At 36.7% G+C, this 72089-nt stretch overlaps 1 long non-coding RNA gene across 1 annotated transcript; it reads left to right on the top strand.

Moving 5' to 3' along the window:
- Nucleotides 1–33910: 33910 nt before the first annotated feature.
- LOC134730214 (uncharacterized) lies at nt 33911–52720 on the top strand. Its single transcript, XR_010111878.1, has 3 exons — nt 33911–34006; nt 51561–51645; nt 52251–52720. It is a non-coding gene; the product is annotated as an uncharacterized LOC134730214 (long non-coding RNA).
- Nucleotides 52721–72089: the final 19369 nt, after the last annotated feature.

Here is a 72089-nt window from a genome sequence, read left to right as displayed (position 1 = left end):
ACGGGATTACAACTTGATATGAAATTTGGGTGGGGACACAGAGCCAAACCATATCATTTCTGCCCCTGGCCCTTCCCAAATCTCATGTCCTTTTCACATTTCAAAACCAATCATGCCTTCGCAACAAACAGTCCCTTCCACCTATGAGCCTGTAAAATCAAAAGCAAGTTAGTTACTTCCAAGATACAATGGAATACAGGCACTGGGTAAATGTTCCTATTCCAAATAGGAGAAGTTGGCCAAAACAAAGAGGCCACATGCCCCATGCAAGTCCAAAACCCAGAAGGGCAGTCATTAAATCTTAAAGCTCTGAAATGATCTGCTTTAACTCCGTGTCTCACATCCAAGGTACTGTGATAGAAGGTGTGGGCTTTCACAGACTTGGGCAGCTCTGCCCTTGTGGCTTTTGAGGATACAGCTCCTGCAGCTGCTTCCATGAGCTGGCGTGGAGTGTCTGTGGTTTCTCCAGGCACCTGGTGCAAGCTGTCAGGGGATCTACCATTCTGGGATCTGGAGAATGGTGACCCCCTTTTCTCACAGCTCCACTAGGCCTCAGAGTCCCAGTAGGGACTCTTTAGGGGCCCCAGCCCCACAAATCCCCTCTGCACTGCCCTAGCAGAGGTTCTTCATGAGGGTTCCACCCCTGAGCAGACTTCTGCCTGGACATCCAGGTGTTTCCATACATTCTCTAAAATCTAGGCAGAGGCTCCCAAACCTCAACTCTTGTCTTCTGAGACCGCGTAACTTATAAACAACAGAGGTTTAATTGACTTGCAGTTCCACATGACTGGGATGGCCTCAGGAAACTTACAATCATGACAGTAGGTGAAGGAGAAGCAAGCATCTTCTTCACAGGCGGCCAAAGAGAGAGAGAGCATGCAGGGGAAACTGCCACTTTTAAAACCATCAGATATCATGGGACCTCCTTCACTACCATGAGAGCAGCAGGGGGGAGCCACCCCCTTGATTCAATCAGCTCCCACCAGGTCTCTCCCTCAACATGTGGGGATTAGAATTTGAGATGAGATTTGGGTGGGGAAACAGAGCCAAGTCATATCACCCATTATACATTTTCAAACACCTTATTGTGACATTTGATACAGGTTTATTATTTTCTAATAATTTTAAATTTTACTTTTATATAAAGAAAAGGCAATTGTGTTAACCAAGCCTGATATAGGCATTCTTAAAACATTCAGGGAAATCAATAATAACAATTTTTTTTTTCTGATACCTTATGACAAATATTGGGAACTAGCTCTATCATTCCCAGATAATCAGGTAACTCATGTCTCAGAGTACATAACCAAAGCTGTGACTCTTTCCAGAACAAAGAAGATCTGTCCAGGTCAACTTATCTTCTCCATGCTAGTTATAAAGGTGGTTGGCAACATTTTCAATGATATCTTCTTTTGTTAAAAGAAGAGAAAATGTTTAATCTCCCTGGGTAGTGGTCAAGTTTAATAAATATTCCAAAGACAGCCAGGTGTGGTGGCTCGTGCCTGTAATCCCAGCACTTTGGGAGGCCGAGGCAGGTGGATTACGTGAGATCAGGAGTTCAAGACCAGCCTAGTCAACATGGCGTAACCCTGTCTCTACTAAAATACAAAAATTAGCTGGGTGTGGTGGCACACGCCTGTAATCCCAGCTACTTGGGAGGCTGAGGCAGGAGAATTGCTTGAACCCAGGAGGCAGAGGCTGCAGTGAGCGGAGATCGTGTCTCCAGTCTGGGCGACAGAGCAACACTCTGTCTTGCAAAAAAAAAAAAAGAAAAAAATTCCAAGGACACCAAAAATACATAGTTTTTTGTGAGATATAGGAATGATTTTGGTCAGAGTAATGATTATCTATTATATGGAAGCCCAGTAAATAGATTGGTTATGTCAAGTGCTAGTCTCAGTACTGAGTATACATAAATGGAAAAAGCAAAGTTCCTGTGCTCATGCAATTTATTTTCATAGGGAAGAGAAACACTGAACAGATAAACAAGTACATATGTAATGTAATGTTCACCGATTAAAAGTACAAAAACGTCTAAGCAGGGTATGAGGATAGAGTGATAGAAGCTGTTACATAGGATTATCAGAAGTTTGTCTAAAGAATACTGAGATAAACCTAAAAAGTGTGAATGAGCAAACCATGTGAATACCTAGAGAATACCCATGTGAATTTCACCTGTGGAACCTCATAAGGCATGGCACAGACTTGGATTTCATTTTAAGTCTCACGTGTAAAATTGGAGAGTTAATAGCAGTGACTGCACAAGATCGTATAACATAGATATTTTCCTATGTAGACAATAGACTTTAGGGAACAAGGGTGAAGAGTTTAAGAGCTGTTGCAGTTGTTCAGAAAAAAGATGAGAGTAGTTGCACAGGATGCCAAGTCATCAAATTTCAGTTGTGTTTTGAGGGAGAAACTACAAGATGTGTTGGATGAGGCTGTGGAAAAAAATAGAATCAGGGATGGCACTGAGCAACAGAATGAATGGTGGTACCATTTATTGAAATGGAGAACACTGGGAAATCAAGACTGGAAAGGAAAACAAAGAATTCTGGAAAAGTTAATTTCAAAAGAAGGTATCATGTAGCTAGTTTGGATATTCAAATCAAGGGACAAAACTCCAGAAATGTAAATTTGGGAGTCATCAGCATACAGATGGGATTAGATGGGATCATCTAGATAGTGGGTATAGATTAAGAAGAAAAGGGGGTCCCTGGCCAGGTGTGGTGGCTCACGCCTGTAATCCCAACACTTGGGAGGTCAAGGCAGGTGGATTGCTTGAGTTCAGGAGTTATAGACCAGCCTGGGCAACCTCGGGAGACCCTGTCTCTACAAAAAACACAAAAAATAGCTGGGTGTGGTGGTGCACACCCGTAGTCCCAGCTACTCGGGAGGCTGAGGTGGGAGAATCACTTGAGCCAGAGGAGGTTGAGGCTGCAGTGAGCCGTGATTGCATCACTGCACTCCAGCCTGGGCAACAGAGAGACCCTGTGTCAAAAAAGAAAAAAAAAGGCTGGGCATGGTAACTCATGCCTGTAATCTCAGCATTTTGGGAGGCTGACGCAGATGGATCACTTGAAGTCAGAAGTTCAACAACAGCCTGGCCAGTATCCTGAACCCCCTTCTCTACTAAAAATATTAAAAAATCAGCTGGGCGTGGTGGCATGCACCTGTAGTCCCAGCTACTAGGGAGGCTGGGGCAGGAGAATCATTTGAACCTGGGAGGCAGAGGTTGCAGTGAGCTGAGATCGCACCACTGCACTCCAGCCTGGGTCTCGCAGCGAGACTCCACCTAAAAAAAAAAAAAAAAAAAAAAAAAACAGAAGAAGAAGAAAGAGAAAAAAGAAAAGGGGTCCCAGACTGAACCCTAGGGTAACCCAACATTTCGAGGTCAGAAGGATGAAGGGACTCAACAACTGAAACTGAGAAAGAAAAGCCAGTGTGGTTAGAGAAAATCCAGGAGAGGTGCATTCCCTGGAAAGCAATGAAATAAAGTGCTTCAAGAAAGAGAATGACCAAGTAATCAGAAGACTGATGATCGACTTATTTGGTAATATGGAAGTCAGTGTTGACCTAAGAAATTAAGATTTCAACAGAGTGATGGGGATGAAGACCTGGTTAGTGTTTTCAAGAAAAAGAAGGGAGAGAGGCAATCAGAATCTAAGTATAGGCCACTTTTCGATAAGCTTTGCTAACAAGGAACAAAGAAAATTGGAGAGGGAATTATAGATGAAGGGGATATGGGGTCAAGGCTGGCTTTATTTGTTTTTGAGATAGAAGAATTTATAACTTATTTGCAACAATCATTTAATAAAAAATGAAACGGAATTATGCTTCCTATGCTTTTACAGGCAGCAGATATGGTAGCATTGCAGAAATCAACTAATTTAGGTGAAAATTATGTGTGCCATGCTGACAATAATGTTAGTATTTTCCCCTTTAGCAAGCACAATATAATAAGGAAAACATAATATTGAGTTATAAAGTTGAAATGCAATGTCTGTATATCATGCAGACTACTTGATATCTATTAAGGTCCTTTCAGGACAATGGTATAAATTTCTGCTCTTGCTAAAAAAATATTGACCAGCTGTAAAAGTTGGCAATAATTAATGTTTGTTTGGAATATTTACAAACAAAAAATTCAAGGCTTTGGATAAATTTCCCTAAGTAACAAATATGTTTATATGAAAATTCATTAAAATAATTATAATTTACTATAAATGAACAAGTAATCACAGAAAATATATTATGCAAATATACTTACACATAATAATTTTTAAATTGAAGAAAATACTTACAAGGAAAATAAATAGAAAATATAAATACTCCAGATATATATATATATAGTACATTAAAATTTTCAGCTTAGGTTGAATGTCTCATTTAAAACTATCCCCATACTAAGAAAAGAAAACAATGACCTTCAAATAAATTATAATTATTACCATCCATGAGTCATGACAGCAAGTGAAATCTGTCATAAATATATAAAAGCAGCTTCAAGGTGTTTTTCACAGGGCAAAAGTATATGTTTTATTAATGAGTCATATAGCAGAGTTGCTTATTTAGAAATTCCCAATAAGATGAGAAAACAAGTCGATGTGTTCTTCATTGTACTTAAACACTCAAACTAAACAAGACTATTACCTGTTTTAATTTAATTAAAAATTAAAACTAGGCCCTGTTTGTCCATTTTTGTTTGTGTTACAATTGCTTTTGGCGACTTTGTCATAAATTCTTTGCCAAGGCTGATGTCCAAAATGGTGTTTCTAGGTTTTCTTCTATGAAACTTTTATAGTTTTAGGTCTTACATCTTTAGTCCATCTTGAGTTACTTTTTTAACATGGTGAAAGAAAGGGGTCCAGTTTCAATCTTCTGCATATGGCTAGCCAGTTATACCAGCACCATTCACTGAATAGGGAGTCCCCTCCCCATTGCTTGTTATTGTCGACTTTGTCAAAGATCGGATGGTTGTAGGTGTGTGGCTTTGTTTCTGGATTCCCTATTCTGTTCCATTGATCTGTGTATTTGTTTTTGTATCAGTATCATGCTGTATTGGTTACTGTAGCCTTTTAGTGTAGGTTGAAGTCAGTAGTGTGATGTTTCTGGCTTTGTTCTTTTTGCTTAGGATTGCTTTGGCTATTCAGACTCTTTTTTGATTCCATATGAATTTTATAATATTGTTTTCTAATTCTGTGAAAAATGACATTGGTGGTTTGATAAGAATAGCACCAAGTCTGTAAATTGCTTTGGGCAGTATGGCCATTTTAACAATATTGATTCTTTCTATCTATGAGCATGACCTAATTAAACTAAAGAGCTTCTACACAGCAAAAGAAATTATCGATAGAGTAAACACACTTACAGAATGGGAGAAAATATTTGCGAACAATGCATCTGACAAAGGTCTAATATCCAGAATCTCTAAGGCACTTAAACAATTCAACAAGCAAACAACAAACAACTCCATCCAAAAATGGGCAAAAGACATGAACAGACTCTTCTCAAAAGAAGACATACATGCAACCAACAAATACATGAGAAAATGCTTTACATCACTAATCATTAGAGAAATACAAATCAAAACAACGAGATACCATCTCGCATCAGTCAGAATGGCTATTATTAAAAAAAAAAGTCAAAAAATAACAGATGTTGGTGAGGTTGTGGAAAAAAGGGAACACATACTCTGGTGGTGGGAGTGCAAATTAGTTTAGCCACTGTGGAAAGCAGTGTGATTTCCCATAGAACTTAAAATAAAACTATCATTTGACCCAGCAATCCCATTACTGGGTATATAACCAGAGGAAAATAAATCATTCTACCAAAAAGATACCTGCATTTGTCTATTCATTGCAGCACTATTCGCAATAGCAAAGACATGAAATCAACCTAGATGCCCATCAATGGTGGTTAAAGAAAATGTGGTACACATACACTATGAAATACTATGTGGCCATAAAAAGAAATAAAATTATGTACTTTAGAGCTGGGCGCAGTGGCTCACACCTGTAATCCCAGCACTTTGGGAGGCCCAGGCGGGTGGATCACGAGGTCAGATTGACAGCATCCTGGCTAATAAGGTGAAACCCCGTCTCTAATAAAAATACAAAAAATTAGCCGGGCATGGTGGCATGCGCCTATAGTCCCAGCTACTCAGGAGGCTGAGGCAGGAGAATCACTTGAACCTGGGAGGCAGAGGTTGCAGTGAGCCAAGATTGCACCACTGAACTCCAGCCTAGGCGACAGAGTGAGACTCTGTCTCCAACAATAACAACAACAGTAACAACAACAAAAATTAAGTAGTTTACAGCAACATGGATGCAGCTGAAGGCCATTACCCTAAATGAATTAACACAGGAACAGAAAGCCAAATACTGCATATTCTCACTTATAAGGGGGAGCTAAACATTGGGTAAACATGGACATAAAGATGACAACAATAGACACCGGGGACTTCTAGAGGAGAATGGAGAGAAGAAGATGTGGTTTGAAAAACTACCTATCAGGTACTAAGCTCAAGACTTGGGTGATGGGATAATTCATACACCAAACCCTATGTGCAGGTTTGTTGCAATTTACCCATGCAACAAACCTGCACATGTACCCACTGTACCTAAAAGAAAAGTTGAAAAAGAAAATGAAAACATTAAAACGTGATTAAATATATAGTATATTAGAGACTTTAAGGATTTAACCCAAATAATTTCAAATATACTTTCCCTTTTCCTTTCAAATTATTTTAAAAGTTAACAGATAAAATGTTTTTATGTCTCTGTCTCATCATGTGGTGAACAAAAACAAAGAAAGCCCGTGAACAGAGAGCAGGGTTTTCAGATGTCAAGTGGCTTTCCATGTGGAAGCAGAAGTTATAAGCATGTGACAACCTATAGCCTTTTCAGAGCTATAATTATTTCTGTTAACTTTTGGAATTTAGTAAAAACACAGTCCCTTCTGACCTTTTCTGGGTTTTTTGATATCAGCTGTATAGACAAATAGCCTGAACTAAAAATCAGTCAGGTTAGAGTTCATTGTTACCACTATAAGTTACAGACATTGTCAGCCAATAGCCATTCCTCAATTCTTCTTTGATAACAGAACCATAGTTATGTCTAGGGCAATAAGGTGCCCAGTCAAATGCTGACTTTGCATCTTTTCTGTGGCTATTGGTGACCAGATGACACAATTCTGCCAGTGCAACTTGAGTTGTCTTCTAAGTTTAAGTAAGCTTTGAATTTCCTAATAAAAGGACAGATACAGTGAGGTTTTCTACCTTCTTTTTGCCTTGTACACAGACATGATGGTAGGAACCACAGCAGTCATATGGTAATAATGAGGGAAAAGCAAGGGAATTCCAGATATATTGACTGCCGAAATAAAGCAACAACTGCCATTTCTGGACCTATATTCTTATAAGAAAAATAAACAACTAGGTGTTAAAGCTGCTGGCAACTGGTATTCTATTACGAGGAACCAAAGAAAATTCTGAATGACACACTCTTATTCTATTCAGACACTCAGCAAAAACATGAAACTGGTGTTCCATAATATATACAACATTTGGATTCAGCAGTGTATTAGTCAAGGTAACTCTAGTTACTACAATAGGCAACGTTCCAAATTTCAATGGCCTTAATGCAATAGAAGTATATTTTTCAAGTAGTTAAAACTCTAGGAAACAAAACCAAGGGTGGAGATGGTGGTGGTGGTAGCACTCAGTTCCTGCAGTCAGATTTGAGCCCTGCCATTCTTTTTTTTTTTTTTTTTAAGAGATTACAGGGATACAGATGCAATTGTGTTACATGAACATATTGCATGCAGTAAAGTCTAGGCTTTTCGTGGAATCTTCACCTGAATAGTGTACATTATGCCTATTAGGTAATTTCTCATCCCTCACCCTTCTGCCATCCCTCCACCTTTCTGAGTCTCCAATGATCAGAGCCTTGCCATTCTTTGGAAAATGACTCCCAACATTGAGCTGGCAGGGTGGAAACAGAACAGGTAGAGGAATTCATGGGAGGTTTTCACTTGCCAGATCTAGAAGCAGCACACATTCATGCTACTCATGCCAGTGGCAGGAACTCCATATCTGCAATACCTTGCTTTAAGGCACATAAGATAGCTGTGGACCCAGAAGGAAAGGGAAACAGATGTGGTAAATAGCCAGTCTCTTCCATAAGTAACAAGTAGAGTTTTTAATGTAGATTTGTCAAATTTTTCTATTTTGCTAAATATTTATATTATGTGTATATGTATATATATACACACACATGCAAATATGTGTAAATATGTGTGTATATATGAGTGTGTGTGTATATGTCAGATTTTAACATCTATTGGGTGCTTACTTTATTCTAAGTACTAAATGCTAAATGTTTTTGCAAGCATTTTATCATTATCCCTCCCAAACATCCTATGAAGTAGGCACTATTATTATCTATATTTTACTGTAGCATACTGAGGCTTAGTGAGTTGAAGTAATTTGTCCAAGAAAATAGAGGCAATAAGTGTTGGAGCTAGGGATCTTTCTTTATTCTGAGACATAACTCTATTTTTAAAAAGAACTTCTGCAATTAGGTTGTATTAATGATTAATTATGTCATATCCAGGCTTGACAATATGTATTGATGTCACTTACATAAATAGATTAAATGTCAGGCCCTCTCTCATAAATATCCCTTTCTTTGTATACCTGCCCACTACCTTTGGCCTTTTAGAAACCAGAGTGATTTTTAGGATTGTTCTAGATGAAAATATCTTTACTTCTCAATATTTGGTTGTATAAGCAACTAGCTTCAGGTATTTCTGCTTTGCCTGAATGTAATTCCCAGGTAACTGGGCAATGCCTGATTTGCTGTATAGCTTACTTCAACCCTGATCCTCTTGGCCTTTCTGCTCTCTTCTACTGCCTAAAATTTCTCCATAGTCTTCTTTGTTCTCATAAGTATTATTGCCCTTGAGGACAGCACTCTCCTTTAGTCCTATATAAAATGGGACTCAGCCAAAGTTGTCTTGATTCCACAGCTTGCAATTGATGCCAGTCTTCTGCCTTTTCGGTGAAATACTTTTTCCCTTCCTTGCTTCCAGCTGTCCAATTCAACAAATTGGTCTCCTGGTTATAATGACTAAAACACTATAGCATTTATATAAATTGACCAAAAAGTTTCTCTGCTCACCAAAAATAAATTATGCAAAATAACAATGACCTGTCCCCAATTTTACATGTATTTTACATAGTTTTACCTCTATAAATGTAATGTATAGCATAAATGAGAATAACAAGTGTGGAAGAGAGTGATAACTTTTCATTTTGCACATCAAGTTTAACTATATAGGATACAAAGAATGATTTGCTTCTATTGCTAAGTGTTTTAGAGATATTCAATTAATTTATTCTTTAGACAGACCAATAAGTTTGGTTAATGTTAGTATCTTAGCTTTATGCCTGTCTGACAGGAGTGAAATGGATACTGAATAACTTGTAATCAAATTCTTAGGAGTCTCAGATTTGAACTCCTAGTGTTCAAATAGTGTTTTCAATTCAAGCTACCATCCCTGCTTGTATTTTCAAAACTCACTGATAAACTAAATCAAGTGGAATTTACAGGGGTAATTTTTAGTGAGTTTTTAAAGACTTATTTACTATTGATGTATAACTTACATAGAGTAAAATGCTCAGATTAAGAATTTCATACGGTCTGTTTGAGAAATACGTACCCTCCTAACACCACACAGAATAGTTCCATCACCTCAGAGTGTTCTCTTTTGTCCCTTCCCAATCAATAGCCTCTCCACACCCTACTCCCATGTATTAACCAATTTAAAATATTTTTCCCTAACTTATCAGCTTGTGTTTCTATATATGAATCTTATACCTGATGTTTTTCTTGTAAGAGTCCTGAGAAATCATATTTCATATTCAAAGAGTTTGCCTCAGAATAAGTAGAAATGAGCTTAGATTCTGAAATAAATAATATTTAAACTAATTAGCTAACTCTATGATTATTAATCTATCATTCCAAGGATACCATTGCCTGTAGCTATGGTGAATAGAGTATTTCTAACTGTTAATAATATTGCCTACACACAGGTCAAGAAGCAATCAAGGTTAACACAGAAGACAATGTAGCATCATTGTATGTTTAGATTTTTCCCTCTTTGCCTAGTGATAGATCATTTTAAATTGAGTTTTTAGCCACAGTAGGGAAAGCTGCTATGTTAATGCATAGCATTATTTAATAATTTACCCCAGTATCACTAATGAATAGGCCAAAGAGGATCATAGTTTTGCAAGAAAACATAGTGGTATATGTATGTATGTGTGTGTATATATATATATATATATATATATATATATGTACACATATATATATACATACATATATGATACAGTGAATTTTGCAAATTTCCTTTCCAGTGTTGTTTATCAAGGAAAACTTCTTGTGAAATTATTTCACAAATTCCAGCAAAATGTATAACTGAGTATCCCATCCAAAATTGGTATGCAGTCATTTATGAATTTTGTCAGTGTATACCAATATATACCAGTAAATGCCAGACAAAATTTGCCCAAAATTACAATTACTATAAAAGAAAATAAGCACTATTTTTTAAGAAAATAATCTTGGAAGTAATTCAAAATTAGGATAATCTTTAACCAAATTCCATGGTGGGAGGAAAGTTGGAGTGTTAATAAGGGTAAAGTAGAAAACATGATAAATTTGAGATAAATGTAAACATTTGAATGTTTTTATTCATTTATATTGGCTCCAGAAATAATTTAAATGGGCTAACGGCCAGAGGTTCATTCAGCTCCTTACAACATAAAATATTTTTTAGAAGGTCAGCCTGAAATGTGACCCTCTGTTTGTGTAAGAATAAAATTGCTTCAATATTTCAATTATGTTACTCCATCTGCCAGTGATGAGGTTGTAAATATGTGATCCACTCAGTATTTTGTGTAATTTTATTGGTGGTGACATTTTTCATCTATTATGAAAAGAACAGTCTTCATCACTACCTTCTACCTTATCTCTCACTTCCTCTCCCAATTTGCATTATTTATACTAGAACTACATTATCATTATTTTAAACATTTACATTCCCCTCTACAACCACAGAGGGGAATTAATACTTAAGCACAGCTTAACTATTAATTCTTAGTGAGTTAAATGAACTCAGAGCTGACCACTAGTCCCTTCCTTTCTTTATTCATTACTTGGTTTTCTCAAGTCTACCCTGTGGTACTTTCTATAAAAACAATCTTGTTGACAATTATATTTCCTGAGTTCTTTTATGTTTAAAAAGATGTAGGGTTATGGCTCTTATATCTTGTGACAGTTTCGCTAAATATAAAGTTATAGGGTGTTTCTTTCCTTTCTTTAGTGTAGTCCATTGTCTTTTAGTGCTGTGAGTGTATCTATGAAGAGGTATAAGACTGGAACCAATTTTTATGCTGTATAGATGACTGTTATGGACTTAATGCCTATGTTTCTCCAGGTTTGTATGTTGAAACTCTAACCCCTAATGTGATGGGATTAGGAGGTGGGGTCTTTGGGAAATAATAAGGTTTAGATGAGACTATGACAGTGGAATCCCCAGGATGGGGTTAGCGTCCTTATAAGAAGAGGAAGAGACCAGAGCTTGTTTACTCTCTGCCATTTTAGGACACAATGAGATGGTGGCCATCTGCAAGCCAGGAAGCTGCTCCGCACCAGAACCTGACCATGCTGATATCCTGATCATGGTCTTCCAGCCTCTAGAGCTGTGACAAAAGGACTTTCTGTTGATGAAGCCACCTAGTCTATGGGGCTTTATTATGGCAGCCCATGCTGATTAGGACAGTGATTTTTTCCTTTTGCAAAAATGATCAAGGGACTCTTTTCCTAGTGTTTGAACCTAGTAATATATACTTGGATATGTCACAGCTTGATCATTCTATACCAGTTTTTCCTGTGGCAGAGAACACTGTTAAAAAAATCTATGGATCCTAACTGGATTTCATTCTGGAAAGTTTTTTGAATTATATATTTGGATATTTTTGTCTTTAATTCATCAGATTGCTTATTGAGGGACCCAATGATGTATACATCACATTTTCTGTGTCTGCCATCTATATCTAACATATTTTCTCTAATCCTTTTCATCCTTGCTTACTATATTTTACTATCCTCACTTTTCTCAATCCTACATTCTGTGTCATTACTAGGATTTAAGTGGCATCTATTCTGTTCTCCTGTTGGTTTCAATGTAACCTTCATTTATGTGATGGTTTTGCACCACTTTTATCTGGAACTCTACTAGTTTATCATCCTCCTGTATTTTTTCTGTATCTCCCTTAACCTCTTAGATCTCTGGTTTGTGTTTTTTGTTAATTTCATGAAAACTTACAATTCAGATTGTTATGGATTGTCATTTCCTCAATGGAGATACTTGCATCTATCATTTCTTCTCACTTCTATTTCTTTCCTCTTTTCCCCACTTGCAGTGGTAGTAGTAATGTATATAGACCTGTGGTAATTATTCTTATTTATTATTATTCACTTTGAATGACCTAAGTCAGTCCTGGTTCAGTTATTTTAAGGAAATTTATGTACTAAAGGGACCAGAGAAGGCAAAGTGAGCAGGATTTTAGTCTTATTCTCAGTGAAACTTCTGACATTACAGAGTTGTGTGTATAAGCATGATTTTTCTTAGCATATTTTTCTGAGCACTCACAGCAGATTGGCGTGTCTAAACTGCTCACAGTTCAGTTTCTCTCTACTTTTGTGTCATCTACATGCAGTCATGACATTTTCAGTTTTCTCTCTTAGATCTAACTCTCCTATTACTCTACAGAGACACTCAGTCTTCAACGATAATCTCAGTAGGATATGCACCTTGTTCTATTTAATCCCTTTAAGCCAAAAGGCAAAGAGGTTTTTTTCCCTCGGTATGCATTTCCATTAGAAAACGATGGTGTTTTGCTAGTTTGAGATCTGCAGTAGCATGCACCCCAGTGGCATGGAGAGAGCTCTATGTCTTCCTAGACCCCAACGTGATCTTTCCTTAGCAGCCTTTCCTTATATATTGTTGTTTAGGGCTAAGATGACCCCTTGTTTCATCATAGATGGATTTTGTATTTTCTATTTTTTAGATTTTTCTGTTATTGTGAGTTGATTTCTGTAGGAAGAAAATGACAGAGATGTCTTTATAATGCCATCTTAAAATTTTAAGGACATAAATGTGCTTTTGATTTTACAAATTTTTTTCTTTTTCCATCTCTATGGGTGTATGGCAGTTGGCAGTGGAGCCCAACATGCATCATGTGTAGCAAATTTTAAGAGGCCCTAAAATCCCACCAGCTGACCACACTATCACCTTTATTGGCCCCACTTCTATCTCCAAACTCAAAAAAATTGTTAGAGAATTTTGGAGAGTATGTTTAGGTTTCAAGTCATGAAGATAAACATCATAGTATTGAAACAGAGAGACAGAAACTCCCTCACAAAGCCCAGGGGAAAGTGCTTCAGCAAGGCGGAAAACAGGTCTTTCTCTCAGAGGGAAAACTAAAGGAAATCAGCTTACTCAAGACTCAGGACCAGACTTTTTAGGACAGGGGATCGGAATAAAGCACATATTGGAACCACACAAATAAATCTCTTGTGATTCCTGGAGGCCATTCTTTATAGAAGGATGAAGACTGAATTCAATATGTCTGCAAAAGCTATGGTGTTATTTCCATGCAGCAAGGCAGCGTGTAGAGCTGTGGTATACACTGCTACCCTAGGGGTGCAGTTCAGATGACCTATATTGTAACCTTGAAATTGGGGCCATCCCAGGTCTGATAGAAGATTCCCGTTTTCCAGTAGAACACCTTTTATTAGTTTTATATTGCTGCTGTAAGAAATTCTCATAATTTGAGCAGCCTCACACAATACACATTTATTATCTTGCAGTTCTGTAGGTCAGAAGGCCAGTGTGTGTCTCATTAGACTAAAATCACAATGTTGGCAGGCCGTATTCTTTTCTAGAAACTTGAGAAGAGAATCTGCTTCCTGCTCATTCAGGTTGTGGATTGTAGGACCAAGGTTCATATTTTGTTGCTGGTATGTTCCTGAGGGCCATTCCTGGCTTCTATGGGACACCAGTTTTTTTTGGTTCATGGCTTGCTTTCTCCACATTCAGAGCCAACACTGGAGTATGGAATCCTTCTAGTGTCTTGACCATCTGGCCCACGCTTCCACCTCCCTCTTCTTTTCAAAGCTCATGTGATTAGATTGGTTCCACCTGGAAAACCCAGGCACTTTTCTATATTGAAGCCAATTGATTAATTTCCTTAATTCTGTAAACAACCTTACTACCTACTTGGCATGTCCTTGCATATTCACAGTTTCTGGGAATTATGGCATGGACATCTTTTGGGGAGTCATTACTCTACCTAATACAGTCTCCCTTGCTTGCAAATAAAGGAGCAGAGGTAGGTCGAAGGGGTAAGTTGCATCAGGGAACAGAGTAGGGGCAAGAAAGGGCAGCAGCCAGAGGCCTGCGAGTAGGTTTGGAAAGGGAAGGGGATGCACACAGATGTGGAGGTTTGTGGCAGCATCACATCAGTGACTCAAACGTAAGCAACAGCTGATCTCACAAGGCTTCCCAGTCCAGGCCTCCCCATGGTGCTGCTCCCTTCTGCCTGGGAACTTCTCTCCATCTCATCCCCATTTACCTACCTAACTCCTCCTCATCCTTTATTGATTAGCCTAGTGTCTTTTTTTTTTTTTTTTTTGAGATGGAGTCTTGCTCTGTCACCAGCCTGGAGGGCAATGGAATGATCTCAGCTCACCGCAACCTCTGCCTCCCAGGTTCAAGCGATTTTCCTGCCTCAGCCTCCTGAGTAGCTGGTACTACAGGCACCTGCCACCATGCCTGGATAATTTTTGTATTTTTAGTAGAGATGGGGTTTCACCATATTGGCCAGGCTGGTCTCGAGGTCATGACCTTGTGATCCACCTGCCTTAGCCTCCCAAAGTGCTAGGATTACAGGCGTGAGCCACCGCACCCAGACAACTGTTTATCTCTATACATCCATCTCATTCAGAAATAGCCCTCTATGCCCATACCCTGTGTATATGTCTACCTCTTCTAAATCTACTATAAGTTCAAAGAAGACACGCAAGTTTTCCCCTGCTCCCCACTGATTATGTTCCCTGTTCTCAGCACAGTACCCAGGTTGTAGCACATGCTGAATACACAAGTATTTGTTTAATGCAGGACTTGCTAAAAGAAATATATTATATTATGACTCTGGATTTTAGTGCTAATCAAATAAGTTTCCCTAGAACTCTAACTGGATAAAGGAGACAGTGGAGTGTTTTTCAGAAGGAGCCAAGCCCTGATAAAGAGTTAGGAGTGACTCTAGAGTCTCAGCTAATCTGGGTGTGGATTTGAGCCAAAAAACACTCTTATTGGAACCAGAGCTTTGATTTCCTCTATAACTATAGGAACTGGAAAAATTGTGTTACATACACCCTCATGTCCTTTAGAGGGAAACTAGATTTGAAGTCTCGAGGCTTGCATTTGAGTCTCAGCTCTGACCCTTTCTGGGTTGTCAGACCATGAAACAAGTCATACAAACTTCCTCCCATATATCCAGCTTCCTGACAGTATTTATGAAAGTGTGTTAAATGCTAAAATTTGCTCTAACATGTAAGATATTGTTAGCCTAAATAATGAATGAGAGCTTCAAGTCACTGTTAACATTGGGTGGACCAAGGGCTAACTAGATTATCTGAATAACATGATCTCTCTCAAGCTATCTGCACATATGCCTGGCGCCTATTGCTGCAGTACTTGGATGCTAGAACAGACACATTAGACTAAATTAATTACTCAGGAGTCGGGGAAAGGCCAGTCTTTTTCATTTCATCTGTGCTGCAGTCATGAGGGAAACAATTATTTTACTTTTCAGATGCACTCTGTCAAGAATTTGAAGGGTGAGAGGATAGTGAGGCTAAAAGCAGAGCTTTCCTTGCCTCCTAAAGACTGTGATATCTGCATCCAGTCAGAGGAGCGAAGGTATCCTTCACCACAACAGAATCTGTTCTCTAGAATGGCCATCTTTTCATGTCCTCCCACGAGGGACACAGCCACAGAATGTCTGTGCAAGGAAAAATCAAATCAGGTAGGAATCCCTCCATTCAGGAGAAAACAGAATAAGTTTTTAATCTATAGAAGTTAACATCTGGTTAGGTTTTAGCAGACTATTATTTATAAAATCATTCAGGAATTATTTGTTGTCATTTTCAAATTTTTAAAGGTACATTGCACCATTTCACCATTTAGTCAAATACTTTTTGAGTTTCAGAGCTAACTAAGAAATACTTAAGAAGTTTATGACCATACAGACTCTGGAGACACCCAGGGAAACTTATTGTTATCAGGATATGATATAGGAATTTGAATGTTTAACTCTCATCCCTGAGTGACTTTTTTAGTAGTTCTGGAGTTTGACAATGATTGTACTGTGTAGCCTTTTATGGTCCATCTCCTTGTGAAATTGTATGATTCAATCATGTCAACCAACCATTCCTGAAAGAACCCAGAGGCCACCCTCTCAAATATACAGCACTGATACTGATCGTTAAATATCTCCTGAGTTAGAGAGTTTCACACTTTCCCTCTAACTGGTGCCATAATGGAGAATCTTGTGTAGCAGGGCTACACTGAGGTGCCCTAAGGATCTCACATCTTTCTACTCCCATTTGAGAAGGGATAAGCCAATGACAAGTAAGGCTCACAGCCTCAGTAGGCTCATAGCTGCAGCAGAACAGAGCATCCGAAATATAGCAGCCACAGCACTATCTCCATGAGTACATCTTGGATGTTCCTGTGTCTATACAAGTGCCTGGGTTTTCATTTTTCAAACCCCATTCCTCTATAGAAGATGTAGTCTGAATTTTCTGAAATATTCAGAATAAATTCTAGGGTAAAAAGGTGGGAGACAGAAGTGCAATGATGCATGACCAGTTTTTCAAAGGGATACACCAACTATTATTCCCCAAGAAAAGAATTAGAAACTGCCAGCCGGGCAAGGTGGCTCACGCCTATAGTTCCAGCACTTTGGGAAGCCTAGGCGGGTGGATCACTTGAGCTCAGGAGTTTGAGACCAGCCTGGCCAACTTGCTGAAACCCCATCTCTACTAAAAATACAAAAATTAGCCAGGTGTGGTGGCGGGCGCCTGTAATCCCAGTTACTCAGGAGGCTGAGGCAGGAGAATTGCTTGAACCTTGGAGGTGGAGGTTGCAGTCAGCTGAGATTGCGCCATTGCATTCCAGCCTAGGTGTCAAGAGAGAAACTCGGTCTTAAAAAAAAAAAAGGAATTAGAATCAGCCTTGTGGGCATAAGTCAGCCCCAGAGAGAAGAGAGATGAACTGTGAAGTAATATGAAAGGAACAGTTACTTCTGCCTTTTAAATTATAATTCTTTAATCAGAAAAAAAACCTCTTAAGCAAACAAGGTAAAATAGCTAATATTCCACAGAGTAATTGAAATTTACCCTGTGGTACTCTCCATTTTCTGCAATATTCTTATCTCTAAAGAGAACAAGATGGATGGAGCCTATAAAGCCACAAAGGAAAAGAATAAGCTAGTAAAATAGTTCCTTCTAATGTTGAAATAAAAATGACTAATTGATATCATTTAGCCTTTTCCCAAATGATCTATTATGAAAAGAACATTTGAATAGAGAACTCAGTAATAATTATTGAACCCCATGAGAAACCCTACATTAGACCAGAATAATATTTCTTATGTTTCATTGCGATATCATTAAAAATGCCTATGTTTTCCATGAACAAATAAAAGTCATAATATTTAGGTTTTATTCCCCATCCCCAGAAATAAAACTTGATTAGTAGTAGCATGTAATAATGGAAACAAAAATTTCAAAAAACACATCTTTGGAATTAAAATAACCTGGGTTTACATCTCAGTTCTCCTGCTTAATAGCTACATGGCTTGAATAAAAATGTTGAAGCCTCAGTCTTCTATGTTTGAAATGTAGCTTTGTAAAATTTTTTTGACAAAAAAAGGATAATAAGAACAGTATAATGGCATAGAGGTGCCCTGCTGGAGATTACATTTGCTATTAGGCAGTTGCTTTTCCGGATTTAGCCGGTGAGAGGGCTGCTAAAAAGTCTGCTTGATTACCCAAGTGGGGACATTACTTTTTAAAGTGCTGAAGTGTCTTTTCTGTCTTTTAGAGATTGCATAAATAATGCTATTATCCAGAAAATGGAATACATGAACACTGTATATTTAGGCTTATTAGGCAAATATGCCAGATTTGGAAGGGGTAGGAGGGAGCTGAAGTGCCTTGAGATGTTTTCCTTAAGGAGAACGAGAAGATAGCCATGTTATCTAAGAGATGGTTATAACAAGGTCTTGGGTTAGACGGTATAGAAACTTGGGGTGGAAGAAGGTGGTCACGGTGGTCAATAGTAGCCTATTTGCTTACGCCAATGGTCCAAAAATAATGTGCATCGAATATAATGGCTGAAAAGCCCTGGGATCAGGGGATAAATCAGGAGAACCAATCTGGCAGTGTGTATTCTAGTAAAGACCAAGTCAGTAGTAATGTTTTTGTCTTCAGGAAATATTTCCCCTTAATATCAACTAGCTTCTCCATAAATCAGGAACTGGGAGCTTAAAACCTCTATTCTAGATAGAAACTAGGACAAAGTCACATAACCACATAAAATAGAAACTCCCCCACCACAACATCTGTATCCTGCTTGATAGGACATTCACTACATATTTTTGTCTCTCTCCTGACCAAGATGATCTTAATGATTTCTTTAGCTTGACTAAACTTTAGACAGATTTCTTCTTGACTGTTGATGTCCCATCTTCCTTTTCTTCAAGCATTTACAGTAGAAAATTTGCTGTTGTAAATTCTTTCTCTGCCCTTTTGAAATGTAAATCTTCTCCCAGCCTTTTATCAGTTTGACAATCCAGGAATGTCTTTCTTAAGTACGTGGGATTCATTCCTTTGCAGTGCAATCATCAAGAAAAATTGCATCCCTATCTTCCAGTCTCTGGGGTAAGGTAGAAGCTTAACTTCCATAAGTGCCAAATTAGCAACACAAATGATCTGACCACACAGACACCTTAAGTTCCTCCAATACTTTTCCACTTGTTCATCCCCATAAGAAAAACACTCCAGGGTTCTGTGTTACCGGAGTTGAGTTCAGTTTCTCTCTCTCTTTCAATCTCTCTCTCTCTCTCTTCTATTGCTATAGTCTTGAATAAAGTCTTCCTTCCCTGTTTAATATGTCTGGTGTAATGTTTCTTTGACACTCCAGAGGAATGTAAGCTCTGTGAGATGAGTGATCAGCCTGTTTTGTCATTGTTGTGTCTCTATCACCAATGCACTCACTCGTTATTTATTGGATCCATAAATCATGTCTTCTCGAGTCAATTGGACCAAGCTTTGAATCCTGCCTTTTATTAGCTATGTGGCTTTGAACAACTTGCTAATTCTCTAATTTTCAGTTTAGCTCAGTAAAATGGGGAAAAAGAAAAGCAATCTAATATCATGAATTTGCTACAAAGATTATACAGTGTATTAATATACATAAAGCATTTGCAATAAGTGAAACCTTTTGTAATTATTGTTATAGTTTTATCTGGTGAACTTAAGAGTGTTATATGTGGGCATTTTCAAAGGCCATGCTTTCATAAAAACAAAAATGAGGAATAGAGAAAGTCCAGGAAAAATGAAAAGGACAGAGTAGCTGATTAAAAAATCCAAAAATTGAGAGGGAGAATGTAGGTAGGCTTCAGGAAAAAAACTAAATAGTATGTGATACAATAGGCTAAGTGGAATTCTATAGTTTTATTATGCTTGTTTCTCAGGTAGAATAAGACAGTGTGCCTCCATACCAATTGTTACCATGGGTTAGCTCTGTAGCTCATTGAAAGGTGTGGCAACATTCCCAGAAGGATGGCCTTCTTAGGCTGTGCCTTCTGGGTGGTCCAGTAATGCTTTTTACAGGGTCATCTGTCTGGAACTCTTCACAAGAGTGAGCAACACCCAGTCTAACCCACCCCTATATTCCTCTGAGACTTGGTTCCTGAACTATCACGGAAATAATAATATCTCCTATAATAAAGAAAGAAGGGGTCAGGCACGGTGGCTCACGCCTGTAATCCCAGAACTTTGGGAGGACAAGGCAGGCGGATCACGAGGTCAGGAGATCGAGACCATCCTGGCTAACAAGGTGAAGCCTTGTCTGTACTAAAAAATACAAAAATTAGCCAGGCATGGTGGTGGACACCTGTAGTCCCAGCTACTCGGGAGGCTGAGACAGGAGAATGGCGTGAACCCAGGAGGCAGAGCTTGCAGTGAGCCAAGACTGCGTCACTGCACTGCAGCCTGGGCAACAGAGCAAGACTCTGTCTCAAAAAAAAAAAAAAAAGAGAAAGAAAGAAGGCATATTTAATGCATGTTCAAACAGTAAAATACAGTGTTGCAGCCAAGGGAAATATTTAATGGCATTAGAAAGAAGAACACTTTTATCAGGAAAGAATGCAACTAGGAGGCCAGTTTTAGTTCAGCCTTATTATGGAAATCTGTCCTTCCCACTGTGGAAGCGTGGCAGAGAGACATACAAGTTACTGACCAGAGAGATTTAGGCATTTAAAAAGAAAGGAGCACATGGGTGACTTTACACAGAAGTAAATTATCCCTGAGGCCATAATAGCAGAGGGCTATTGAAAAAGAGGGAAACCCCTAAAGGACCAAATTATATAAATCTATGTAGGCAGGACAAGCAGTGAAAAAGGTTCTAGAAAGGTATGAAGATATAACGTACGAGCTGTGAATGGAAATATGGAAAATTTCTGCCACTGATTCTGTGCTAGGGATATGAAATGTTATATTTTGAGACTCCATAAAATGGAATTTGTGAACAAAATGGTGAAAGCCTAATAAGATACAAACTTGACCATGACAGAAATGTCCTGTAGACAAATTTAGCTCAGGATCTATCACTCATTTCTAGTGATTCTCTATACATGTGTGTTTGGGGAGAGAGGGGCAGGGAGTGAAGAGGGAAAGTTGGACATTAATACCAAAAAGATACTGTATGGTAGTCATGAATTTTGTATATATTTTCCTCTTCAACCTATAGTATAGTAAATTACACGTGGTTTCATTCATTTGTGTAGTTTCACTCATTTTTAGTTTTTTATTTCATTTCCTTTACCCAAGAAAATGAAGCTCCCAGAGATTTACATAAGTTAATATCCAGACCAAGTAGATGCCAGATGCCCATTTCAGCCAAGATGATGATGCCCAGAGAATTACCTTTTAGAGCCCCCCACCCAATGCTTGTACTAAGCTTATTTCTCATTTATCCTAAATTTTCAGACTCTCCTTAAACTTTATTATAGAAGAAAGTAAAAGTCATGGAATTACAGCCACAACTGTTCCCCAGGATTAAATCTTCAGTTCTTTATCCACTTCATGCAGTGTATTACTTTTTGAGATGTAACTTAAACCAAACAATTAATCTCTTATGACACAGTGATACTCTTACACATATATACACATCTCCCTTTTGATCTGAAGGCCCACACAATCTTCCATGCCTTATGGGATCAACGCTACCTCTTCCTTATTAACCCTTTGCATTATCATTTATGTGACACTCTTGCAGTTTTTAGAGCTGCCAAGTAGTTTTCAAAAAACTCTGAAAACTATGCCATAAAATTTCAGAAATTATTTTGTTACCATTAATAACATAAAACTTTGTAACATTCTATTTATGGAGATAGAGAAACACAGTTATATAAAAATCTATTTCATAGTTTTACATTGCATTTTTTCAATTTATGCATGATGACAGTCCAATCACTAGTTAGAAGATAATATTTTCTTTTTGCTCATTTGCTTACTCAGCAACTAATTGCTGAATGCTACCTTATGCCAGGTATTTCTTCTAGTTGCTTCAGATACATCAATGGCAAAACAGACAAAAATTCCTGCTCACATGCAGCTTACATTCTAGCATCACTGAAAAACAAAACAAAACAAAAACCAGAAAGCAGCTATGAGGTTAGTCACTAGGAAAGACCCCTTCCTAAAGAACCAGTTTACTGATGTGAAGGTCCAAATGTGTACTCCCAGTTTTGTCTTGGTTCAGGTTAATATAATCTTACTCCAAGAGTTTAATAGATTAACATGATGAAATAATTGTCCTTGTTCATGCAAGTGTCTAATGACACAGAGCTGCTAACATAATACAACAGCACATCTTATTCATGCAGGTGCTCAATGGAGGCATCTCTGTTGGCAGTGACTTTATTCCACGAGGTGCTTCAGCAACCCAGGTCCTTCCACCCTGTCTTTCCACTGTTTCTTAGCATCTCAGAGTCTTCTCCATTCAGTAGATGGAAAAAATGTGTGGAGAAAGACAACCTTCTCCTTTACAGGATTAGCCTGTGTATTAGTTTGTTCTCACACTGCTAATAAAGACATACCCAAGACTAGGTAATTTATAAAGGAAAGAGGTTTAATGGACTCACAGTTCCACATGGCTGGGGAAGCCTCATAATCATGGTGGAAGATTAAGAAAGAGAAAAGCGATGTATTTCATGGTAGCAGTAAAGAGAGCATGTGCAGGGGAACTGCCCTTTATAAAACCATCAGATCTGTGAGACTTATTCACTATCACAAAAATGGCATGGGATTCAATTATCTCCCACCAGGTCCCTCCCATGACATGTGGAGATTATTACAATTCAAGGTAAGATTTGGGTGGGAACACAGAACCAAACCATATAATTCTGCCCCGGCCCCTCCCAAATCTCACATCCTTTTAAAAACCAATCATGCCTTCCAACAGTCGCCCAAAGTCTTAACTCATTCAGCATCAACCCAAAAGTCCACAGTCCAAAGTCTCATCTGAGACAAGGCAAGTCCCTTCTGCCTATGAGCTTGTAAAATCAAATGCAAGTTAGTTACTTCCTAGATACAATGGGAGTACAAGCACTGGGTAAATACAGCCATTCAAAATGGGAGAAATTGGCCAAAACAAAGGGGCCAACAGGTCCTACGCAAGTCTAAGATCCAACAAGGCAGTCAAATCTTAAAGCTCCAAAATGATCTCAGTTGACTCCATGTCTCATATCTAGGTCACACTGATGCAAGAAGTGGGCTCCCATGTCCTTGGGCAGCTCCACTCCTGTGGCTTTGCAGGGTACTGCCCCGCTCCTGGCTGCTTTCATGGACTGGCATTGAGTGTCTGCAAATTTTCCAGGTGCACAGTGCAAGATATTGGTGGATCTACCATTCTAGGGTCTGGAAAATGGTGGTCCTCTTCTCACAGCTCCACTAGGCAGTGCCCCTGTAGGGATTCTGTGGGGCCTCCAACTCCACATTTCCCTCTGCACTGCCCTAGCAGAGGTTCTCCATGAGGGCCCTGCCCTTGCAGCAAACTTCTGCCTGGACATCCAGGCATTTCCACACATCCTCTGAAATCTAGGAGGAAGTTCTCAAACCTCAATTCTTGACTTCTGTGCACCTGCAGGATCAACACCACATGAAAGTTGCCAAGGCTTGCGGCTTGCACCCTCTGGAGCCACAGCCTGAGCTGTACCTTGGCTCCTTTTAGCCACAGCTGGAACAGCTGGGACACATGCCACCAAGTCCCTAGGTAGCACACAGCAGGAGGGGCCTGGGCCCAGCCCATGAAGCCATTTTTTCCTCCTAGGTCTCCAGGCCTGTGATGAGAGGGACTGCTGCAAAGGTCTCTGACATGCCCTAGAGACATTTTCCCCATGGCCTTGGTGGTTAACATTGGGCTCCTTGTTAGTTACACAAATTTCTACATCAGGCTTGAATTTCTCCCCAGAAAATGGGCTTTTGTTTTTTATTGCATCATCAGGCTGAAAATTTTCTAAACTTTTACGCTCTTCTTCCTCTTGAACAGTTTGTCACTCAGAAATTTCTTCCACCAGATACCCTAAATCATCTCTCTCAAGTTCAAAGTTCCACATATTTCTAGGACAGGGGCAAAATGCCACCAGTCTTTAAGTATAGCAAGAGTGATCTTTACTCCTCCAGTTCCCAACAATTTCCTCGTCTCCATCTGAGACCACCTCAGCCTCGACCTTATTGTCCATATCACTATCAGCATTTTGGTCAAAGCCATTCAACAAGTCTCCAGGAAGTTCCAAACTTTCCCACATCTTCCTGTCTTCTGAGCCTTTCAACTCTTTAGGAGATTTCAAACTTTCCCACATTTTCCTATCTTCTTCTGAGCCCTCCAAAATGTTCCAACTTCTGCCTGTTACTTTGTTCTAAAATCACTTCCACATTTTCAGGTATCTTCACAGCAATGCCCAACTACCTGATACCAATTTACTGTATTAGTCTATTCTCACACTGCTAATAAAGACATACGTGAGACTGGGTAATTTAAGGAAATAAATAAAGGAAAGAGGTTTAAAGGACTCACAGTTTCACATGGCTGGGGTGGCCTCACAATCATGGCAGAAGATGAAGGAAGAGCAAAGGGTTGTCTTGCCCCTGCAAGAAGGCATGTGCAGTGGAACTGCCCTTTATAAAACCTTCAGATCTCATGAGACTTATTTACCATCAGGAGACCAACTTATGGGAAAAACCTCCCCCATGATTCAATTACCTTCCAATTGGTCCCTCCCATGATACATGGGGATTGTTACAATTCAAGGTGAGAGTTGGGTGGGGACACAGAACAAAACCATATCAGCCTGAAACTAACATTTCTTCTGCTCAAATTTTATTTGTGAGAATTAGTCACATTGCCCCGCCTGAAGGTAAGGAATAGGGATCTGGGACAGGTAGTCCCTGGCTAGGCAGCTGCATCCAGCTGACAGCTCTATAACATGAAAGGAGAAGCACAAGTTTTGGTCCACGGAGAGCAGTCTCTACTATAATTGCTACTGCAAACATAGACTATGTTTTTCTCTGCATGTCAGACATAAAAGCTTATTAAGCAAAATACCTGAGAAGTTACTGTTGCCATGAACAAACATCCAAACATGCAGCAGTGCTCAGGAACACCTCTCAACATGTATGTAATACTCAGTATTATATTTTCTGCAGTAATCTAGGAATTATTTATCATATCACAAGGAATATTTACTGTGGTAGTTAATTTTATATGCCACCTTCACTAGGCTATTGTTATAGACTGAATGTGTGTGCTCACCCAAAATTCATATGTTGAAACCAAATCCCTAATGTGATGATATTAGAAGGTGGGGTCTTTGAGAGCTGATTAGGCCATGTGGGTGGAGCCCTCATGAATGGAATTAGTGCTCTTATGAAAGAGGCACCAGAGACCTCTCAACCGCTTCCACCATATTCAGGGAGAAAACTGCCATCCATGAAGCAGAAAGTGGGCCCTCACTAGACGTCTAATTTGCCAGAGCTGATATTGGACTTCCAATACTCTAGAAGTGAGAGGAAGAAATTTCTATCGTTTTTTAAGCACCTCAGTTTATGGTATTTTGTTTAGCAGCCCAAATGGACTAAGACAGCATGGTGACCAATTGTTTGGTCAAACACCAGCCCAGAGGTTGCTGTAAAAGTATTTTATAGATGTAATTAACATTTACAATCAATTGATTTTAAGTGAAGAAGATTATCCTTGATAATATGGGTGTACATCGACCAATCAGTTGGAGGCCTTAAGAGTGAAAACTGAGGTTTCCAGAAGAAGGAATTCTGCCTCATGAATGCAACATCTACCCTTGCCTAAGTTTCCAAATTGTCAGATTGCACCACGAATTTCAGATTTCCAGGCCCCACTAACTCCTGAGCCACTCCTCCTCGACCCTCTGTTTCAAACTCTATTTCTCTCTCTCTCCTATTGGTTGAACCCTAGGAATCTATGAATATGATTTCTTCTATCAGCTAAAATAGATGCCTGAATAATGCCCGCTAAACGTTCTGAGAACCAGTTGTTAAGTAGGTTAAGAATTAATGAAACATAAGTAGGTTTGAATATAAAACAAAAAAATAAGGATTGCTTTCTAAACCACTGGATGTATACTTCTAAATAAATAGAAACCTACATATAAGCATGAGTGTCCACATTTAACAATTATATGTGTGCACATACACACTAACTTAACACACACCACGCACTGCTGCTAACACCATTGCCATGATGAATTCACCTACATTTTACCATTTGAAAGGGTAGGGTTTTTCTCGTACAACCTTCTGGGATAATCTGGTGTTGTAAAGAGTAGTCAATTTGCTTTCAAATTCCAGCTCTGTGACTTAGTCAGTGTAAACATAGACAAGTTATTTAACCTTTCAAAACTTCAAATGCATAATATAAATAATGGGTGTGGTAGATATGAGTTCTAAATTTCTTTTCAAAGAATCAATATGTCAGTATGTTCAATTCTTTGACTTCTACTTTTAAACTTTACTTCCTCATAAAGCAACCTTTCTCGATTACCTGCTCCACCCTGACTCATTTCAATCACCTGCTCCACCCTGACTCATTCTGATTACCTGCTACCTGCTCCTCCCTAATTCATTCTCCACCCTGCATAACCATTTTTCCCGCCAAACCACTTATCCTGACCCTGTCACTCTCTTTAAATCAGCCAATCGGAATGAGTTTAGCCTGTGCAGTCTAACCCTAGCCAATAGGGGAAGGACAGAGCAGCAGGGGCCACGCGCGTCAGGGTTAAGAACCCCTTCCCTGCCCTTGTCCAAGTGGGCTTACCATTGCTCCCTCTGTAAGGGCGTACCCATCTATAGAAATAACTTGCCTTGCTGAGAATTACAAAGAAAATTTTATATTCAAGTGCTATTTCTTTTGCAGCACCAAAACTTTATTTATAACGATTGTTATAATAGTTCCTAACTCATAGTTTTTTGTGAGAATTAAAAGATGTAATCTGTGTGAAGTGTAAAACATTTAGCAGTATATAAACAGTTAATTAATGCTGATTATTCTTATTGTTGCTATTAGTTTTATTATTAGACATTATATTTCTTCTCTTTCAAAGATACAACAATAACATTCTTCAGATAAATTGAAAGGATGTGATGCCTTGGGCTAGATGTTGGTAGATTAAAAATCCAAATGTCAAAATGTAGCTGTATATAGATAAGGTAAGAATAACCTCTTTTTTGTCACTGCAGTGGAAAGAGTAACAGTAAAAATTCAAACAGAATAAAAGTAATAAATAGAAATGTTAGAAAATAATACTTAAATTGTATGACTGCTATTTTATTATTGCCTTGAAAGGAAAAGAGAGATCCACTAATGAGTCACAGACGTGTCATTAAAATTAAGGGAATATTTAATTATCTTTGGAGACAGGCTTCATTTTTCAAAGTGTTCTACAACTCATATTATAGATGAAAATCTCCCTATTACTCCTTCATAACAGATATTAAAGTTCCATGGATTTTTCAAAAGCCAAAAAATATAATTTAAAAGCAATCAGACGAGAATTTTCATAAACCTCCTTTACCACATCCCCCATCCATGCCAGCTTTTGTGCCCATATATTTTGCCTTCCTTTTGGCTATTGAAGTGAAATGTCTACCTCCTCTCCTGGTGGAAATATGATGCATCTCATCACTTGGCTAATTCCTTATCTGGTACACTAGACCCTGGATTTACTTTCATCTCCCCTACTCAGGGACATCATACCTCACTCTAACAGTTCTCCCCTCTGTCTTTCTCCTATGCCATCAAAACATCAAAACATTCTTCTCTACTGTATCCTTCCCATCAGTACAACTGTGCTTTTATTTCTGTCATCCCTAATATACAATCAAACCTAAAACAAAACCTTACCCCTCTTCTCTCTCTAGTTACTGACACATCTCTCTATTCAATTTTGCATCAAAAACTCCTTACCAGACTCAGTTTCTCCAAGTCCCACCTCCTAATCTTCTTCACTTACTCCAGTCCAGTTTTCGTTCCCATCACTCCAATGAAATGGCACTAGTTAGGATCACCTGTGACCTCCAAGTTGCTGAATCCTGTGACCAACTCTAGGCTCACATTTAACTTTATCAACAGCATTTGACTGAGAGGATCATTCCCTTCTCCTGAAGATCCTTTCTTCTGTTGGCTTCCAAGGCAGCACTCTTGGATTTTCTGACCCGGAGCCATGCATTCTCAGTCTCTTTGGAAGTTCTCTTATCTCACTAACTGATGTAGTGGCTCAGGGTTCAATCTTTAGTCTTCTCCTCTCTAGCCACAATCTTTATATCCAGGCATTGGTTTGATACATGCTTTGTATTTTGAAGATTCCTGTCCTAGTCTGTTTTCTGGTGGTTATAATAGAATAACTGACACTGGGCAATTTATACACACACACACACACACACACACACATATGTGTGTGTGTGTATATATATAAATTGCTTCATATATATAGTGTGTGTATATATATATATGAAGAAATATATATATATATATGAATGAAGCAATTTATTTTTATCAGTTATGGAGACTGAGAAGCTCAGGGTTGAGAGCCCATATCTGGTGAGAGCCTTCTTGCTGGTGGGGACTCTGCACAGTCCCAAGGCAGTGGAGAGCATCACATGGTGAGGGGACCAAGTGTGCTAACTCAGGTCTCTCCTCTCTCTGCTTATAAAGCCACCAGTCCCAATCTTGTGATAACTCATTAATCTATTAATTCATTAACTCATTAATCTATTAATTCATGAATAGATTCATTTATTTGGGAGGGCTCTGTCCTCATGACCCAACTACCTCTTAAAAGTCCCACCTCTCAATATTGCCACATAGGGAATTAAATTTCAACATGAGTTTGGAGGGGACGAACATTCAAACTGTAACAACACCCACAATTATATCTTTAGTTCTGACAGGTCTTCTTAACTCCAAATTCTTACATTCAATATTTAAAAGCCTACCGTATAGTCTAAAAGACATCTCAAACTCACATATTCAAAACTGAACTTCCCAACCCACCACCCCCATATGCCATAACCATAGTGTTCTCCATCTCAGTCAATGACAACTCTATTTATCCATTTGTTCACGGACTCCTTTGACAGAATTCCTCTTTTTTTTTTCTTTTGAGACAGGGTCTTACTCCATTGCCCAGGCTTGAGTGCAGTGGTGTGATCTCCACTCACTCCTGAGCTCAGGTAATTCTCTCACTTCAGCCTCCCAAGTAGTTGGGACTACAGGTGCATGCCACCGCAACTGGCTAATTTTTTATATTTTTAGTAGAGATGAGGTTTTGCCATGTTGGCCAGGCTGGTCTTGAACTCCTGGCCTCAAGTGATCTGCCCACCTCAGCCTCCCAAAGTGCTGGGATTACAGGCATGAGCCACTGCACCTGGCCTGACATAATTCTTGAGTCTTCTATTTTTCTCACAGTCTACATCTAATTTATCAGAAAATCCTGTCTTCAAAATATATCCAGTGATCCCACCACTTCTTACCATTATCATTGTGTCAAAGAAAAAATGACACTATATAAAGTTATACAGGTAAGAAAGACTTTATTCAAGGCTGTTGAACTAGAGGAGAAAGGCCTGGAGTTCAACTTTTCTGAGACAAAAAGCTGGAAAGTGTTTAAAAGCTGTGTCAGGAGAGGATCATTGGCCACCTGTGTTTGCTAATTGGCCTTACCCAAAGGAAAAGTAAACTTTATCCTACCTTCATGACAGGGGATAGTTTTACAACTTGGAATAAGCCATTCCTGAAGTCACACTCCTAATTCCTGTAGAAACTGGGAGACAGGGCCACAATCACCTTTAATTTCATTTTATCTCTCACTTAACTTGCCCCAGCGACACTAGTTTTTTTGATATTCTTTGAATATAGGAACCAAACTCCCTATTCAGGGCCTTGGCAATTGTTTTGGACTCTTACGTAACTTGTCCTAAAAACCTTAGAGATTAATTTACGTCTACATAAGAACAATTATTATTTACATATTTTGAATACTTTGTATTTCTATATTGAGGCTCATAATTTCCTCAAAATATAATGTTAAACTTTAAAGCAATCCTTAGTGATAAATTTAGAAGTTTTTAATTTTATAGACTTTTTAAAAAAACAAATGCACATATCCATGTTCTAACATATTGGATTCTGCATTTGGGGGACTTTTTCTCATCCGGGAGTTGAATCAACATTTTCTGGGTACCTTCCATGTGCCAGGTCCTGGTACTAAGCATGTAAATCTTCATACCTTAGTGCCCAATACGAAGTCTTGCACACATAGCCAATACTCAGTAAAATATTTATTGGTGACATCCACATTGGCATCACTTGACTAAATGCTATACATGCAAAAAGTGGCATTTATTGTATGTCAAGAGCTTCGCATCAATTATTCTATTAGATCCTCCAACAATGCTATGAAGAAGGAGTTATTTACATTTTGAAGATTTTAAAAAACAGAGTTTAGAGCAATTTTCTAATAGGCCTAAGGGATAGAATATGATGCAAACTTTGGAATATAACCCCAGTCTAGCAGACTCCAAATTCCATGAACTTGCTCTGCATCATACTGCTTTTCCCATTTTATAGGGGAGAAAACAGGTCCAAAGAGGCTACGTGATTTCTGTAAACATTAACTTGCCAGGAAAATATAGCTTATAACACTCTGAGTAATGACTGAGTCCCACTGAGCTGAAATAAAGGATAGTATGTGATTATATCAAAATGGAACAGGAATATGAAAGAGGAAGAGACAAATGTGGGTGGGAACAGCTGTGAAGGCTTCATGGAGGAGGTGAGGATTAAGTCTCAAAGAATGTTGTAATCAGAGAGAAGGGAATGCTGTGAGAAACACAACTAGCGGAGTCTCAGAAGCAGGAATATGCATCAGCGTTCAAGGGGAAATAAGGAAATGGGCTGAGTGATACGAAGGTGTGAGTTAGACAGTGGCATGAAATCAGGTTACAGATTGCAGGTAAACAGGCTCTGAAGACTTTGAATGACAAGATGAATTAATTGAATATACTGAATTAGTAATTGAATTAAAGAATTAAAGTAACTGAATTAAATTGAATTAAAGAATATAATTTATATATAATATAAAGAATATAATTTAAGAGACAACCCAGGTTAAGTTAAAGATCATCTTAGTATACCAAAGCCCAGGTGAAGAGAGACCTTATTAATCTAAAAAATTTACTATCAAATTTAGAGGAAAACACACACATTTAAGCTCAAAAATACAAGGTACTGAACAACATGCAGAACGTGTTAACATTTGGTGACAAAAAATGACTACCAATTATACATGCATATATATTTACGTATCCATTAACTAACTCCATGACAATACATAATTAGAAACAGTGGTTATCTCTGGGAAGAGGAATTGAGTGACTGGGAAACACAGACAAAAGAGAGATGTGATTTTCATTTTATTTGTCCTTTTATACCTCTGGGATTTTTCTACCATGTACTTGTATTAACGATTGTAATCAACTATTACGAAAGGACCAGCAACATGAACAAAGAAAGAGAGGTTGGAAAGAACAGGATGTGTCTGAGGTTTTCGGTGAGGCTGAGAGCCTGGGGAAGAGGGGAATATAAGCCTGGAAGAAGTCAGGAAGGCATTGTGAACATGCTTTTGTGCTATTCTGGGGTTTTGTTTATGATTATATCTCTGTCAGCCAACAATGCTGAGACACAGCAAGTATTCAATAGGTTAATAAATGAAAAAGAAGCAAACAACAGCAATCCGTGAAATTATTCCTGCATATTATGCTCTTCTCTGAGCCTACTTTCCTATCATTAAAAGCAGGGGTTTGAGCCTGGATACTTTTTAAGGTCCTTGCTTGTTTTTATAGTCTATGATTTGGATTCACAATTTGCCTCCTGTTGGCTGAATACAAGAGCATTGATTCTTTCAGATCACTGAAACGATGACCAAGAATCAGTTATCTTTTCTCAGAAGATATTACATTTAAAACTAAAACTTCATCCAGATTCCCAAATACTTATTATCTTTAAAATACATTAACTATCTTCTGAGTAGTTTTCAATGGCAATTTATTATAAAGATAATATGAGGCTATATAGGAGGGTATATTTTAGTCAGGTTCTGTTCACTAAAAGTCCTAAAGTAGGTAAGCAGTTACTAGGGATGGCTACTACATGGATAAAATACAATTTCCAATCAGAACAGCATATATCCAAGAGCAAGCTTCTCGTGGCTGCAATATCCTCACTCCCCACCAAACTCCCACCTCTCCCGACATAAATCATTTCTTCACTCTTGATAAAAATTAACTCATACAAGTTATAAGACTTTTACTTCTCTTTCCTGTTAGATTATCTCTACAGTGTCCTTCTCTTCTCCCCAGACTGAAGTATATGTCCAGAGTGTAAATACCAGTAGGATTGGGTATTCATGAAGATAAATGTGTTTGTTTATCAAATTCTCCTTTTGTACTGTTTGCCAAAGACAGGATGTTCCTAGGATATGGTCTCACCTATTTTATAGGTGAGAAAACAGGTCCAAAGGGATTGGACTCTCATCATTTGGCTGTTCAATCTTAGAAAGTCACTTTTCTTTCTTCACTTTTCAAGGGTCAGTTTTCTCATATCTACAAGGAAGGGAAGTTAACTGAATGTATACGAAATTGCCAATGTCTCCACCTCCAAATTATTTCCATGCCTAGTGGTACTGTAGGAGTTATTAAGTAATTATTTAGGCAGATAGGAAAACGGGTCCTTGAAAAGTTTTCAGTTTTAAAACAGCTCTTAGAGCCAGGCCAGCAATCTTTGATATGAAAATGCAGGCCATTAGAAACTGGGTCCACCCAAACATGGCATTCCCTCGGCCTTCTGGCCCTTGCCCCTGCCCCACATATTCTGGGCAACATGGCCGCCTCCACATATCCCTACGTGTAGAATATCATGGCACCCTGCATTTGCATATTAAAACGCTGGGGTGGGAGGGCCAACGTTTTCCATGGGCTCCATGAATGACATGCCTGGTCAAACCAATCCCCTGAGCTCTATGCAAATCAAACACTGCCTTCTCCAGCCTACTGGCTGGTATCTGTGGCACTTGGGGTTTCCTCTTTCAGCTTTGGAGCCCCCTTCCTTCTGTCTCTGTAAGGCTAGCCTCTTCCTTCTGCCTTCTCTTTTCTTTCTTGCCTATTAAACTCTCCACTCCTTAAAACCACTCCATGTGTGTCCGTGTTGTTTTATCTAATCCATACGAGACAAGAGTCCTGGTGTTCCTCTACTCATTGGAGCCATATCAGTGGTAAAACTTAATCAAAACTATATCAATATAATATAAGCAGTGCCACCAAAGGTAGAGACTGCTCAGGAATAAAGATGAGGATAACCCCAATAAGATCCATGACCATGTTCTAAAGCATGGCAAATACAATGGACTGAAGAAGTGAGTAAAAAATTCCATAAGTAAATACATTATGTGGTAGAGTTACTAACCTAATTTTTCCTTCAAATGATATGAATTTCATAAGGAATATACAGTCTATTCATTGTGATTAGTATAGTATTCCTCCATTCTGGACAGTAATTTACTTACATATTCCAATTCCTTAAGGAAACTCAGTAGAGAACTTTCAAAGGAGTCCTTCATAAATACCTCAAGATTATCAGATACGCAGCAGAAACTTGAACTGGGACCCTGCTTGGTCCACGCAGAAAAACGGCCACCCCGTAACCAAATGCCAGTTACTGGAAACTAAAGATGTGCTTCCTCTTTAATATGCACTTCACCAAGAATTGCTACTATGAGGTAGTCAGGATTCTGAACCTCATAGTGACATAGTGACCTCAATATCTGGCTCTAGCACCAAAGGATGAAAATGGAAAAAGAAGAATAAAGAGAAATGCTTCAAAGGAGATTGTTCCAGGACTACCAGTAGTTCTCTACTAGGTTTACAAGAACTGATCCAGCAATGGAATACAGATGCACTAGTGATCCCAGCCAAGATACCAGAACCTGACCCAGGTCAGGTGACCCATGGCACCTTTAGAAATAATGCACGGTTTTAAATAACTGTTTTGGGAGTGGTTTGTTATGAAGCAGTAGCTACTGATCTGGTTGTACTTTCCCTAAGGGTGCTCCTCTTCTCCCACTTCCTTATTGGCAGAGCCCGCCTCCCACACCCTGGCTTTCTCAGCTCTCCTTGCACCAGCTCCACTGCTAGCTCATAGGAACTGAAGAGAAGACTTCCAGGAACTTTTCACAAGAAGCCTCTCCTTTCTTCCACGCTTTGCACTTTTTCTGGGAGGATATGAGGCTTGGTGCTACTAAGACCACCCTGTAATCATTAATATTCATAGGGATACTAATAATACCAACTTCACAAGAAATTGAGAGGATTAAGTAAATATATGTAAAGTACTTAGGAAAGTTCCTGGAACATAATGTCATTTAGTCTTAGCTAAAATTTGACTGGAGGTGACGTAAATATACTAATGATATAACTTTATTATATACAAAGAACATGGCATTTGGCTGGAACTTACGAAGTCATAACCATACTACTGTTTTTAACAAAAAGGAGAGTCTTATTGAGTTGTGAGATTTATGATATATATGTTCAATTTTATTTAAATGTACAAGTAGTTTTTGATTAATACAATTTAATTTTAAAAACCAAAAATTAATTTTAAAAATTTTAAAATATTTTTAATTTAATAATTTATAATTTTATGTTAATAATTTAATAATTTTTATTTAAAAGTAAAAATTGAAGTTTTAAAAATAAAATGTCACTGTTAGTAAACATTCATGAAGATATTAGTCTGTCTCAGAGATAGTACCTACGTAAAATATAATTTTTCATGTTTCCATCATTATTTATGGTTGCTTTTCTTTGAAAATAAAGAATGCTTTTTTCCCTAAAAACTTTTTCTTTTAGAAAAGTTTTAGGCTCACAGCAAAATTGGAGATACAGATATTTTTCATATAGCCCTGCCCCCACACGTACACATCCTCCCCCGTTATCAACATTCCCCACCAGAATGATACATTTGCTGTAACTGATGAGCCTACGCTGGCACATCATTATCACCCAGAGTCCATAGGATACGTTAGGGTACACTGTTGGTGTTGTACGTTCTTTGGGTTTGGACAAATCTATAATGACTTTATCCACCACTATAGTACCATACAGAGTATTTTTACTGCTCCAAAATCTTTTGTGCTCCTCCTGTTCATCTCTCTTTGCCCCCTAACCCTTGGCAACCACAGATCTCTTTACTAACTCCACAGTTTTGTCTTTTCAAGAATATCATATAGTTGGAATCGTATAGTTTGTAGCCTTTTCAGATTGGCTTCAGTAACTTAAGAGTGTTCATTTAAGTTTCCTTCATGTATTTTCATGGTTTGATACCTCACTTATTTTTAGTAATGAATAATAATCCATTGCTTGGATATACCATAGTTTATTTTTTCATTCACTTACCAAAGGACATCTTGTTTACTTTCAAGTTTTGGCAATTATAAATGAAGCTGTTATAAACATCTGGGTGAATAGTGTTTCATTTTTAATCTATCTTTGGAGATTACTATGTGAGGCCCTGATGATCAGAGAAGCTGCAGCCATCTTCAGAGCATGAGGAAAAAGCTCAGAGGATCACAAGACTTTGAGCTAGAACTTTTGACTTTTTGGGGCTATTAATTTAACCTACGTTGGAACCATCTGCCTCCAGAGTTTTCGTTGTACAAAATAGCGTGTGTTCTTACTGCTTAAACCACTTGAGGTAAGCTTTGCTGTAATTTGAATCTTAAGGAACTCAGAATTTCCTTGCCCTGTTTCCAGTGTTCTTAGGCAGTGAGGGGCTGAGAATTCTTGGCATAGGTCCTGTATTCCCAAAAAGTAGACTTGAGATTGTATCCATCAAATATCAGTGTTGGGGTGTTCCATCATTTTGTATTAGTCATTAGAAACATAATGCTATTGGAGAACATTTATATTTTTTAACAAAGAAAACAGCACAGAAAATGCACATACTTCATTTTTGTCTTATATAAACAAATATAAATATTTTTGATTCTCCAGCTATTTGTATTACAGAAAATTCTGTGCTTTAAATTATTTTCTTTTAATTGTCTCTTTATTCTGCAAAACCTCTTTTGATCTCTTAAATGGTTACTAACATTAATAATACAAGATGTCAGAATTTTCCTGGAAGTCATGTACAATACTTCTGTTTATATCTTATTGGCCAGAATTTGTCACATGACTACTTGCTGCAAAAAAAAATCTGGTAAGTAGATTGTATGCCCACCAGCACTTTTTATTACCATGCCTGTGACTCCATATTCTTAGTTGTTCCAACATTTCTAATTCTCTAGTGTTTGGCAGGTGAAGATAACTATTGTTATCAATTTTATTTCTTTTATGACTAGTGATGCTGAGCTTTATCTTCTAGATTCTTTACACAATTTAATTAATGACTTCATTACATCTACTAGGGCAGTGTGGTGGATCTAAATCATCATAGACTAATCTTCAATGTTGTATGCAAGGCTGGATAAAATTTCTTCTTGCCATGATTTCAATCTTTTTAATGGCAAGAAAGTGACTTTATATTTTAAAATGTATCTCTGTTAAGTGGGCACACAAAAAATAACGAATGAATAAATTAAGAAATAAAGAATTTTAATCTCAAGTCATTTAAAAATTCTATACTTTGATTGTTCTTAATTATTCACATAATTTGAAATTGAATTCATATCAATTTTCGCTAAAAAATGCCTAACTCCATGTCTAACACATAGTAAGCACTAAATAATCATTTGTTAAATGGATTCATGAATGAAAAAATAATTACCAGCATTGATTTTATTGGGAATAGAATCTAATATTTTTGTGTTTTCAACATTTTTAAGGTTACTTTATCAAGATTATAGTGGTACTAGAAATATCTTTCCCATTTTCTTTCAGTTTTAACAAAATTAAAGATTCTTTCTCAATGTTTATAATTTCACAATTGGATTTTATATGTGAATTAAGTTGTGGCTCCAGGGTGCATAACACTAAATATTATATTAACTGAAAATTAATTATCAGTAAGAGACTAAAAAGGCATCTCTTCATTACAATATTACTTTTGAAAGAATTTCATAGTATTCTTAGGATAAACACATTATTGTATGCTGCATTTTTTTTCTGTTCTCATAGACAGAAATTAATTTTGATTCCATTAGTTCTGCACATGGTAATAGTTTTAGTTTTTCTGTATTTGGTTTTATTTTTTTCTGTGAATGTTAATAATTTTGTAAAACTTTGTACACTGTAAATAAGATGACTATCCAAATCTCAGATAGTTACAAAGTGTTTTTCTATATTAGAAATATTTGTTTGAAAACTGGCAAGGTTGGGCCAGGTGCAGTGGCTTAAGCCTGTAATCCCAGCACTTTGGGAAGCCAAGGCGGGCGGATCATCTGAGGTCAGGAGTTTGAGATCAGTCTGGCCAACATGGTGAAATTAAAAATACTACATTTCTATTAAAAACATGAAAATTAGCCAGATGTTGTGGCAGGCACTTGTAATCCCAGATACTTGGAATGCTGAGGCAGGAGAATCGCTTGAACCTGGGAGGTGGAGGTTGCAGTCAGCTGAGATTGCACCACTGCACTCCAGCCTGGGTGACAGAGTAAGACTCTGTCTCAAACAAAAAAAAAAAAAAAAAAAAAAAAAAAAAACCCAGGCAAAGTTGTTAATGTAATTGGTAATACTATATTTATTACTAAACTAATATAATTTGTAGATTTTGATAAAATAATACCTTCTACTTTGAACTTAACTTATATTTTATTCCATACATCTTGAGGAGAAAAACTACTTTATTTTACACATCTACAAGATGGGAACAATAATGATACTTACCTCAGGATCATTGCAAATAATAAGACAAATTAATGGCTTAGAACAATGACTGGCATGTATGAAGTGTTCAGTAAATACCTGGCTGATTCTTTTCCTTCTTACTCTTGTTGTTACAATCTTTTTATTGCCTATATTAACTGTTTAATGATTAGCAAATGAATTAAAATATTTGGATATTAAAGCATAGACCTTTAGAAGTCTGCATGAACAGAGACCACACTTTGGACATCTTTTGTGTTATGCACAGGGCCTACCATTAGGCTGAGCATTGTGTCAACTATTAACTTGGCCATCTCCTCGATCTCATGTTCAAGTATGTCATATTATCTTCATTCATCATTCACAATTGATTCTTAAACATTTATTATTTGTCATGCACCTTTGGCAAAAAAAAAGATAAGAATAATAAAAGAAATGGACCTGGGTCTTGTTCTCATATAAACATATGGGAATCTACAAATATTCTTAAGAATATCTAAATATTTGTAATACAGAAACTCATACTGTTCCTTAAATCAGTTTCTTATAGTCATCTCTTTCCAAAGTTAAATACTTTCACATTATTTATGAAGAGACACAAATTAACAGTCATCTACACTATAGCATTAGACATTCTATATTAAAGCTTTAAAAAGTATAGATGACTTATTGAAGAAGTATAATTTAAACCATCTCTGCTTGCTAGCACAGAACCATGTAAACCAAAGCCTCAAATAAATTAGTTTATGAGCATATAAAGAATTGCTTTAAATGAAGACAAGAATAATTTGTTTGTACTTTCTCATTATCATCAAAAACATTTTCACTGTTAGCAGTATGGATAGTATAGTTAAAGGTTATTAGGAAATATGAAAAATCTTCTCTGACTTCTTATGGCATATTAACTAACAGGGGTGGCATAAGGCTGAGAAGATGGCTGGGTACAGTGATATGGTTTAAATTTGTGTTCCTGACCAAATCTCATGTTGAATTGTGATCCCCAATGTTGGAGGTGGGTCATAGTGGGAGGTGTATGGATCATGGGGGCAGACTTCCCTTTTTGGTGCTGTCCTCATGATAGAGTTCTCACAAGATCTGGTTGTTTAAAAGTGTGTGGCACCTCCCCTGCCTTCCTCCTGCTCTGGCCGTGTAAGATGTGCCTGCTTCCCCTTCACCTTTCACCATGATTGTAAGTTTCCCGAGGCCTCCACAGCTATGCTTTTTGTACAACCTGCAGAATCGGGAGCCAATTAAGCCTCTTTTCTTTATAAATTACCCAGTCTCAGGTATTTCTTTACAGCAATGTGAGAACAGACTGATACACAATATTAGTACCAAGAGTGGGGCATTGCTATAAAGGTAACTGCAAATGTGGAAGCGCCTTTGGAACTGGGTAATGGGCAGAGGTTGGAAGAGTGTGGAGGGCTCAGAGGGAGACAGGGAGATGAGGAAAAGTTTAGAACTTCCTAGAGACTTGTTGAATGGTTTTGACCAAAATGGACATGGAACTCCAGGCTGATGAGGTCTCAGATGGAATGGGGAACTTACTGGCAACTGAAGCAAAGGTCATGCTTTTATGCATTAATAAAGAGCCTGGCTTTACTGTGCCCCTACTCTACAGATCTGTGGAACTTTGAACTTGAAAGTGATGATTTAGGGTATCTGGTGGAAGAAATTTCTAAGCTGCAAAGCATTCAAGATGTGCCCTGCCTACTTCTAACAACCTATGCTCATATGCATGAGGAAAGAAATGACCTGAAACTGGAACTTATATTTAAAAGGGAAGCAGAACATAAAAGCTTGGAAAATTTGTGGCCTGGCCATGTGGTAGAAAAGAAAAACCCATTTTCTCAGGAGGAATTCAAGCAGGCTGCAGAAATTTGCATAAGTAAGGAGTTGCCAAGTGCTGATAGCCAAGACAATGAGAAAACGGCCTCCAAGGCATTTCAGAGACCCTGGAGGCAGCCCAGCCCATCACAGATGCAGAGGCCTAGGACCAGCCCTGCTGCCTTGAGCCTTGGGACACTACTTCCTGCATTCCAGCTGCTCCAGCTCCAGCCATGGCTAAAAGGGCCCCAGATATAGTTTGGGATGCTGCTTCAGAGGATGCAAACTGTAAGCCTTGGCAGTATCCATGTGGTATTAAGCCTGCAGGTGCTTAGAGTGCAAGAGTTGAGTCTTGGGAGCCTCTGCCTAGATTTCAGAGGACATATGAAAAAGCCTGGATATCCAGGCAGAAGCCTGCTGCAGGGACGGAGCCCTCATAGAGAACCTCTACTAGAACAGTGAAGATGGGAAACGTGAGATTGGAGCCCCTACACAGAGTCCCCACTTGGGTACTGCCTAGTGGAGTTGTGAGAAGAGGACTACCATCCTCCAGACCTCAGAATGGGAGATCCACTGGCAGCTTTTACCCTGCACCTGAATGAGTCATAGGCACTTAACGCCAACCCATGAGATCACCTGTGGAGGCTGAACCTTGCAAAGTCACAGGGGCAGAGCTTCCCAAGGTTTTGAGAGCCCACCCCTTGTGCAAGCCTGCTCAGAATATGGGACATGGAGTTAATAAAAATTATTTTGAAGCTTTAAGATTTAATAACTTCCCTGCTGGGTTTGGAACTTGTATGGGGCCTGTCGTCCCTTTCTTTTGGGCAATTTCTCCCATTTGGAACTCGTGGGTTTACCCAATGCTTGTACTCTCATTGTATTTTAGAAGTAACTAACTTGTTTTTGATTTTACAGGCTCACAGGAGGAAGGGACTTGTGTTGTCTCAGATGAAACTTTGGACTTTGAACTTTTGAGTTAATGCTGGAATGAGTTAAGATTTTGGGGGATTGCTGGGAAGGCATGATTGTAATTTGCAACATGAGAAGAATACAAGATTTGGGAGGGGCCAGGGGCAGAATGATATGGTTTGGATTTGTGTCCCTGACCAAATCTCCGGTTGAATTGTAAACCCCAGTGTTAGAGGTAGGACCCTGTGGAAGGTTTTTAGATCATGGGGAGGGACTTACCCTTTTGGTGCTGTTCTTGTGATAAAGTCCTCATGAGATCTGATTCTTTAAGTGTCTGGTACCACCCCCCGCCACCCACTTCCTCCTACTCTCACCATGTAAGTTATGCCTGCTTCTTTTTTGCCTTCTGTCATAATTGTAAGTTTGCTGAGGCCTTCCCTGCCATGCTTTCTGTATAGCCTGCAGAACCTGTGAGCCAATTAAACCTATTTTCTTTATAAATTACCCAGTCTGAGGTATTTCCTTATAGCAATGCAAGAATGGACTAACACATACAGCTTTTAGGTTTTAAAATAAATATGAGAGTTGAAAAATACTGCCTCATAAGGGCAATAACCAAATTAATGTGCTTGAAATAAACCCATCAATGCTCATTTGAGACTTTTCCATTTAAGAAATGCATCTACATGAAAAGCACATAATACTCAAATTTGTTGTGAGCTATCATAAATGGCTCCCCAAAAGGCTGACTTAATGACAATTATCAGATGCCAAGGAATACACCTTATTGTATCAGCCCAGTGAGGGAAGTGGTCTGGGCAAGGAATGGACTCATTAAGAAAAACAGTCTCCAGTGAATTCTCCTCAAATCTTTTGTGATTGAAAATCCCATCAGCACTTTATCTGTAAGTTGGTTGCTATGTGAGGTAATGGGGGTCAAGGCTTCTAGAACTACTACTGCTTGCAGAACATGAACTGATTAATTTTTATTCTAGATTCAGCTGTGTTAGAAATGTCATAGTCCTCTCTTAACATCTATTTGTGGGATCTTCTATTTCTCTTCAGTTGTTCATCATCTAATGTTCAGAGCCCAGGATAATCACTCAGACTCATTTTTGGGTGTCTCTGTGTGGATACTTGAAGCAAAATAGGGAATGTTGCTCTAAATTGTTGACCATTTGGGAATATTTTCTCAACTCCACACTTTACACATTTGGTTTATATTAGGTAGTTTAGAGAACACAGTATACATCCCAGCTTGAATTTCAATTCTGCTGACTCTCACTACTAGGATCAGACACACCTAGACATACCCAGTAGGCAAGCAGGTTAGTTTCTTCAAGGGATGCTTGACGTAATTGTCTGAGACCTTCTGAGTAAAGAAATGAGACACATAAGCTCTTTCTAAGACTGATTTTCTAATATCAGAGAGAAGGCGTGATTTGGAGAAATTTATAGCTCAGTGTTATGGGTTAAATAGTGTCCCCAAATATCTATATTAAAATCCTAACCCATAGTACCTTCAGAACATGAACGTATATTTAGAGATTAGGCCTTTAAAGAGGTAATTAAGATTATTGGAAGAAAAATCTTTCTGTCAACTTAAGTTCAAGTGATCAGAACCTGTGAATTAACAGACATACTAAGGAGAAAAGACAGGTTTAATTCACACATATATAGGAACACACAGTAATGAATGACTCGGTGAATAGCTGGAGGTATAGGTCTATATACTACCTAAACAAAAGGAGGGTAAGTGGCTGTGGCCAGTGTCTAGGGTTTCAGTGGGGAAGTATGGAAAGTCCTGTTGGCTTTTTGATGCAAATAGAAATGGCAGTGTTTATCCAGGCTGAAATCTCAGCCTGAAGAGGAGGGTGGGTGTTATGACAGTGTAATTTATACTTCCTGCTGCCAAGGGCTAGTATTCTCCTGTATCAGGGTTCTCCAGAAAAACAGAACCAATAATATATATTGACATATTACTGATAACCAATTATATATACATATGAATATGTATTTATAATATATACATATATGAAGAGATTTATTATGAAACATTGGCTCACATAGTAGGAAAGTTGGCAGTGTAATTTCAGTCCAAGTCTGAAGGTCTGAGACCAGGGAAACCAATGGTGTAAATCCTGGTCCAAGGGCAGGAGAAGACTGATGTCCCAGAGCAAGTATGTGGCAGGAAGCAAAGGGGCCAAAATCTTCCTTCCTCTGCCTTTTATTCTATTTAGGCCCTCAATAAATTGGATGATGCTTTCTCACCTTAGGGAGGTCTGTCTACTGAGTCCACTGATTCAAATACTAATGTCACCTGGAAACACCCTCATAGACACACCAAGAAGCAATGTTTAATCTGGGCACCTCTTGGCCCCATTAAATTGCCATGTAGAATGAACTATTTTGGCCCTCTAATAGGAAACTGCTTTGGAGGGGGTCAATGGCAGCTGTATTTGGGGAGTCTCTGCTAAGTTTAGATTATGTTTCTTTATGTGGCTGCTGATTGTTTAGATATTCTTCAGTTAAAGTAATCTTCATATCATTTTGGTAGGCTGTTAACCCTTTCAAGGTTAAATGAGGTTATTAGGGTGGGCCCTAATCTGGCATGACTGGTGTTTTTATGAGAAGACACAGACACACAGAGAGAGCACTTCACGTAAACATGAAGACAGCCCTTCTACAAGTCGAGGACAGAGGCTTTAGAAGGAACTGACTTTGCTAACACCTTGGTCTCGGACTTCTACTCTCCAGAACTGCAAACAAATTTCTATTGTTTGAAGTAGTCAGTTTGTGATACTTTGCGATGACAACCCTAGCAAATTAATACACTCAATTTTTTTTTAATCCTATGAGTTCTGTCGAAAAGAGAAAGAAATGTCTGTGTGACAAAGTTAAACTTAAAAAATGTTAACTCATAAAGTCTCTGTGAGATGTTGGATGTTCAAAGAGGCATTTTCACAGGTCATGTGTAAATATAGCAAGAAAGAATGGGCCCACCATAGCACAGGAGTGTCAGCACTGGGGTTATTCATAGCAGGAGACACCACCTCCAGCAGTGGATTCAGCTATAGCTTACCGAGGCCATTCCTTTGAACAGAACTTAGAGCACTCAGAGGATAAAACTGCAACAAAGCCCAGCTTTGCAGGCACTATAGAACTCAGTAGACAGTGGAGGCTGAAAGGACTTGCCTGTGACCATATGTGAGGCTTCTCTGAAAAGTTCTGGAAGTAATTTGAGGAAACACTGGGGGTGCAGGATGGTCACAGAAGGATGTGGATTTATAATTTACTATAGTTAGATGGTGTCAGCACCAGAGAAGTAATTACTTATTTATTTATTTATTTATTTATTTATTTATTTATTTTCACATTAAAGCAATATTATTACCTCTAGGCTGGGGCAAATACACATGACATTGGGACAGAAGACAATCCTCACATTGGCATTAGAATAAAGAAACTATAGACATATCAGAGAGGATCAGACTTTGTGGTCAACAGATTATTCTGTCTCCAGAATTGAATTTGATCCTTCTACATTAAATCTACCTGTATTTTGTTTTAAATAACATTTTATCCTTCTCAGATGTGAATTCACTTAATAAGTGACTATAGATCTTCATCTTTAGTAAGGACTTGGGCATCCCATGAAAAGCAGCTGGTTAACTGGTACAGAACAGTACCCAGCAAGTGTAATTGAACTGGCAAAATTCTGTCTTTCCTAAGATGGCAGCCTCCAAAATGATTTAATAAAGAGAAAAGAAAAAAGGCCAATTCAATAATTTTGAATAATAACTTTGATTTTATCTTAAGAATGTTTCTTAAATTAGAAATATTATAATATTGCATTTGAATATAATCCTTCTTTTCCTAAGGCCTTCAAATAATGTATTAAGGTGTTATTACATATATTCTAGCTCATGTACCAATATGTAAGTATTATCATTGCCTTGTTTATGGAAGATTTAGAATCTTCTTGATGTTTTACAAGCTGAGTCAGTGCCAGATAACTAAAAAATAATAGCAAGGTGTTTGCAAGCCTCAAACCATATTAGAGATTATAACTGAGACACAGAGAAATGACTTAAAGAGAATAAAAGCAATTATGATGTAAACCAAACATAAAATCCTAAGCTCCCCAACCAATTAAATGGTGTCCTCCTCTTGGCCAAGTGCATTACAAATTTAACCTGAAACACTAGTCCAGGCCATAATGGGACGGGGGAGTCATACACGCCTCATTATACCCTCCTCCCTTTGGAATTTAGTCACAATTGACCAGCCTTAACATTAAAACAGAGACCTTATGACTGACAAAGCAGACTGTTTGTAGCAATATGATACCAACATGACAAACAGCAGGCCCTGAAGGAAAGAAAAGCATTTTACCCCAAAGTATATATATTTTTTCAACATATTTTGAAAATGGCCCTGCAAAGCTGTCTCTTACAGGGGAAAATCTACAATCTGTAGAGAATTCCTTTTCCTTTCCAGGTCTTTTTCCTGATTCGGGAGAGAATTAACTAAGAGTCTGGCACTTGATAAGTCTGATAATAAAGTTTTACAATCTATTCTCTCTGAAGCCTGCTACTTGGAGGCTTCATCTGCATAATAAGAACCTTGGTCTCTACCATCCCTTATCTTAACCCAGACAGTCCCTTCTATTGATTCTAAGTCTTTAAATAAACTCTTTAAACCAATTGCAAATGAGAAAATCTTTCAATCCACCTGTGACCTGGAACCCCGATCCCCTTTGCTTTGAGTTGTCCCACCTTTCTGGACAAAACCAATGTACATCTTACATGCATTGATGAATGTCTTATGTCTCCCTAAAACATAAAACCAGCACCCTGGGCACATGGTCTCAGGAAGTCCTGAGGATGTGTCAGAAGGATGTCCTTAACTTTGGCAAAATAAACTTCTAAACTGATTGAGACTTGTCTCAGATATTTTTTGTTTACAGTGAACAAAAGGGAAAACACCTGGATAATTTTGCTCTTTGACTAAGGTGATATGGTCTGACTGAAAGTCCAAATCTACCTCCTACTGCCCTCTACCATGTTCACTCCACTCCAGGCTCAGTGTTCTTGCTGTTTCTAACTCCCCGAGCATGATATTCTTGTCTAGGTGTCTACATCTGTTTTATTTTTTTTTCTTTACCTGGGATGCTCCTTCTCCATAGCTCTCCTCTGCATGTCTCTAAGGTGACACATCTTCAGACAGGCCTTCTCTGTTGCCCTATCTCAAACAGTATTCTCCTTCATTACTCTATTTTTCAATGTAGCACCTATTCTTCCTGCATTTAGTAATATAAATTTACATTCTTTTATCCCAAACCTTTGAGAATAAATGTGCTTCCAGAATAAGACATTTTCCTCCCAAATTTTAGAAAGATAATATAGGATATTTACTGTATATTATGTAACCCCTTCCCCCAACACACTTGGCCTCAGCCACTGATTTACAATAAAATTCATTACTAGTAATTAATTTTAAGTGGGATAAATAAAGACTATAGATAGCTTTATGTCAGTTCAAGACAAGTTTTTGCCAACAAATAAGTTATGAAAGAATCTTTGGTTTTCAGAACTTCTTGAATTGTAGAACTGTGGGTAGGAGATTTGAGGAATACATATAAAAATATAAATGTAAATATATAGAGAGACTTGCTTGCTTGTGCGTTTGTTTGCTTCTCCCACAAAATGTAAGCTCCATTAGGTCAAGGGCATGGTCTATAGATACTCAACGAGTATTTTGTAATTAAATAAGACTATTTTCCACCTGATGATTCTTTTGTACCATTACCAGTAGATACTGATGTAGACTTTCAAAAATCTCCCATATATATGTAAGAGTTGTTGGTCTGAGGGGCACTGGACTCTGAGATGTCATGAGCAATATAACATAGTGGATAAAATTTCAAACTTTGGAAACAAGCTGAATTGGCTTCCAAGCATGATGTTTGTCCTACCATATTCTGTGGGAACCTCAAAGAACTTTAATTTTCTCATCTATAAAATGGAGAATATAACACATTGTGGATAAACGAGAACACCAAAGAGAGAGAAAGCAATAGAGAAATCATTCCCAAAGCCATGAATCTCAATCCGTTTCTAATTGGAAACAAATTCTGCTAAATACCCTCTACATTTTAAATGATTCATTTCTTCCTTTTTGTCCCTAACCAACCAACATAGATAGATAAGAGGGTGTCATGAATTGTTCTCTTTGTTTTAAAGGTAAAAACGATTAAAAAAAAAAAAAAGCCATGTATGCCAAGAATCAAGACAGTATGGTGTTAGCAGAGGGACAGAGGGACAGACACATAGATCAATGGAATATATAGACCCACACAAATATTCTCAACTAATTTTGACAAAGGTACAAAACAATTCAGTGAAGAAAATGTAGTCTTTTCAATATCCATTGCTGGAGCAATTGGACATCCATGGGCAAAAATATGAACCTCAACCAAACTGTACACCCTTTAAAGATAGAAGATGAACTTCAAATTCAAACTTTTAGAAAAAAAAAATGAGTGAAAATATTTGAGACTTAGGACTAGGAGAAAAGGTATCAGTTTTGACACCCAAGGAAAAAAAGATTCATAAAAGGAAATAAAGATAAAATAGACCTCTTCAAAATAAAAATAAAAATAAACAACTTATCCTCTGTGAAAGATCGTGTCAGGAGGATGAAAACACAAGCTACATATGGGGTCAAAATATTTGAAAATCACATACCCGACAAAAGTCTTGTATCTAAAATATATAAAAACTCTCAAAATCCAACATGAAACAACACCACCACCACCAAGCACTCCAGTTTGAAAGTAGACAAAAGACATAAATAGGTATTTCTCTGAAAAAAAATACAAATGGTAAACAAGCACATGAAAAGATGATTAGCCATGAGGGAAATTAACATTTAAAACCACACTTAGTAGACATCCCTACACGCTTATTAAAATGGCTCAAAAAATAGTGATAATGTCAAATGCTGGTTAGAATGCAAAGAAACTAGACCACTCATTTATTGCTGATGAGAATGTAAAGTAATATAAACACTCTAGAAAAGAGTTTTATAATTTCTTAGAAAATTAAATCTGCACTTACACATGACCCAGCAATTTGACCCTGTAAATTTATCCCAAATAAATGAAAATTTATGTTCACACAAAAACAGGTACACGCATTTGTAGAAACTTTATTCATAGTAGCCCCCAACTGGAAACAACGTAGATAGACTTCAGTGGGTGAATTATTGAAAAACATTCACATTATGGATTACTACTCAGCAACAAAAAAGAACAAACAAGTGGCACATACAACCACTTGAACGGATCTCAAGGGGATTATGCTATCTGAAAATAGGTACTCTCAAAAGCTTATGCATACTATGAGGTTTCATTTGTGGAACATTCTTGAAATGATAAAATTATAGAGATAGAAAATATATTATTACTGCTAGGGACTGAGAAAGGGAGAAAGGAACAGATGGAAGAGTGTGTAACCGTCATAGGATTCTTGTGCTGATGGAACTGTTATGTGTCTTGACGGTGATGGTTGTTAAATAAATCTATACCTGTGACAAAAATAAAATGGAATGAAGCACACAAACACATGCAAATTAGTGCATGTAGAACTAGTGAAATCAAGTAAGGTTAATGGATGGCATTGTCATTTTCCTGGTCGTAATTCTGTACTATAGTTATGCAAGATGTTACCCTTGGGAGAAACTGAAGGGTATACAGATTTCTCTGTATTATTTTTTTTAACAACTGCATGTGAATTTAGAATTTAAAAATGTGTAATTAAAGCAACGTGTAATCATGAACTTTTTTTTTTGGTCAGGATAAACCAGTAAGTAGGATATATTTTCTCTGATTCAATATAATTTTATAATTTTTTGTCCTTTCAATAATCTGCAATCTTTCCATAACTAGACAATAAATGATTCATATAAAAGAGTTAGCAAGTAATTGGAATCCATTAATTAGAAAGTCAAAATTATGAAGATGAATCAGCTCAAAATGGAAATATTTCTTTTCTGGAAAATTTATCTTGCTATTTCACATTGCAATTGTCTCTAAAATACATGAGTTTATAACCAGGTAAAAGTAAAAATTTCCAGAATCTTGGTCCAATAGATCATTATTTCACATAAACATTGGATTGTAGTAACCTCAGAAATGGAAAATTAGCTTTGGTTATAATTTTCCTATAAAGCCAATAGGAAATCATAACTGTACTCATAAGCAATGATTCAAATTCCTGCTTAACTAAGTTGTACATACTTGTCATAAATGAAGATGATTTTAATAGTGATTTGAAGAAAAAAGAATGTATTTTTTAGAGCAGTTTTGGGTTTACAGCAAAACTGAAAGGAAGGTATAGAGATATTTCATACACCACCTGCCTCCACACATGTACAGCCTCCACCCTATTGAAATCCCCCACCATATTCGTACATTTGTTACAATATATAAACCTATGTTGACATATAATTATTATTCAGAGTCTGTACTTTACACTGGGGTTTACTTTTGATGTTGTATATTCTATGGGCTCAGACAATTGCATAATAAAATTTATCTACCATTATAATATAATATAGAGTATATTTAGATCCCTAAAATTCTTCTCCATTTCACTTATTCATCTCTCCCTGTCCCCTAACTCCTAGAAACCCCTGATTTTTAAAATCTTTATATATAGTTGGAATCATACAGTATGTAATCAATTTAGATTGTCTTGTTTCACTTAATAATATGTACTTAAGTTTCCTTCTTGCATTTTCATAACTTGATAGCTAATTTCTTTTTAGTGCTGAATAATATTCCATTGTTTGGATGTACCAAAGTTTATTTATCAGTTTGCCTACTAAGCAATATCTTGGTTGCTTCTAAGTTCTGGCAATTACAAATGAAGCTACTCATTACTCATAATAATAACCATCTGTGTGCAGGGTTTTGTGTGGATGTAAGTTTTGTGTGCAGGGTTTTGTGTGGATACTACTTAGTATCTCCTTTAAGTAGATACTAAGCAGCACAATTGCTGGATTGCGAGGTGAGAGTATGTTTAATTTTGTAAGAAACTATGAAACTCTCTTACAAAGTGGCTGAGCTTTTTCTCATTTCCACTAGCAATGAATGCAAGTTCTTGTTGCTCTATATCCTCACCAGCTTTTGGTGTTTGATAGAGAACTCTCATATACCCCATACTCAGCTTCTCTTATTATTAGCACATTACATAATTATAATGCATTTGTCTCAATTAATGAACTAATATTGATATATTATTCTTAACTGAAATCCATACTTTATTCAGATTTACTTAGTGTTTATCCAATGTCCCATGTCTGCCTCAGAATCCCATCTAGGATACCATAATGCTTTTAGTTATCATGACTTCTTACACTCATCTTGGCTACAGCAGTTTTTCAGACTTTGATTGGTTTGGTGACCTTGACAGTTTTGAAGATTACTAGTCAGGTATTTTTTAGAATGTCCCTTAACTGATATTGTTTGATATATTTCTCACTATTAGAATGGAGTTATGGGTTTGGAAGAGAAAGACCAGAGGTAAAATATGCATATCATCATATGTATATTAAATATATAACATTTATGTTATTAATTGATTTTAAATATCATATCATGGTTATTAAATATGATTTTGACATCTAGAATTTTGCTGTGAGAGCATCCACAAACAGCTCTGGAGAGGCAACCAGGTCTCAGTTCTAACAGAAGCAGTTAGAGAGCTGTGAACCATAAATTTGCCTTTTCTAGGTTTCTGTTTGCTCACTGGAAAATGGAATTTTCTTCCATTCCAAAAGTTCTGTTACTCACATTAGCCAAGGGCACTGGGCCTGTTCTGTGACATTAGGGCTCACAAATTCCTTGGAATATGGGCCATTTCCTTTGAACAGATACTTCTGTGATATACCTAATGCTGGTAAGATTGGCCTACAGGCCTGCATCTTAAGTCAAGGGGCCACTGTGATACAGTGCACAGCACCTGCTTTTTGCCTAGTGGAGAATATTAGCAACACTCCATCAGAAATTTTGCTCAAAAAATGAAATACATTATCCCTCCATACCTCCTCTGCTTTGCCATCCCTTTCGTTTCCCCCTCACATCCATTTCAGAATTAGAGCTACACTTTTGTTATTGCAAGTTCAATAGATATAAATTATTATACCTAATTGAACCATACGTAGAGCTATATATCTGTTTCCATTTGTACACAGAAATTAAAATTATATTTGCTTAGAAGCACCATAGGTAAAAACTTTAAGCATTCATTTTTCTTATTTTATTTATTTATTTTTATTGATTCTCTCATCATCTGACATAGTTTTGAAAAAGCACTACAAAGGCAGAAGGTCAATGAAAACGAAAAGAAAGAGGTGTGGACAGTCCATAAATTGGATCATTTGTGTTGAAAAACTGATACTTTAACTCTACTGAGTTGTGTCCTATGCCCCACTTGGAAAACTCACAATCTCACAGAAGTTAGAAAGCTCCTTCCCTCTCCACATGTCACTGATTGTCAGTCACTAGGAGAAAGCTGAGCAGGTACACAGCCCAGATTCCTGCAACATTCAGAAAGTTTGACAAATACAGATGATGTATTCTAAGAGACAGGAAAATAGATATTTTTCATGTAGTGGAAGACTGCTATCTACAATACGGAGTTTTTTCTGTGTAAGTTTCCTTATACTGACATTTGGAAAATATCATTATTCACAGATGGGAAGAATAGTCTACTAGCAGTAGAATTAGAGGAGTTTGCCATTTTTTAATAGGCAAACCACTAATCCCAAGGTGTGTACTATTAATATGTATATTTTGCTAATTGTATTCTAAAATAGAATATTTTGTATTATGATAGTCTTTTCCATTAAAATTTTCATTTCTCTTCGCTTTTTGTATAGAAAATGTTTTGCTGCTATTATCCAGAATTAACCTTTGATTTTGAGGAGTGACTTTAAAGTTTGGCAGAAAAGAAGCAGAGTCAAGGTAGGAAAATGTCTACTTTGGAAGCTTAGGCCTTTAAAGAAAACAAACAAAATAAAAATTTGCCTATTATTTCAAACAGTTCATACATGGTGGTCCATAAACTGGATCATTTGTATATACCTATCGGCCACTAAAGTATATACTTTATTTCTAAAGCCAAATGGAAACCTAAGTATTCAGTTGAAATTTCAGTGCATACCTATTCTGTTTACCTCTATACTCTATGGCTCTTTAAATTCACAAAAGGTACCTCAGAAGTTGGGAAAATGCCTAAAATTAGCATTCATGCCTAAGTCTCTGTACTCCAGAGTTTCACTCATATTTTCCCCCTCTGCCAAAGTATAGCAATATCAGTATTGAGAAAAATAATGAATATTTGCTCATAACTAAACATTATATTCAACCCTCCCCAATGTTACCTTTATTCTCTAAGAATCTGGCTCAGAAAAGATTATTAATATTTTTTATAGTAAAAATAAAATTATTTTAATTACAGAGTATTTGTGTTATAAACGCTGCCAATAGGTAGAAAAAAAGTTTGTGTTCAATTTGTTTCTCTTGTTTTTCCTCTTCCTTGTGCAACAACAAAAATTTCTTGTCCTTAGGACCAGGAATTGCTTCAGTAAAGTTGCAAGATACCAAATCAACATACAAAAATGAATAGCATTTCTATATCATAGAAATGAAACAGCTGAAAAAAGAGAGCAATCCCATTTACAATAGCTACAAAAAAAGGGATCAATTTCACCAAGGAGATAAAAAATCTCTATAAGGTAAAAACCATAAAACACTGATGAAAGAAGTTGAAAAGGACACAAATGGAATGTCATCCCATGCTCATGAAGTGGAAGAATTAATATGATTAAAATAAACATACTTCCCAAAGCAATCTACATATTCAATTCAGTCTATACCAAAATACAAATGTCATTTTTCACAGAAATAGAAAAAAAATCCTAAAATTTGTATGGAACCAAAAAAGATCCTGAATAGTCAAATTCTGAGCAAACAGGGCAATGCTGGAGGCATTACACTAACTGAATGCAAAATACATTTTCATTGTAAGACTATAATAAACAAAACAGTATGATATTGATATAAAAATAGACACAGACAAATGGAACAGAATAGAGAAACTAGAAACAAATCCATATATTTACAGCCAATTGATTTTTGACAAAGACATTAGGAACATACACTGGAGAAAGAACACTCTCTTTGATAAATGGTGCTGGGAAAATTGGATGTCCATATACAGAGGAATGAAATTGGACTCCTATCTCTCATGATATACAAAAATCAACTCAAAATGATTAAAGATTTACATGTAAGACCTGAAACTATAAAACTACTAGAAGAAAGCATAGGAAAAACACTACAGGACAATGACTTATGTGAAGATTTTATGGCTAAGACCTCAAAAGCACTGACAACTAAAACAAAAAATAGATATATGGGACTATATTAAACTATAAACTTCACAGAAAAGGAAACAATCAATAGAGTCAAGAGACAACCTGTTGAATGGGAGAAAAAATTTGCCAACTATTCATCTGACAAGGAACTAATGTCCAGAACATACAAAAAACTCAACAATAAAAAATAAATAATTTCATTCAAAATGGGCAAAGCATATGAATAAACAATTCTCAGAAAAATACACACAAATAGCCCACAGATATATGAAAAAAATGCTCAAAATCATCAGAGAAATGCCAAGAAAAAACACAGTGAGATATCACCTTATACCAATTACAGTGGCTATTGTTAAAAATACAAAAAAAGAAAAAAAAACACAAAAGATGCTAGCAAGGGTGTAGAGAAAGGGGAACTCTTATACACTGTTGGTGGAAATGTTAATTAGTACAGCTACTATGAAAAACAATATGGATATTTCTCCAAAAACTAAAAATAGAACTGCTATATTGATTCACCAATCCCACTACTGGGTATCTATCCAAAGGAAAAGAAATCAGTACATCAAGGGGATACCTGCACTCACATGTTTATTACAGCACTATTTACAATAGCAAAGATATAGAATCAACCCAAGTGTCCATCAGTGGATGAATGAATAAAGAAAATATGGTATATATATGCATGGAATACTATTTAGTTATAAAAAAGAATGAAATCATTTTATTAGCAGCAATATGGATGGAACTGGAGGTCACTGTGTTAAGTGAAATAACCCAGGCACAGAAAGACAAATATCACATGTTCTCACTCATATGCGGGATCTAAAAAAGTTGATTTCATAAAACTAAGAGTAGAATGATAGATACTAGAGGCTAGAAAGGATGGGTGGGGGTAGGGAAATGAAGAAAGATAGGTCAGTGGGTATAACCATAAAGTTAGACAAAGGACGTAAGTTCTATTGTTTGACAATACTTAACAACAATGTATTGTATATTTCAACGTACTTAGAAGAGAAGGCTTCAATTATTGCCAACACATACAAATGAAAAATACTCAAAGTGGTGGATAACTCAAATACCCTGACTTGCACATTACACATTCTAAGCATGTAACAAAATATCACATGTACCTCATAAATACATAAAACATTATGTATCAGTCAATAAATAAAAGGTAAATTTAAGAAAGAAAAATAGTAGGAAAGAAATTGGATATGTGTGAATATTTCAATTGTCACAAGTGTTTCACAGCAAGTGAAAAAGCTCTAAGTATGCAGCTGTCAGCACAGAGAGACCCTCCTTCTTCAACCACACTCATCCCTGTTCTCCTTTGCCCTTCCAAGATTTCTGAATGGGCAGGGCGTTTTTGTCCATGTGTCCCCCGGGACCAAGCTAGATCTGATAAATCATCTAGGAGGATGAGGAAGCCCACAAACTAGTCAGGATCGTATTTGGTATGTACAGCTTTAGAGCTCAGCACAGGAGAAAAGGGGATTCAAAAAAGTGAAAAAACGTTCTAGGTTAATTAGACTATAACTTTGAAATGTGAATAGTTGCCCAAATATTATGTACTTAAGCATCTTTCTGATTTTTTTACCCCATGCCTCTGCCTTCCTACCCTTTCTCTGCTATACACTCCGTTTTTCCTCCTTCTCCTCTCTCACTTTTTCTCCACCCAGATCATTATTTTGTGTGTCTGTTCAAGTCAACTAGGCCAAATGAAGAGAGAAGCACCTCAGACTTCATTTGTCTGCAAGGAAATTTGAGTTACTGAGTTTAGAGGATGTATCGGTTTTCTATTGCTGCAAAACAAATTTACCATGAATTTAGTGTCTTAAAGCAATGCACGCTTGTTATTTCATAGCTTCTGTGTACCAAGAACCTGGGAAGAGTTTAATTAGGTTCTCTACTTAGGGTTTCACAATCAAGGTGTTGGTGAGGATGTATTCTCATCTGGAGGCTCTACTGGACAAGAGTCTACTTCCAAGCTCACTCAGGTTGTTGGCAGAATTTATTCCCTTTATTTGGTAGGATTAAGAGGCCTAGGTGCTTGCTAGGTATTGATGGTAATGACATATAATGAGGCTGCCCTCAGCTCCAGAGGCCACACACAGTTCTAGAGGCTGCCTTGGGTTCCTTGCTATATGGTCTTCCCAACATGGCCACTTACTTAAGCCAGCAAGAAGTATCTCTAGCATGAGTCATATATATGTATATGTATATATATTTATATATATATTTGCAGTGTTCTTACCCAGTCTCTCCTGTGAATATTATATATATATTTACAGCCTTCCATCTTGCATTCTTTGAGATCAGTCTCTGGGAATGGGCTATAGGCTGACACTAAGCTTAAATATAACGTAGCATGTTGATACATTCCATGTCTTATACATATAACCAATGTGCTCAAGACTGACCATTTATTGCAAATTATGATTCCTTCTAAGGAGGCACACATAGGAGTCTACAGTGGGTTCCTTGATATACTTACGCACTGCCCATTTGTGCATTTATGCACAGAAACACTCTACATTAGTGTTTCATCTACAATACCTCCCCACCAAACCTGCTTGAGTCTGGAGACTAGCATATGAAGTTCTTAGTATTTAACTAACACTGCAAAGCATTCAACTAAATACTTTGGCTACAAGAAAAAGCATATCATGATGACTTCAAATTTGAACCCCAGAAGGATTCCAAGAGGATTTTTACAAGCTATGCTCATAATTTTACTCATTTTTCATAATAGAATTATCAGAGTTGGTAAAGTCAAACAAAACATATCCTGAACTTCAAAAAAATAATGTATTTTCTCCACTGAAGCATATATCGTTCTTACCTAAAAGTATTAGATTTTAAACTTTTTTCTTTCCTATAAGTATCTCTACTTTCACAAAAGAATTAATAGATACAGTGCTTTCAAAGATCATGTATAATGTATTTGAAAATTACTAGCTGGTATATGATAAACACTAAAACAGAGTGATAACATGTCCCCTGCATTGCTCATATCCCAGATCAGTAGCTTCAGAAAATAATGCCTTAATTTAAAACATGATGCTAGAATTTAATCAAGATTGTCATGGTTTCTTTTGCATTAGCTATTCTCTCTTTACATATTTTTGGAAGGAGATGTGCAATTATATTACTTAAATGGTGTTTTGATTTCTCTCCTCCTCCTCATCTTAGCGATCTCACCTGGACTATTGTAATGATCTGCCTACCTTTATCCAGTTTCTCTACAGCGTAGTTTATTCTTTGCACAAGCTCAAATGTGATTTTTCTAATTAAAAATTTTCAGTGGCTCAATGTTACCTGCAGGGGAATGCCCAAATTACTTAGCATGGCATAAAACTCTTTCGTTATCTGGCCTCAACCTGCTTTTGCAATATTAATCTTTGTTGCTCTTGTCTAACTGCATAGAACAAATGCTCATCCATCTCTAAATACATGTGACATATTTACATAATTATTTTTGTTTATATAAATAGCATATGTGGAAGTTGTTCATGAAACCAATTTTATTCTCATTCTTTTCATGTTGATCTTCAATGTATCGATCAAGACCCAACTAAATTGTCACCTGCCTTGTGAAGGCCTCCCCACTTCTCCCAGGGATTAAAAAGTGTCTATATTCTGATCATATTTTAAACATAGATGTATAATTGAACTATAGTGTAATTATTTGTTAGTTCTCTACACTGACTGTGAAATCCTCAGAGACTTTATCTTATATTTCTTTTATTCTAAGCATGTTCCATGACGTCTGCTTCATGGTGAAAAAAATTCCATAATTGTTTATTAAATTAATACTTTATTTTATGCATATCTCAAGGTAGGTTTTTGATAATTTTTCATTTTTATAATTAAATTAATACATGTATTTTTATGTAGCCAACTGTGTTATTTTTTCTAATTGAGAAAACTAAGAAAAATATAGAGGTGCTTCAATAAATACACTTTATCGAACATTTATTGAACCTCTATGATACTTAAACAATGCATGTATTGGACACCTACCATGCATAGCACACTGCTTAAACACTTGGAATGATCTAAAAGTAAATGTAAAGAAATATTAGCTAACCCCCCGCAATATATCTAGTGCCATCCTAAAGATACGTATAGAATACATGGGAACATAGAGAAATATGTGATTCATCATGTTTAGAGATTTCAGGGAATATTCACCTCTGTAGTGGCATTCAGGGTGAGTCTTAAATTTGAAAAAGGGAAGGAGGTTGGTAGATAGACTATGTCATGTGCAAACATATAAAGACATGTCAGCAGCAGAAGGCATTCACGGGAATGGAGTTTAGAGTGAATGAAGTGGATGTGGGAAAGTTAACCAACAGAATTCTGCAAAGATAAGGTGTGAATTTGGTTGTGCAACAGGAGAGCATAGAAGGAAGTGGAAATTGTACTAAGTTGCTAACAGGAAAGTTTCAAAGCCCCAATTGGCTTCCAGTCAGCATCCATTTCCATCATTATGCCAGTATTAAGCTTCCAAACAACAAAAAGAATAACATCATGTTTCCATTAAGCTTCCAAACAACAAAAAGAATAACATCATGTTTCCATCTAAAATGATGAAATTCTCCTTGTACAAACCAAGATGAGCTTAACTTATCCCCCCAAAATGAAAACACATTTCAGAAAACACCATATTCATATCTGGATCATGTTATTCCTTTTTCCAGTTAGTCACAGCCCTTCTGGGCATTTTATAACCTAGAGACTAAATTATTAAGATAACTCCCCTCAATGCACTTTATGTAAGATATTCAGCTAAATGAAGAAGGAAATTTCATACATAATACATACATACCTGACAAAGAAACAGAAAAACATGCATAGCTACTACTGTTTTCATTTCTATAATTGGTCATGAGGCCATAAATGATATTAGTTCCACTCCTGAGAACTAAGAAGGATTCTTAATCAGCAGAACCCAAGGTTGTGCTAATGGGAATCATGTATTTTTTAAGTGTGTCATTAGGTATAGATCAAAGTTTATCAGACTTACCGTAACTGAAATTTCAGACTGGATTATTCTCATTGTAGGGAGTTTTCCTATTTATTGCAAGATGTTTAGCAGCATCTTTGCCCTCTACCTCTCCCACAGTCATGAAAATAAAAAATGTATCCAGACATTGCCAGATGTCTGGTGGGAGTAGGAGTGCAAAATTAAGCCCAAATGAGAACACTATGTAAAAAAATAGAAGCAATTCCCTTTCCACACCTTGGTTTTTGAACTTACGTATGCTGCCGTTATCTGCAAGCATATATCACAACCTGATAGGGGAGCTCAGTATTCCTGCAGGATTTGTCAACCAGTAAGGAACATGAATCAGTCAACATTAGGCTATTGTACCATTTCATCAAGTCACCTAATGGAGTACATGATCATACCCGTGAATCTTATGAGTGTTGGCCTTTTTCTTACCTATTTTACTGTAAAATGAGTTCTTTGGTAAGATACCATAAATGGCAGGATACCATAAATGGCAAACAAGGCATTCAGCAACTTCACAAATCGTTATACTGATACAAGCATTGCAGGTAGGAAATACAGATCCATATCCAGAGTACATGTCTATTTGAGAACAAATCATCACTGATGCCTCTATGTAATCAACCCACCACATTATGGTTGATTGGTTCTCTGCAGAATGGGGCTAAGGAAAGGGCTCAACAGTGCTCTCTAATCTTGACAGTTTGGGCACTTAGATGGCCACTTAACGGCCAGATAAAACTTCATGAGGACCAGTCTATTTTGTTGAGTACATTTGTAACTTTCATCTCTGCCTCCATGGCCACATAAGCCTATTGTGTAAAAACTGTGCAAGGGAAAGAGGCTGATTAATATTTACAGGACACATCTTCTTGTCCACCTGATCACAGAGAACCTCCTTATTAGTGGGTGCACGTCAATGATTATTTCCCTGAGATGCAAATATCCTCACATTTTGTGACTATTCCAAGAAATTCATTAAGACAACTTTTCTGGACATCTTTTTTACCAACCATCTCATTTCATTCCTTCCAAGTTCATGAGAATCTGACAAAACCTTTAGCCATTTCTAAAAAGTAACGCTATAAACCTATACTTTGGGCCATTTATGTTACTAAGCAAGTGGACAACTGCTTGAAGATTTGCCCATTTGTAGGACTTCCCTTTCCTCTGTCATTCAGGGTCACTCCTGATAAATTATAATGTTGCAGAAATCCACTTCAGTCTAGCAACAAGATATTGGGTGAAATGATCTGTAAGTAAAGTGTGAATCTTTTCGTATTCAATAGGAATTTTAGAAAACTCATCATGAGGTCAAAGGTGAGGATGATGCAAGAAGTGATAGAAGCTACTGGCATCTTACCATTCTGTGAACAAAGCATACCTATAACTTCAGTGTCTATTAGACCTCTCTTTCTCTTTCATATATCCCTTCTACTTGACCACAGAGCTAATATGTTCAACTTTATGCTTTGTTGAACCAGCTGATATCTAATTCATGATGGGCAGCTGAGATTTTATAGTCATTTGGTGTCACTTGGTCAGATATTTGGTCTCTACTACAGACCATTAGTGAGCTAAGAAATGTATGGTTTTGTTTAATTTAGTTTTTTTTTAAAAAGAAGGTTTTTCTTTGAACATGGTACAGTTTCATTCCAAACCCTATGAAACAGAACTGTGATTCTTGTATTAGAGTTTGCCAGAGACTCCACAAGTAATCTGTACCTACTGCAGACATTTTGAGCATCTTTGAAATTTTGGGTAATAAAACCTAATTGAAAGAAAATTATTTTGGAGAAGAGTCTAGCTAGTGAACTTTCTCTGGTTCTGGGATCTACTAAAAAGAAGCCTTCCAAATTTCTTAGTAAATGAGCCAAAGCATCATAGAGAAATGGACATATATTGTCTAGAAATTACTACGAGATCCATCAAATGTTCCTCTTTCTCAGTGGCAGGTTATGCAATGTGCAGCAACTTTTCTTACACTTTGGGTTAGAAAAATTATTATGTCCTAGATAGCTGGATGCCTAGAAACTTCCCTGGAGAGGCAAGCACCTAATTGTAATGGCGTTGACTTCTCTCCCCATGACATACACATGTTTTACTATGTGTGTATGCTACTTCCTATTTAAAGGTCAAATAAACACGATGCCATCAATTTAATAAGCAAAAAAATAGATACCTCAAGGAATGGTGAAATATCAAAGTCTTTGCATCCTCTATTAAAACACAGAGTTTGAGAGGTCTTAAAAGAATATACTACTGTCTTTGCACATGAATACAAACTACTTTTGGAAGTTTTTGCTAATCAAAAAAAAAGTTCTTTTGCCAGATCAAAGCTTAGTTGTGGCCAGTAAAGAAATCACTTCCGGGCCAGGCACAGTGGCTCATGCCTGTAATCTCAGCACTTTGAGAAGCTGAGGCAGGCAGATCACTTGAGGTCAGGAGTTCAAGATCAGCCTGGCCAACGTGGAGAAACCCTGTCTCTACTAAAAATACAAAATGAGCCGGGCATGATGGCACACACCTGTAATCCCAGCTACTTGGGAGGCTGAGGCATGAGAATTGCTTGAACCGAGGAGGCAGAGGTTTCAGTGAGCTGAGATTGTGCTAGTGCACTCCAGCCTGGGCAACAGAGTGAGACTCTGTCTCAAAATTAAAAAAAAAAAAATAGAAAAAAGAAATCACATCTGGAACAGTAACTGTACTTTGAATCACCACCTTATTAAATTTATGATAATCCCCTGTCATTCCTCAAATTCCCTGCTTTTCTCACATAGTCCTAATAAATGAGTTAAGTAGGGGTGTGATATCATCCCTCATACATCTTTGATGATGGAATAAACTCTAGGATTATTTTTCAAGAATACACTATTGCTTTTCAGTCTACTCTTTTGATGGACAAGGAAAATCAAGCTTCTACTTAATGATTTCTATCATAACAATTCTCATTCCTTGGTTTAAAGAGCCAATCTAGGAATTCTACCATCTGCTCAATATTTCCATGTCTATTCCAATTATGCATTTGTATAACCACGGAGTATGTTCTTAGATTCACTGGACCATTGTAAAATGAGTTCTCACCAAATGTTCACATATCAGCTGGCTGCCATAACTTCTCAACCCCTCATTCTCATCACAGTGATGTTTCTTGGATCACAAAAAATTAAAGTAGTTTAAAGAAATGTTCAAAAGTCCCCCCAAAAGTCTCAGTATGTCCTTTTCCCAATGCAATACCACTCTAGTAAATGACTACAAGTCTTTAGTAGAGGCTAGAAGAAAGATTGATAGCACATACCTGTGCCAGTAGTTTCAAAGGGAGCAGACATTTGCTTTATTCAGAGTTCTAAGTTCATGAACAGGCTAAGATCTGGCAATGGTAGAAAAAAATTTGTATCTTTCTGATATGGACTATCAAGATAGATGTTTCTTACAATGCCAAGGTTTTTTTTCAGTATGCAAATTAAGCAAGACTTGGATTGTGGATTTTTCTATTTTTCCATTAAGTAGTAGCAATTTCTCTTTGTTTCTTTCTTTTATTTATTTAATTTTTTTAGATATACAGGGTCTTACTCTATCATCCAGATCATCCAGACTGGAGTGCAGTGGTGTGATCACAGCTCACTGCAACCTTGAATTCCTGGGCCAACATGATTCTCCTGCCTCAGCCTCCTGAGTAGCTGTTATAGAACTACAGCTGCAGGCAACTGCACCTATTTTTCATATATTCTGAAGCTCTTTTATTAAATGTTATTAAATGTTATTTCATTTGATGAATTGACCACTTTATCTCTGGTGATACTCCTTGCCCTGAAATGTACTTTGTCTGATGTTAATATATCTACTCCAGTTTTCTTTCAATATATACTTGCATGATATGTCTTTTTGTATCCTTTTACTTTTAATTTATCTATGTTTATATATTTAAAGAGGCTTCCCTGTAGAAAAGGATAATTGTTTCTTCTAATTAAAAGGAAATCAGAAAAATGTTCCTTTTACTTGGATTTCTTAGACAATTTAAGTTTAATACAATTATTGATATTGTCGAATTTAAATCTACCATCTTGGTATTTTTTTCTAATTTTTTATATCCTTTTTGTTCCATTTCCCTGCTTTCTTGTTGATTGAGTATATTTTATGACTCCATTTGATCTCTTCTTTTGACCCATTAGCAGTATCTGTTTTCTTTCTTTTTTAGTGATTGCTTTAAAATTTACATAACATATCTTCAACTTATTGTGGCTACTATCAAATAATGTTATATCACTCCATATACAGTGTAAGAATCACACAGTAATGTACTTCTATTTTCCTTATCTTTTGTAATAATTTTATCATTCATCTTACTTCCACATAATTTATAAATCTTTCAATATACTGTTACTACTTTTTGTTTAAATAGTAAATTATCTTTTAAAGAGTCTAAAAAGTGAGGTACAAACTTTTATATTTCCATACACATTACCATTTTAGTGTTCTTTATTTCTTTAGATCCAAATTTCTATCTAGTATCATTGCTTTTCTGCCTATAAAACTTTCTTAACGTTTCATGTGATGCAGGTCTGCTAATAATGTATTCTCTAAATTTTTTAATTTTAAAAATTTCTTATCTCTCTGTAAATAGAATTCTAGGATGACAGTTTTTTTTCAGTACATTAAAATGTCATTACATTGTTTTCTGGCTACCTTAGGTCATTACAAGGCATCTACAATAACTCTTAAATTTGTTCCTGCATAGACAGATAGATAGATAGAGTCTTTTTTTCACTGGCTCTGTGTGACTTTTTCTTCACTGGTTTTTAGCATTTCTATTGTGATATACATTGGTAGTATTTTCTCTGTGTTTTATTTTATTTAAAAATGTTTCATCAAATTTAGAAAATTTTGCCTTTATGTCATCAAATATATTTTCTTTCCACTACCCTCAACATCTTTTCTTTTTCCTAGAACTCCAATTACACGTGTGTTGCACCATTTGATAGTGTATCACACATAACTGATGCTCTGTTCAATTTTTTATGTCATATTTTTTCTTTTGGTGTTTTATTTTGGGAATAGTTTTTATAGCTAAGTATTTATGTTCAAAATTTTGCTTCTACATTGTCTAATTTCTGTTGATCACTTTCAGTTGTATTATCCATTTCAGATGCTGTATTTTTTATTTCTAGGTTTTGAATTATTTTTTAAATTTTATGTTTCTCTCCTCATCATAATCATGATTCCTCTACTTTTTAAACATATACAGTATATTTAAAACAGCTGTATTAACTTATTTATGTTAATTATCCCATATCTGTATCTCTTTTTAATGATTAAATATTCTTATAACTAAAGGTCTTAATTTTCAACTTACTTGCATGCCTAGTAAATTTTTAAAAATTGAATACTGGCTATTTTCAATTCTGTTTGGTACTAGATTTTTGTATACTTTATCTATTGATGGAGTTTGCACTGTTACACAGTTACCTTAATTTAGTTAAGTTACTCAAGTAAATTATACCCTTTCAAAGCTTGTCTAATGCCTTGTTGGTACGAATTCAGAGAAACCTTTAGTCTAGGACTTATTTGGCCCTACCACTATTGCTCTAGTCTTGTTTAACAGTCTCCCCCACGGCCTCAGACTTCAGTTGCAAGGCAGATCAAAATGTCCTCTGTTCCTGGGAAATATCTCAGTAGATTATAATAAGAGTAAGATCAGGCATAGCAGGAAGTATATAAGAAGTGCTGGGGTTCTGGCTACTCATTTCTTTGGCTTTTCCAAGGCCCAATCTTAACTCTACTTGTTTTCCAATTCATTGCATTTATTTTTACTAATTTGACATGATACATAAAAGGGAAAATGAATGCAAAGGAACATAAGGGAGCTTTTTGGGATGGCAGGAATGCATATCTTGATTAGGGTGGTTGTTACATATGTGAATATATTTTTCAAAAGCTTTTGGTCTCTACACTAAAAATGAGGCATTTTAGTATAAATTTATCTTAACTGAGTTGGCTTATAAAGAAAAAACTTAGAGAAAGAAGAGCAAGTCTTAGAGATAATGATAATGAACTCAAATTTCTCAAACATTCTAGTATGCAGCTGAAAACAAATTTACTGGAGGTTCTTGGAAGTAATTTGGAAGAATCAGAAGTTAGAGGTTAGAATCTTGAGCATTTAAAGCAGCAATTCTCAATTATGGATGCACATTTGAACCATTAGGAGAGATGTTTGTTATACTAGTGCCTGGCCTTACTCTCAAATATTATGAAGTAGAGAAGACCTCTTTCAGGTAGCTCATAAAGTGGGAAAAGAAAAGGAGTAAAGATTATACCCTGGAAATTACCGATATTTAAAAGGTTAAAAAATTTAAAAGTAGTGAGTCTTTAGTATAAGTTTTATGATGGTGTCCTTATAAGGAAGACATTAAAAGGATAATAAGAAAATACTATGAACAATTTTATGGCAACAAATTTGACAAATTTGAAATAAGGACAAATTTTTGAACTTGTTCCATCAACAGGGGAAGAAACAGCTCTACGTCTATTACAGAAATGAAGTGTTTTTACCTAAATCCTGATAGGAAGTATCCAGGCAAAGATATTTTTATTAATGAATTATTAATATGTTAAAAATATTCAAGGACAAAATAGAATTAATCTTCTACAGACAATTTAGAGGAGATGAAATAAATGCCCAACTCATTTTATGAGGTCAATATAACACTAATACTAAAATCTGATAAAGAATTATAACAAAAAACCCGGAAGAGTATTACCGACCAGTGTGCCTCACGTAAATAGATGGAAAAAATACTTTAAAAATATTAGCAAATTGCATCCAACAAATACATAATTCATGAATTATCCCTTGAACACAAGAATTGACCACTACGAAAGAACCACATGAGGTATGGTAGGAGCAACTCCACAGCCTGAAGAGGAACGTGGAAAAAAATAGTCAACAACAAAAACAACTGGTACCTACCACAAATGGCAAAATTTCTGATATTTCTGATGACATTATGCACACTTTTGCTGAGACAATTAACTCAGATTTTAGAGGTGTTATTTTAACTTGAATAAATGAATGCAACTCCCTGAATATCAGTAAAAAGGTGGTTAGGACAAAAAGAAGAATATGTCTAGTTAAATAGGATCCTAAACCATTTGAGAGTGGTAAAAATAGGATCTTTAACTCCTAATCTTCATGCCAAGGCACTCATGAGTTAACTTAATTAAACTTCCAAAATGAGTTCTAAGTTCTAAGAGTCTTATACATCCTCTACTCTTAATATGCACTTAATACACTTCTTAAAAATCTGGTCATCCTGATCTAATTACTACACAATATCTTGCTTCTAAAGCAAGACATATTTAGATGATTTTTATCATCTGTGTAGGATATAATAATCATAAAATCTTGCTTAGCAGTGAAAGTTATTATTTATCTCTGCTTTAAAAACATACCATAATCATGACATCTAAATATAGCACTATATAGCCAATTAAGCCTACTCTAAGTAGAATGTGTGAAGCTTCCAGATACATGCTCTTTTATGTCATTTCAATTAGATTTCAGGACTTACATTTTGTGATAGCACATCCAGTTTCCTATTTCTTCTCTGCATTCTTGGCTGGTACAGTAAAAATTTAAATTAAAACCATTATTTACTTGCTCAGCTATCATCAAGTTTAATCCAGTAACATAATTACGTTAGTGGAGACTTCTTTTTGTGCCAGTCTTTAATCTTATCCAAATATTGAAAAGAATGCTGAGAAAAAGACAATCTCAGATGCTGCACAGAGCACTTGGCTGGTCAACAGCACTGGGCTGTTTTAAGTTGTGCTAAGTAGAGCAAAACAGAGCTTCTGTAAATTATGGTATCTTATTCCACAGCTCAGAGAAAGTAACTCTTTTGACCTCAGTGCAAATAAGGCTAGATGGTATTCACAAGTGCAGCTCACTTGGGAAAAGATAAAGGGGTGGAGGAGGGTGGCTAATGAAAGGAAGGAAGAGAAAGGGATCGGAAACATAAAAGGGGAAGATGACTAAAAATATGATAAAGAAATAGAAATGACCAGATATTCTATAGAGTCTAGTGCCAGGAGGCAATGGTCATGGTAGGCTAGATGATATGGTAGTAAAAAGTAACCCCTGACTCTCTGTGGCTTGACACCATGTACAGGCTTCAGGTTTCATGCCTATTATTATCAACAGAGGAACCCTGCTCATTGTAATCACTCAGGGTCTTTAGGCTGAAGCAGTTACCACCATCTGGAACACTAAAAATCCTGTAGCAGAGTTGCCAATTGCACAATAGCTCTTAGTTTTCTCCATGAAACGACACATATCACTTTTCTTGATGTTATTGGCTAAACAAGAAACATGGACCCACCTAATTTCAATGAGGGAGGGAAGTACTATTCTAAATATGCCTTGTAGGAAAATCATACATATTTGCTCAAGTAACAATAATATCTGATATTATTATAGCCCCTGCCAGATAGTGAAGTGTATGAAGTGTATACCACATAGTGCACTGTGCTTGACTATCCAGTATTCAATTTCCCTTTATTCTCTCTCAACAAATGTCTTTTTTTTTCTGAAGACAGTAATGGGAACAACTAAGAACTACATCTTCCATTTTCCTTTGTAGACAGAAGTAGCTTTAGACACAGTTCTGGCTAAAAATATAAGTGGAAGCCATTATGCGGAACTTTGAGGAATGCTCTGCAAAACAGTCACAGACTTAGCTGGCTCATAGCTTTCCTTTCTTCTCTTGGGGAAAGGAGAATTCGTGATGCTGGGGAATTGGGGAAGAGAAATCTTGCAACCTTGGGGACCAGAGTAAGCCTGAGACACTGATGAGACTGTGATTCTAATGTGTTAGCCCTGAATTACCAACTTTCAAACTCCTAGTTGCATGAGGGAAAAAAATCTCCCTATTTTGTTCAGCCACATTAAGCACTTTTATATGCTGCTGAACCTATTCCTAAGCAATTCAGAGCTCGAAAGCAGGAGTATAGCAGATCCTAAAGGACAGAATCAATTTACTAGAAACCCCATAGTAGCAAGAGTTAAGGATCTGCTCATTTTTCTTTTCCCTAAATCTCTTTCAGAACTGTGGCACCAAAACAACATTTTTTTCTCTTAGGAATATTTAGAATCATTTTCCACATTGTTCAGCCTTCTTGTGACTCCATATTTCTATGTCATAAAGCTATGTGGAAAAACTGAGCACAACATCAGCTTTTGGCTTGATTATGATTCTAAGATGTTATTTTCTTCACATTTATTGTCTTTATTAAGTAGTAATGTTATCAATGAATCTCAGATATAGATCCTTTGAACCATCTTCCCTGGCAGCACCCAAAATGCCTCCAATGCTCCCCACTTATGCTGCTCTCCTGTTACATTGCCCCACTATAATCCTGACCCTCTCTAAAAGCCTATAGTTTGCTTTCAAGTCATTTATTTATAAGACAAATGTGTCAACATGATAACATTAGATGGATTTCTAGAGGCAGAAGCAAATTCTCAAGTCTAGGAGGGATAGAATGAGGAAGACAGGGTAAGCAGGTGGATAGTTCTATTTCTACAACTACCATTGTGGGAATTACACAATTACAATAAGAATTTATTAGCTTGTATATATTCAACTTTTTTGAAATATTCTCCCATGTTTTCTTCCAATCACAGAATATTGCCATATCTTTGTCTTTCTGGTGGGTTTTCTTAATTAAAACATTCTGTGGGTATGTGATGGTGATTATGTGCTTGCCATCATTTTGTTGTTCTCTTACTGCTGATGGACTGCTCCATAGAGTAAATGTTATGGGATGATGCTATGTTAAGCCATATTTTCAGAAAACTGAAACAAAATGACCAGGAAATAGCTGAGGTCAATGTTTTCCTAGGGAAAAAAGAGATAACTGTATGTATTTATCCCTTCATGCCTTAATAAATTTGCTGTCTCTGGCATATGAGTTTTACAGAATGACAGGTGTCAGTTAAGAGAGGTCTGACTAAAAATAAGAAAAACATTGTTAGTAAAACATATATTATTTAAAATTGTCTCAGAGAAAATCATAAAGAGCACTCTTAAGGTGTACTGGCACATACCTTTCCACAAAAGTAGACACCACAGGAGTAGAGGCCCAATTACACCAGTTCTAGAAAGATAAAACTTTCTTAAATTAAGTTTCATTTTTACACTAAGGAACATACCTCACTTACACAACACAATGCTTCTTTTCTGGGAGTGGTGTTCTTCTATTTCCCTCACTTCCCCTGAAAAATTATTTAACAGTAAGGATTGTCACCATCAAACATGTTTATATTCATGCCACTCTCTCACCATAGTTCTCTAGACCAGGAATAATCATACAGCCCATGGTGGGGCCATCAATTTGTATGAACTCCAAATGTGGAATATAATGACAAAAAATTAGTGTATGTGGGTGGATAGAAATATGATTTGTAAATTTAACAGCTGTAATGTGGTCATATTCAATCATGTCGTGAATACAAGTATTTGATTTAAAAAGCAAAAGAACAATGTCTCATGTTCTATATTTTCCTCATGAATAACATAAGAATCTTGTCATGTCTTTATCTTCTTCTGGATTATCTCCATTCTCTCTTCACCAAATGTTGGCATCGAGGTAGCTTAACATAGTAGGTAATAGCAGTACATGGAACTAACTGCCTGGGTATAAATCCCAGCTACACAGTTGATCAATCTGTGACCTTGAGCGAAGTCAACTATTCTTTATGTCTCAGTTTTTTAATTTGTAAAATGGGGATATTAGTATTACCTTCCTCAAAGTATTGTCATAATAATTAAATGAATTAGTATTTGTCATAAGAATTAAATGAATTAATATTTATCAGATACCAGATGATTAATATCAACTAGTATCTAATCAGCTAGTATCTTTTATAAATAATAAATACTATAAAAGTAGTATTTTATTATATAAATAAATATTCATGTTTATTAAGTGGAAAATGGAATTTTAAAAGCAAATTTACATGGCAAACACTTTAGTCACTGCAAATATTGATAGTATAATTATTACTAAGTATTTTATTTGTTATTACTTTCCATATCACAGAAGTTTCTTCTAAATTCATTTTCCTTCAGTGGAGTACATCCTCTTAGATTCCTTACAATGAGTGTCTGTCTGTGGGAAACACAGATAATAGTATATTTAAGATTTTGAATCCTAAAGTGTTTTTTTAGATAGGACATCAAGACAAAACAGAGTTTATTCTAGGAATCCAAGGTGTTCCACATCAGAAAGATATACTAGTGTGATTCACTATATTGAGTCAAAAAAAAGAAAATCTACACAGTCATCTCAATACGTACAGGAAAAAAAAAAACTGCATTGGGCTGCAGGATCAGCTGTCAACTTTGCTTTACTCCACCCACCCTCTTCTGTGGTCTACTCTGCATTGCAGATGCCAGAAAATTTATTTTACAGAATTTTCTTCCCTATATACTTTCAGGCTAGAGCCTGCCAATGAAAGGACCTTGCACGATATTTGGAAAGTGAACTATAGGAGAGGTATTTATTCCACGGAGGTTGTGAGAGCCAGATACCATGGTTTCATAGATTTCTGCACAAGTTCCTACTTGGCTGCTGCAGATCAAGACCAACACCTTGGCCTTTCCCAGAAATTGGAGAGTTGCAGCAGTTTCCTGGCAAACTTGGGAGAGTCACTTGTTTAGTGGTTCAGATTGAAATCATCAGTGAGTCTTGCCTTGACCCCTCAACTGCCACTCTTCCTGACCTTCACTCACTCAGCTCTTATCGCATTCATATTAGTCTCATTTCTGTTATTAATGGCATTAATTGTAATTATACTTTGATTGGTACTGTTTATTGAGTAAAACAAGGCTAATAAAATAATTTAAAAATCAGAAAACTAAGAATACATAAAAATGTTCTTGTGCTGACAAAAGCTTTACCAGAAATTTACAAATACATTTATTTTTGTTTTTTCATGGTGAAGAATGTATTTAATTTACATTTCTAAATTTAAATATAATTTAATAATATCGATTGTTTTTATAGTTTCATTTCTTTTTTTAAAATTTCCAGCTTTTATTTTTGATTATGGGGGTACATGTGCAGGTTTGTTACATGGGTGTATTGCACCCAGGTAGGGAGCATAGCACCCAATAGGTAGCTTTTCAACCCCCTCCCCACTACCTCTCTCCCCTACTTCTAGTGGTCCAGAGTATCTACTGGTCCCATGTTTATATCCATCTGTGTTCATTGTTATATACATTTATTTTAAGGTAAGAAACAAATTACAATGTGCATTATCACTTCTACTATTTAACAGAACTGGCCAGGAAATGAAATGACCTAGAAGAATTAGAAGTGAAGGGATAAATCAATTATTACTTGTAATGATGGAAACATTTACATTAAAAAAGATAATCAGCAAATTATACAAAATGATAAAATCGATATACTACATTTGTGGATGAAAATAATGGTAGCTCTTGTATGTTCTTACTTACAAGTGGTAGCTAAATGATGAGAATGCATGTACACATAGGGGAACAACACACACTGGGGCCTTTCGGAGGATGGAGAATGGGAGGAGGGAGAGGATCAAGAAAAACAACTAATGGGTACTATGCTTAATACTTGGGTGATAAAATCATCTGTACAACAACCCCCCCGACAGAAATTTACCTATGTAACAAACCTGCACCTGCACCCCTGAACTTAAAGTAAAAGTTAAAAAAAGAAAAATAATGGTATCTCTTTATATCCCCAATAACTGATTAGAAAATGTAATTAAAAATAATATATCACTTTTAATAGCAATAACTCTCTAGAAATTAAGGCATAATCAAAACGGAAATTCTTTGAATAGTGTGGCATCTGTGAAATAATAATAAGTATACAGATGTCTGGAATAGTTTTGTAACTGTCTGCTACCTGGCCACAAAGTCAAGGTTACATATTTCAGGAAACTTCATGGCAGCAATCAGCTTCTAAGCTGATTTTATTATTTATTTATTTATTTATTTATTTATTTATTTATTATTTTATTATATTTTATTTTATTACATTTTATTTATTATTTATGTATTATTTTCTTATTTCATCCTGTCTTTGGACTCAAACTTAGACTGGAAGTATATTATCAGTTCTCCTGGGTCTTCAGCTTGTCAACAGTAGATCTTTGGATTCCTCAGCCTCCATATTCAAATGACAAAAGTGAAACTGAGAGTTTAAGCAAAGTGTGCTGAAAGACACAGAACTCTGTATAATGAAATGTGTCAACATTAAAAATATCTGTATCACTCAGTAAATTGATATTTTTCAATGACCAATACGTGGGATTGCAAAATCATACGGAAGTATAAGATCTTTCCAAAACGCAAGGTAAGTTGAGCTGCCACACCCCACACATGCATCTTGGAATCTGAGGACTGTCTTGACTGGCGCCCAATACCACTGACAACCCTTGCCGACTGACCAACGGAGCAACTGTGCCTTGTGTATATCCCCACAGAGCCTGACAATCAGCCTATGTAGTGACCCTGGTCCTTAGAAAAGCTACACCACTGCCTCCACAAACACCCACAATCTAGGCCACTGAGGCACTTTCTGACACTGCTGATGCTGATTACAGCCAAAGAAATCACAGGAAAACTACGCTATTGCACCCACCCAGAACCAAAGTCAAAGTACCCCGCACTGAAACTATAGGGCACATCTATAGAAAGAAAACTCATTTTTTAAATAATATCTACTCCATAAAATTGAAAGAGGCAACCACTGCACCAGATGCACTGATATCAACAAAGAGACACAAGAAACGTGACCAAGCAAGAAGCATGATATCCCCAAAGGAACACAATAATTCTCTAGTAGCGGAGCTTAAAGGAAACAAAATCTATGAAATGCCTAAAAAATTTCAAAATTATGATCTTAATGAAACTCAGTGAGTTACAAGAGATTATAAATATACAATTTGACAAAATTAGAAAAGT

The sequence above is a fragment of the Pan paniscus genome, chromosome 3 (assembly GCF_029289425.2).
Source record: "Pan paniscus chromosome 3, NHGRI_mPanPan1-v2.0_pri, whole genome shotgun sequence".
NCBI classification, from domain to species: Eukaryota; Metazoa; Chordata; class Mammalia; order Primates; family Hominidae; genus Pan; species Pan paniscus.
This window is presented reverse-complemented; position numbering and strand designations above follow the sequence as displayed.